The 72,089-nt window shown below is 33.2% G+C and overlaps 2 protein-coding genes across 3 annotated transcripts; one reads left to right on the top strand and one right to left on the bottom strand.

The window, feature by feature from the left end:
* Positions 1–15,291: 15,291 nt before the first annotated feature.
* On the top strand, positions 15,292–36,658 carry LOC132548881 (uncharacterized). The gene is made up of 15 exons (XM_060212780.1): positions 15,292–15,494; positions 20,963–21,055; positions 21,481–21,606; positions 23,098–23,172; positions 23,351–23,422; positions 23,665–23,718; positions 23,979–24,267; positions 24,826–25,000; positions 25,359–25,551; positions 25,885–25,986; positions 26,715–27,449; positions 27,967–29,095; positions 29,884–30,838; positions 31,308–31,446; positions 31,759–36,658. The coding sequence occupies exons 1-15, from the start codon at positions 15,302–15,304 to the stop codon at positions 32,100–32,102; spliced, it is 4,674 nt and encodes a 1,557-aa protein (XP_060068763.1). The 5' UTR covers positions 15,292–15,301; the 3' UTR covers positions 32,103–36,658.
* An 8,015-nt stretch (positions 36,659–44,673) lies between these two features.
* Positions 44,674–68,353, bottom strand: LOC132548873 (ras-related protein Rab6). 2 transcript variants are annotated; one of them, XM_060212770.1, is made up of 8 exons: positions 68,168–68,353; positions 66,814–66,872; positions 65,180–65,233; positions 64,436–64,541; positions 63,862–63,973; positions 62,476–62,569; positions 61,405–61,468; positions 44,674–49,742 (listed from the first exon to the last, which is right to left on the bottom strand). In XM_060212770.1, exons 1-8 carry the CDS (start codon positions 68,235–68,237, stop codon positions 49,672–49,674), a joined length of 630 nt encoding a protein of 209 aa, XP_060068753.1. In that variant the 5' UTR covers positions 68,238–68,353; the 3' UTR covers positions 44,674–49,671. The 2 variants fall into 2 exon arrangements, with proteins under 2 accessions (XP_060068753.1, XP_060068754.1); XM_060212771.1 differs by lacking the exon at positions 44,674–49,742 and adding an exon at positions 57,956–58,303.
* Between the last annotated feature and the right edge of the window lie 3,736 nt (positions 68,354–72,089).

The following is a 72,089-nucleotide window of genomic DNA, read 5'->3' as shown; positions in this document are numbered from 1 at the left end:
AACATGATTTCACTAGCATTATTCATATCTCATCACCAATTTTTGAATTTCAATGTTTTGAATTCTAACACCAGGTAATCTCACAAAAATATACAGCTTTTCAGTCTTGTATCTTACACTACGGACAAAATCTTTTTTATGCTGTCTGTTGATGTTTGGAAAAAGTTTATTTTTTTTCCTAACAATTAAAAGTTCAAAAGATAATTTTTTTTAATGTTTTTCTTAAAACATTTCAATTTAAAAAGTCAATTTTATATAAATTTTTCTGAAATTTTATCCTTTGTACTTTTAATTCTTATTTAATATTTCTTTGTGTTTTAATGATAAAGTGGTATCATGTTTGCTATATACTTGTATATTTAACATCCAGGGCAGGTTGGGACTTCCTAAGTATTAAGAGGAAAGGTCAGCATGTATATATACCCTTGGTATTGTATTTAATTAAGAACTCACTGAGATTTCAGAACTATGTTCATCTGGTTTAAGCAAGTTTTACAGTCCCTCAACATGAAAAATATGTTCCGTGTAAAAGGTTATATAAAATGAATCTGCAGGCATATCTTGTTCTCTGACAAGTCTCCGGTTGGGATCTGGAGACATGTACAGTATGAAAGTATACCTTTGATCTCTTGGACACTAAAAAACACAAATCCTAAAGCTGTATTTACTCACTTTTTATGTTTGTAACTTTACACCATTTTGATGTGATTAAATAGAACAGTGTAGTGCAGCAGTGTTGTCACTGTACTGCAGACTCCACAAATCCCACAGGTAGAAATGATCCCAACTGATGATGATGGTTACATGATCAAGTACTCTTCAACCATCAACAGACATATGCTTCAATAACGGTGAAATATTAATGCCTTATATAGTTATAACGAAATGCCTTGATTTCCCATGCCAATTCTTTTCTGTGATCCAACTTTAAGTCCATCCCTATCACCGTAACAGCCTTATCGTATGACCGTCACTGTGTCGTTTATTGTCTCCCTGAACCCATCAGTAGAACCTTCCTTTCTTTGAACTGGAAAATTCCAAAGATAAACGGCAGGCACAGCTGGATGGCATTTCAAATGTTAACATAGAAATTTGGAAAGTTCTGTCAGATGTCCAATTTTGCAATTGATATTGACATCATAAAAATATTAAAAGTTTGATTAAAGTGTCGGTTACTCGGGAAACATCGTTGTTTATTTTCATGATGTTCAGCTATTTCATGTCAACAGCTTGTAAAAGATGGCGATGAAATGTTCCATTAATGTGAATTGATACCATGATAATGATTCTGTACCCTATTAATGAATTCTTCAGTGAAAAATTACTTTTAAATTAGTCATTTTCATGTAAATTATGACCAAAAGTAATATCCTATATAACCATTAACTTTCCAATACACCCACTAAACTCATACAGTTGTAATCAATCAGGTCAGTGTGCTGATAGCTGAATAATTATCAGTAATATAAGGTTAAAGGTCAGATTTAAGGCTTTTCTAACAGATCCGATATTCAAAACTCAATTTGAATGATCAAACCCAGTAAGAACTACAGATGTTAACAATTAGGAACTGTTGAGCTCCCGTATCCTATTACAGTCAATGGTGTCAAATTCAAATTTTGATTGTCATGGATGGTTTTCAAAAAAATACTCATGATCTTGTATTAAAATTAAATTTTATTTCTTATCAAAATAATATTGAAAGATTCTTTCCTCTAAATTTAGAATTGAAATATTCACTTTTATGATGATATGAATACTGTCCTTACTTCAGCTTCATTCATGATGCTGTGAATACCATATCCTGATTTTAACCTCATTCATGATGGTATGAATGCCGTCCTTACATTAACCTACATAATATGGTACTTATTCTGAAATACCCACAGGGGGCCAACATATTAACTCTGATACAAAGTCAGGGAGTGGGGTTATTACAGGAAATGAAATAGCTTTTGTTAATAATTTAGTAGAAAAGCAATATATATGGATAGGTTTGTGAGACACAATCGTATTGGTGGAGAGTACAATATATTCCGTATGGATCTGGGTAATGGTGAACGGGTAAAAGTTTTAGTATGATACATCAATGATAGTTCAAAGGTGTAAGTCATTAAAATTGAACTTTATAGTCCTGAATAACATTAAAGCAATGATGACAGAAGATGAGGTCACCTGCACTTAAAGCAATGGGTATGCCTGTTGACCTTGACTTGGGAGTGAGTCTGTCGAGAGCTTGCAGACTTTGTATATGTTGGCACAGTTCTAGTTGCTCTTAGAACAAAATAATCATTGGATATATGAGTAAAAGACTAGTATTTTTACAATTATATGAAAAATCTTTACTTGAAGAGATGAAGAAAATTGTGTGTCTGATATAACATGGCCATTGTGATACAGAATTTTGCTGAGTACAGCTGTATCAAATATCCAAGGGACATAAATGAATACATACGAAGGTAAAAGTGCATTATGATCATGTGGGCTGGGAAAGTAGAATTGGAGGATAGTGAGACATCAGTGCAATATGAATTGGTAATTTCAAGAGTATAAAAAGGGTGATTTTTATGTCAGGTAAGGCTTGAGAGGTGCATTACCGGTACTAGTTGTGCAGTTTCTCTCAACGCCAAAGGCAAATTTAAATATCATTCATTCAAAGATGAAAAATGTTAATTACAAAGAGAGTAACATTAATTTTGTTTCAGTTGCTGACAGCAAAATTTCTGATTATGCTACAACAAGCACCTTGAGTTGAAATAGATTAGACAGTACAGCCCATTACCCTCACAACTGGCAGTTATCATCTCAACAATGTCAATTTTTACAATAATGGCTGTATTTTTTAAAGCATTGAGTCCTGATATATTACCAGTTAATGAACTTCGTCACTGTATTATTTCATTATTGATTGACAGAACTTGATGTACAAAATGGCCATGTTTATAAAATTTGACATCCTGATCTTGCATTGGATGCGATTTTCTGAAATAGTTATTTTTCTGGTATGACAATGATTAGTGAGAAGATTATTATAATTTATGTCCTGTGTTCATTTAAAAAATGTCATTACTGGTTCCTTGTAGAGTTTTTTACACATGAACTGTAATAATTATCAGGTCCCAATGGTCAAGTTGTTAAGGCGTCTGATCGTCTGTATCACTAGTACTACACCTCTTATTCACTGGTTTGAGGCCTACGTGGGGCAGTTGCCAGGAGCTGGCAGTAGATCGTTGATTTTTCAGTGAAAACTTTTCTTCCACGACCCAAACCTGGCACATTCTTAAATGTCCCTGGCTGTTAATAGGACATAAAAAACATTTGTTAACAAACTAATTACCAGTCGTCTAGGCTTATTGTCTTAGTGAAATGTTCCTTTAAAATGTTCAGATGTAGCAGAGTAGTTCAAATTGAGTACATATTAAATATTTTACACATGTTAGTTCGGAGGAAACACTATCATTTTAAAGGCAGAATATCTGAAGGGCATTATGACGATAATTTATGTTATGCCTTGACTCAGTAACTAAATCAAATTGCAATTTATTTTGGTTCCAAAAGATTTATCAGCATGTACTGAAAGTATTTGACATACAGCTATATTTCAGATAGGAGAGATACGGGTTGAAATACTGACATCTTTGGGCAAAAAACACAAGTATTTTATGAGCAAATCCAACGGGAATCACATGCTTAATGAGAGAGCAATTTCTATAGTGCTTATGCTCGTTTAGATGAGGCGGAATACTCAGATAATAGCTATATCTCACTAAGCATGTGTCTACATTTGTGAATCAGCCCTTAACCTTTGTAATAATTGCCAGTTGGCTGTGTTGATCAATTATCAAGCATCGCACATATTTTTCTAATTATTTCTAATGAAGATTTTTTGACATTCACACTATACGCCAATTTTCTGTATTAAACAATCATGAAGGCCCGCTAAAGGAATTTATTAACACAGATTTATTATCAGGATCTGGAATATTGTGCCAAACGGTGGCGCTATTATATAAGACATTTCCAACGTAACATCGAAACCCGCAGCACATAAAACGTATTCTGCCGTGCGATGCTTTGTCATTTTTGACACTTGATTATATGATCATTTGAAACATGATATCTTTTCTAATTTAAACATGGGTGGTATCCCTTCACACGACCATTGATTGGGTCATCTCTTCATCAGTTCATTAACTTTTTGAAGATCTGTATTAATGTGGCATCAAGCAGTAAGTGGCATTATATACTTGTGGCATGACTTAGCCCTGGTCCTGAAATATACTCTCCTGTGTAGAGATAAGAATAACAGGGCTTAATGATGTTCCACAGAAAAATGTATTCCTGAAAATAATGATGCAAAATTATTCCATTATTGTTAGAAAATAGATCCAAAGAAATATTATATGCTTTCAATATATTATTCAGAAATCTCATATGGTACATTACAATAGGGAATCTGATGCATGGACTCTCTCCAAATATTCCATGATATGCTACACATTTTTTCTATGATTTGATAGACTGATAATGGTAACTGCTTACGTGATACAAATCCTAATTTGATTGGTATGAACTCCCATCATATTAGAGAGAATTAAACTAGAAAAAACAATCATTGGGAAATTCCAAAATTTTTAAATGATAAAATACGATTAATTTTATGGCACTTGTTTTTTAAATTCCCATGATTACCAGATGAAAATTACCGACAAATTTTCATAATAACAAACTATTTTTTTTAAATTTGCATGCAATATGATTATTATATTATACCTTAAACACCATTGCTAATATGCTATATTAAGAACACTGTGTTGAAAAAAAAAAACTATACTGCTGAAACAGCGAATGACAACAACCTTTTCCAAAGGGTAGAAATGCATTGTTTTGAATGGAACCACTGCTTACAGAGCGAAATGTGATTGTGTAATTAATTGCAGTACTTAGAGTTAGGAAACGTTAACAGGCCCACGCAGATATGTGATAGTTTTTCATCACCATTCCGACTTTTATATTCCATTCTGACTTATCAAGCTTATATGCTTTTCTTGTCACTCCCTTAATTCCTTTCATTTTAAATATTTCTGTTTTAATGGTTACGTCTTTAATAGATCTTTGTAGCTCAGTTGGGATGTCATTGTTCTTCACAAATGTTCCAGTTGGTGGTAGATATCTCCATTAATTAAGGCACTATTTCTGTCAGTGTTACTGAAATATGTAACAGTTAATCTACATTAATTATTGTTCGTTAAGTCACTGTTTCTGTCGAGATTGCTGGATCAGGTTATAACATCAGACGCTAAATCTAGCATTTGCATGATTTGTATGTCATTAGAAGAAAACAGTTGACACTAGAAATTTATCTTGTAATTGTCAAAAGGTGACCTTAACAGTTTATATCATCTGGTTAAATGGATCTTTACATCTTATTTCTAGACTCCTGGTTTCAAGGTCTGCATGTCTATTACCAATATTCTTTCATTCATTGACCTTTTGTGTTACATATAGAGTTCCTTACCCTTATGTTTCTTCCATGTGTGCGAGGGGTGTGAGTGTTTCTAATTCTTCTACTGCTGTCCATGGTAGATATCCATTATCCATTTCACTTTCTATCAATCACTCTAGGTTTTCTCAGCGTCTCCTTCCCTTTCTGTCTGTTTATGCTTTCTGTTTCATGCTGTCTTTCCTTGTCTATCAGTCAAGCATCAGGCGCCTCCGGTGTTAACCTCAATCTGCTCTGAGACTTGTCGGATGTCACCAACATTCATTTCCCATAGACGACTGGGTTGAGAAATAGTATATCATTTATATAACAGGGTTAGACTGACACAGTTTTAAAACAAGCATGGATATGTAATCCATCTTCATCAGGAGAGCTAGTATTTCTGGTAACAAAGCTTACACTGTTTGCACAAGTTTCATTATACTCTGTTTTGAGTAAGCTTTGTGGCAGCATCTGTTAAAGATTACTGTATAAAGATATATTACATTGAGCTGACTAGGTTTCTCAATAAGGAAAATGATTCTTTATGCATGTCAGGGGAACTGTTTAAGGGAGACAACTCTATATACATTTAATGGACAAACTAACAAATAAGTAGAGTTACATTAAGACCTGATCACAATTATAATATGTAAGGGAGACAACTCTGAACACAGTTATACTTAATGTGAAGAAGATGACTCAGATCAGAGATTTATACTAAAAAAAAAGGAGATAAGTAACAGAAATAATCACAATTTTACTGTGTAAGGGAGACAACTCTTAACATAAATCATAGTTATACTTTGGAAAGTTGACCTTCAAAGCAAATCAGTTTATACCATGTAAGAGAGATAACTCTGAACACAAATCTCAATTATACTGTGTAAGGGAGACAACTTTTAACACAAAGCACAGCTGTGAAGAAGATGACTCAGTTATACTCTGTAAGGGAGACAACCAGTTCCATAAGATTTTAGTAAGTGAATTCTTTTTTGAAAAAAATGGTATAGCTACATAGCATGAGATTGCCATGGATTGATAAAGTAATTACTGCTATTCAGTGGGATGAGATCTGGGGGACATGTGGGTATTAAAATGGTTCCTTTAAAAGCTTCCTCCTGTATTCATATGCTAATGCTTTGATCAGATCGCTTATTATTACACACTCTTTGCTGCCAAAACAGCAACGTAATGCTGCTTTCATGTTTGGAGGATGCATCAGTGAGTATCATAGCACTCCTACTTTAATCTGGAGGTTAATTTGTCAGTACAAGACAGTGAATCTGCATATCTCTCGTGACATATTAAGAATCTGTGACAGCGAGAGATTAAAAAAATTATTTTGTGCCAGTGTTTTATCACAGAATACTTCTGTTTTCAACGATGGCAAATTTGTTATCTATGAATAAATCCATGAGAATGTGTTGTCGTAAAACTGGTTTTGTGTACCGCCATGGAGATATCAAGTGAATTTAGTGTGGTGGATTGTGTAAATCTTCCCAAGGACAATATCAACTTCAATTTGTGGGTAGTATATCCAAGGCCATGCACATTATGTTGATGAAATTTACTAATTTCATTTTCAATCTGTCTTTTGTCGTTGCTGAACATGTTGAAAAAGGCATAAGTCTATCTGTTTTTATGCTGAAAGATTCCCAGTCTTATATACTTAACTTCATTGGAAACAAAAACTTTGGTGTCAGTGTGAAATTGTTTAAATTGCTATGTTGTGCATAAATCTTTTATTTTTTTTTAATTTTCTTTTTCTTTTTTTTCCTTTTTTTTCTACAAAGCATATTTCAAACTTAAGATATTTAATTTATAAAAATGTAAAACGATGGTATCACCCATGTGTTTGAAGTGATTTGTATCAGCAACTTAAACATGTCTGCATTAACTTTTCACAGATTTAGGTACAACATCTTTGCAGCAATGCTACAAGATACCAGAATGAAGTCCAATTAAAAATACCCAACATTACACAAGGTGATTATAATTACCTTAGAAATTTTACTGGGACAAGATGGTGGTTTAATTCTCTGTAGGGATTACAGTTTTAATCATTTATCATTTAGTTTAGTTTGAATTGGTTTATAATCCGTTAAAAAGCAGCACATATAAGGGATGTGAACAAAAATATTCATTTTTTTTTACGGAAATTATGGTCAATATGTATGACAGCTTAGTATGCAAAACATGTTTAATTTATAAATGAAACCTACTTTTGCCTAATTTGCTTAAATGATAGCTTAGTACTGGATTGTTTCTCTCTGTCTTTGTATCAGCAAATAAGGCAGTTATCTCATATTCTGTGAATGAAATCTTAAAGAATGACTTCCCACGGCTGAATCAGGGATGTATCAGGAACATATAATAGGATTTTATGATATGTCCGGGGCTGAATCAATCATTCATAGGAGACAATTAGTGTCAGGTTAATTTTCTCACTCTGGTTAGGTTATTAGTACTTCATTAGGGCAATGTCAATTTTCCATTGTTATAACCCTCTGTGTTGAATGGTCAACTGCATGCTCTCTTTTTGATTGGTCGCCTGCATGCTCACTTGTTAATGATTGGTCAACTACAGGCTTTTTTGTCATGGGTTGTCTACAGGTTCACTTGGTTAGTCAAGTCCATGCTAACTTGTTGATGATTGGTCAACTACAGGCTTTTTTATTGATGGGTTGTCTACAGGTTCACTTGATTAGTCAAGTCCATTCTCACTCGTCGATGGTTGGTCAACTGCATGCTCTCTTGTTGATTGGTCGCCTGCATGCTCACTTGTTGATGATTGGTCAACTACAGGCTTTTTTGTCATGGGTTGTCTACAGGTTCACTTCGTTAGTCAAGTCCATGCTAACTTGTTGATGATTGGTCAACTTTTTTTATTGATGGGTTGTCTACAGGTTCACTTGATTAGTCAAGTCCATTCTCACTTGTCGATGGTTGGTCAACTGCATGCTCTCTTGTTGATTGGTTGCCTGCATGCTCACTTGTTGATGATTGGTCAACTACAGGCTTTTTTGTCATGGGTTGTCTACAGGTTCACTTGATTAGTCAAGTCCATTCTCACTCGTCGATGGTTGGTCAACTGCATGCTCTCTTGTTGATTGGTCGCCTGCATGCTCACTTGTTGATGATTGGTCAACTACAGGCTTTTTTGTCATGGGTTGTCTACAGGTTCACTTGGTTAGTCAAGTCCATGCTAACTTGTTGATGATTGGTCAACTACAGGCTTTTTTTTGATGGGTTGTCTACAGGTTCACTTGATTAGTCAAGTCCATTCTCACTTGTCGATGGTTGGTCAACTGCATGCTCTCTTGTTGATTGGTTGCCTGCATGCTCACTTGTTGATGATTGGTCAACTACAGGCTTTTTTGTCATGGGTTGTCTACAGGTTCACTTGGTTAGTCAAGTCCATGCTAACTTGTTGATGATTGGTCAACTACAGGCTTTTTTATTGATGGGTTGTCTACAGGTTCACTTGATTAGTCAAGTCCATTCTCACTTGTCGATGGTTGGTCAACTGCATGCTCTCTTGTTGATTGGTTGCCTGCATGCTCACTTGTTGATGATTGGTCAACTACAGGCTTTTTTGTCATGGGTTGTCTACAGGTTCACTTGGTTAGTCAAGTCCATGCTAACTTGTTGGTGATTGGTCAACTACTTTTTTTATTGATGGGTTGTCTACAGGTTCACTTGATTAGTCAAGTCCATTCTCACTTGTCGATGGTTGGTCAACTGCATGCCCTCTTGTTGATTGGTTGCCTGCATGCTCACTTGTTGATGATTGGTCAACTACAGGCTTTTTTGTCATGGGTTGTCTACAGGTTCACTTGGTTAGTCAAGTTGCTAACTTGTTGATGATTGGTCAACTACAGATGGGTTGTCTACAGGTTCACTTGGTTAGTCAAGTCCATTCTCACTTGTCGATGATTGGTCAACTGCATGATGTATATATGCATATTTCAAAAATGAGCCTGTTGTTTTGCATTTTGGACATGGTCTTTATGGTCTTTATCATTGGTCTGAAATAAAAATCAGACACTTGTAACATCAAGCTGGACAACATGGCAGCTACTTTTAAAACTTTGATACTGGTCTTTTCCCTGAAGGGAAATTATCATTGAGAATTGAGACATACAATATCTTTCACTGATGTGTTTCATATTGTCAAATGCAGTCAGAAAATACAACCTCTATATCATTCAAATGGTTTGGAGTCCAGACAGTGCTGTTATGTCTGATGAAATACAAATCTATTGTATTGTTGTTATTTTTTTTGTAAACAGAAATAGATAACTAGAAGATGCAGTATGTATTTCAGACCTGAATGCCATATATATGGATTTTCCAAGATATGTGTAACTTATCAGGATTCGATGGCCTGTGTGTCACACGCCATTTGGTGCTTTAGTATTAAAGCAAATACATGAGTGTACTTAAGTGCTATTAACTTATTGTATTAGGTTAAAACAATCTCCTGGTGATTTAATCGTAAAGTCTTAAATCATGGTACATTAGGTTCACTTAAAATTCAGACAGTCGACAAACTTAAAAAGTTTGTGATAAATGAAGAACATCGAATTTGTATTATTATAGAATCTATTTATAGAAAAAGCTTGTAATTCATACATTTTTTTGATACAATGTCCGAGATGTCATTTTTGACCTCTGAAAACTTTCAACGTGATTGATAAAAACAGGATCATTTCATTCATAACAATTTGTGGAACTTTTATGGACATGTTAACTGGTTATACTAGACCTTGAACACTTACTTTAAATGTCGAAATGTCTTTTACATTAATTTACAACAGTAAGTACTGTCTTTAGATGAGAGCAATTTATTAGTCAGTTAAACAGAGAAAATTTCAGTTGATGTTTTGAAAAATTAAATGTCCCACTGTTTTATCAATATTGGGTAACGTGTCATATTCTGTTACCTATGTCCATCCTGTCCATTCCTGCCCAGTCCTTATTTTAAGTTGTCCCATCCCTGTCTTATTCAATATCATCATCCTAGCAGCTTTATTTTCTTTAGAGACTGTGGTACCTTAAATGAATCAATGTTTAGGACCTTTAAATCAAAGTCTGAGTCACAATTTCTTTTCCTAGACATTTGTCTAACATTGGTTCTTTTATATATATATAGGGAGCAAAATTGTGTCTAATGTAAACATGTATTTTCTAGTTGAAAGAGAAGTTCATTTGGTGTCAAGCTCTTGTGGCATTCATTGTCCTTTAGGACACCTTTAGGACACCTTCTCTGAATTTTTTCTCTTTTGTTTGGTTTGTAATTGATAATTGTTATTGATCGTTTACTTATAGGGTGATATTTGACAATTTCTTTCACCAGTTTCTATTGTACAAAACATAGAACACAGTACCACTGGGAACATTAGGGAATACTTCAAAAACATCACTTATAATAACTATTGACAATGCAGGCCACAAGGGGAGGTAATTAAGTGATAGAAGTTGATGGACATCTTTCCCATTTGAAAGTCGTAATTGTTCTGTGTACATCTGATATATCATTGGACTGTCAGACCCATTTCCAGATGCAGTTTTTTTATTTGATTAAAGGTATAAAGACTTTTAGACTGTTCCAGCCATTGGATTAGTTTGGATCTATCACAGCTGATCAAATTGGATCAGGAGCTTGATCGTCATTGTGCTGTGTGGGAAGGTCTTGCTGCAGATCAGATGTGTGTCAAGTTATCATTTAGTGCTCACAATGAACTTTGTAAAACTCCTACATAAATGCTGTTTGTGTATTTGTTAAGAGAGTTAAATAGCTCAGTCAGCAGATATGATGCTGGCCCCATCGGGACCAGAGATAGTATTGAAAACTATACTGTTGTATGATTGTTTGTTATTTTGAGGGCTAATACTTCATGGTTGTATTGGTTTTTGGTTTACTATACAATGCTTGCTAGATTTATAATTTCATGCAAACTTTAGTGACCATAAACATTTCAAAATTTAACCCACCATGAACTGTATGTATATAGATAGGTATTTAAGTTGGAATGGTGATAGTTACCGTTAATTCACATTAAATCAATGCTATGTGAAACCTGCAATGAATTTCATGTCAAAATATATGTGGCAATTTACACTTCTCAACTGTTAATTCTTAATAGATGTTTCCCATTTATATAAAAATGTGAAATACATATACTCGTAAAAGATCTGTCCCATGATTTTGATAAAAGAATTTTTAAAAAATGATGACCTTTGATTTTCGCATTTTTTGTTTCCAAAAAAAAATTGAAAAATAAAAGAAACTGATATCAATCAAAAAACAAATTGGGTGTAAAACCTATATATTTGCTTCCTGTAAACCATGTCTGACATAAAGATAAAATTCTGGAGGAGAGATGCACATCGTAATTGTATTAAGTGGAGCCTCATTATTTCAGTCAGTAATATAATCTTATTGTCTCTCTGCCAGAGTTTATAATCTAATTGATATAGCAAAATCTTGATCCTGTTAATTGTACACACACTGTAAAGTAGGAATGCTTTCTTTGGTGATTCTGTTTACTAGCAGTACATTTTCAAGCCTTTTGTAGACTCTTACATTTTTCACCCATTGGAACTAGTCATTAAAGAGTTTACAAGATTCAGATTAAAAAACATCAAGGTTTTAGCAAATAACTCTTGATAGCAATATTGGTTCAGTAAGAAAAGTGCAATGTGATTAAAGGTTATCTAATACATGGGATACACGATTTCAAAGAAATTAAATTTCAAATCTAAAACGCTTGAAGATCATTAATCATTAGAAATTTGAAATTCATAAAATTGATAAGAGCCGAAAAGTACAATGAAACCTCGGATTCTCTGAAACCAGGAGATCCTAAATATGTTTCAAGGTGTTCATAGGACCCTTGAGATCAGTATAGGTGATTTCACCAGTACTACGATATGTTTAGCGATAACTTCAAACTAAATCTAGCTGAAAATACTCTGATGTTGGGTGCTCTTTTGATAAAAATATTAATTGAAGGGAACTATCAGCAATACTTCTAAACATAATCCAATGTTCTAAAGGCTTCAAGCAAAATAGATAACTAAAATTCAAATGGTGAATCACAAATGAAATTTCATAAAATTGATAAATTGTTGTAAAGATTATATTGTAGAGTGTAAAACCAGCCGCTGTGTATTATCATTGGGTTGATAGAGTGTATGGTATTTTGTAGGCATCATCTTAATTTTGTGTTTGTATGATGGATGGAATTGAGGGGGGTTAACTTTAATAATGTTTCAATTAAATTGTACTGTGATTTTAATGTACATACAGGTTGATGATCAGCCATATATTGATGAATTAGTGGGCTTGTGATGTAGTTTATTTAGAGACAAAGGTCAAATCAAGTGATACTTTTTAAAGTTTCTGTATGTAAGCTCTGCTTTCACATTGGTATGGTAAGAGTATGAAAGAAATATAAAGGGAGACAACTGGTCAATATCAGATACATTTTGTTAGATTTGTAAATAAAGATAGAAACAATTGGTTGGAATCTGATATATTTGGTTAGAAGAAATAAGATATTAAAGGGAGACAACTGGTTTGTATGAGATCTAGTGGGTTAGCTTCAAGAAGATATAAAGGGAGACAACTGGTCAGTATCAGGTCTATCAGATTAAGAGTCAATGTGGTATTGCAGGGAGACAACTGGTCAGTATTAAGTCTATCGGATTAGAGTCAATATGGTGTTGCAGGGAGACAACTGGTCAGTATCAGATCTATAGTTAAGAGTCACTAAGAATTTGAATGGTCAGTAATTGTTCATTATTGAGAAATTCAGTTATATTGGGAAGCTTATCAGAGAATATAGCCTCCATTGACATTGCCTTCATTGGTTTAAGCAACATGGGATTTGTCACACTGCATCCTGCATCTGCTATTCTCACTTTCCTGTAGTTAAAGTTCTGAACAAATCAAGTTTTGATTAAATCTAGTGATAGTGAATAGAATGAAATGACATTTAACCCTATCAGGACCCTTAAAGTGAAAATTTATTTTTTTATTTGATAAATGTTAATGTCAGGTGTTTAAATTTAGGAAGATCAAGAGAAAATTTGATTTATTCGAAGTACTCCTGAGAAATCCAAAATGTTTGAAATAAGTAACAAGGGGAAATAACTCATTCTGTCAATTTCAGAGTTATCTTGTGTAATGTGTTGGGAAAATAAGTTGGTCACATTGTATAATGGCAACTTATTTAAATTACTGATTTACCGTCATTAAATGAGAAACTAGGATTGAAAACAGAGGTTTGGTCATTACTACAGTAAATAAGCTAAATGTCCATTTTGAAAGGAATAAGACTTTTTATCAGTCAGATATATGTAACATTCTATATGGATCTGTCTGGGTGTGCCACACTGATTGAGTTATGTTGAAGAATGAATGTAAAGATCATTGGATCAGTCTATGGACAAATCATCATAAAAGTGTTATTGAACTAAAAAGTCTTGACAAATTCCGTCAGTAAGAAGAACATGTGGGGGCTTAATGAGATAAACATACCTGCATTGGAAGTCCATTTTGTAGCACTCTTAGAGAAGTGTGTGAAGGTGATACGTCATAGTGATCTCCCTAGTCACAGTGTTACAGGTGTTTGTCACTATAGTGCTGGTCTGGTAATCGTGATATTGTGAAGGATGGTGACTTTTACTCACAGAAGTATCTCTCTAATGAAAATCCTTGTATAAGATCATTAGGGAGTGAATTTGTAACATGCTGTCCAGCAATCTTATTGGAAAATTAGGCTATGAGTTATTTCTTCTTCCTTAAATATCAACAGAACTCAAGGGTAAGACTGCTGTTGATAGGTATATCTCCTTGTATGTATAAAGTATTCTTTTGTGATTATTAATATTTTGACTTTGAATGCAATTAATTCTGCTTGTAATCACTCTATCTTTAATGTCAAACCTCGTAATACAGGGGCTAATTCTCAGTCTGTTATATGTAGTCTATATTATTCAATGTCACCTAATGATATAGAGATCAATGTTACTGTATATGATAAAGAGATTTAATATATCATTAATGTAGCATTCAAGGTCAGTTAAACATACAGAGAACTAGGTCACCTAAATCATACAGAGTTCAAGGTCACTAATCATTTAGCGATCAAGGTTACCTAATCATATACCACATAAAGTCACCAATCATACACCACTCAAGGTCACTAATCATACACCACTCAAGGTCACTAATCATACACCACTCAAGGTCACTAATCATACACCACTCAAGGTCACTAATCATACACCACTCAAGGTCACTAATCATACACCACTCAAGGTCACTAATCATTCAGAGATCAAGGTCACCTAAATCATACAGAGATGAAGGTCACCTAATCATACAGAGAAGTAGGTCACCTAATCATACAGAGAAGTAGGTCACCTAAATCAAATAGAGGTCAAGGTCACCTAATTATACACCAATCAAGGTCACCTAAATCATACAGAGATGAAGGTCACCTAATCATACAGTGAACTAGGTCATCTAAATCATATAGAGATCAAGGTCATTTAATCATTCAGCAGATATCAAGGTCACTGAATCCTTCACATAAATAGGTCATCTAAAGATAAATATTTAAGGAGTTCTGATGTAAACTTTTACAGGCAATATCACAAAAAACTGTGGTCTTTAAATGTTGTTTTCATTTTATGTATTTACAGAAAACAAAATGTCAAAATGATCACCAGGTGGAAGCACTGAATCCCCATCAGCATGTTGTTGACACCGTCACTATAGAAACGACCAAGATGTCTGCCCAGATGGTGTCAACGTGGTTCTGTCATCATGTATGCTCCAGTCAGAAAGTCCTCTTCAGCAATCCAGGAAAACTGTCCAAACCCGCCCTCGTCTGTCTCTGTGTTATGTTTTCACTTGCAATGGTTTATGCTGTGCAGCATGGGACATCGTCACAACACACTCTCAAAGTATTCCTCCCACAAACCTCATTAATTCGTAAGTTTTTACAGCTGTTTGTTTCTAATGATCTCACTGAATTTATTTCTGTGAAAATCCTAATTATGAATCAAAACTACATGTCATTAGGACATATAGTTTTAACTTATGTTTATTTAAAGGAAGTGAACATGTTAAATTCAATTGACAAATATGAATTTTCTGGTGAATCACATACTTAGTATCTTTGTAAAATTTTACATAAACCCGGAATCAGGAATTAATGATAAAATTATTGTTGGACATTTCGTCAAAATAATTGTGAAGTTTCATATTGTGTGGATTGTTCTGTTTATACATGAAACACTGTAATATTTTGTGATGCTCGCTGGATGCTGATGCATTGTTTTACTGACAGAGTCTTGTACAATGTCACATAAGATCTAAATATCCCTGAGAAATCGTTTACATCTTCCAGCCATGTTATTGTAAGAAAGGGCTGATTATAAGTCTGTACAATGTTATTATTACACTGTGATGCAAACCATCTATACTACAGCCACGTTTGAAATCCTTTATGGCCCCGGGCAACATAAAATTGTATGTTATAGCGTAGATTATTACTGCATTTCCACCCAGAAAATTATACCTTCCCGTCTAACCTGTGAGGTTAGCAAAAAACTGACAGTACAGCTATGGAGTGAATAATGCTGTAACAATGAGGAGATTAACAGACATGAAATAAGTCAGCTATGTAACATAGCGGGGAGAGACAATCTTAAGGAGCCTGAACAACATGTAAATCTAACATGAAATTTCTGTGTTAGTGTCAATACAAAGGTACATGTTTACTTTGTTAGATTTCTGGAAGACAATTGATGTCGTATGTGATAAATGTTGATATGATATTATATCACTTATCATAGTATCTCTCTGTCTGTCCATGAATCCTTCCATGTGTCTGTGAACGCAAAGCATATATCATGGACCAAACAAATTTAGTTAAAATTCACATAATAGCAACTTATAATAAAATTCTACACCAGATAAGGTTTTGGTGAACATTGATCAAGGTTTTCAGGTCAAGGGTCACTCTTGACCGCGTTTGAAATAAAAACCTTGTGTTCAAGATATATAACGGACTTCTGAAGAGAATTAATCATGTTGGTTTTGTAAAATCTCACATAAAGTTCTACACTTTATGAGATTTTGTTGGTCATTTGTCAGCTTTAAAGGTTAAATGATACATTCAATGATCTCTAAAACAAACATCTTGTGTATAATGTATATCCTGAACTCATTAACAAGTATGAAAAAATGAAAGGACTGGGGGGTGATGAGTGTATCTATGTGAGTCCCAACTTGCTTTGATTTATTGATGTTATGACCTCAGCTAAAAAGTACTTAATGACTGCTAATTCACCAAGCTTTCATTAAAAAACTTCTTTTCTAAAAATAGCTGTGATTTCAATTAATATTTATGAGCATTTTACACTTGGTAATTATCACTGTTGATGCTGTAAGTGAGAATTTGTCTCCAAGAAATTGAAGGTTTTTAGTGGGACATAAATCACTTTTGCTCATAATGGTCATTGTAATCATAAAATATTAACCAAACTTTCTGAAAAAAGATACAGAATAAAAAGTGCTTATTAAAAGATTGTAGGAAACAGGAAAGTGCATAAAGGTCAAATATTCCATTTGTCATATACCAGTATATTTCGTTTTTGATTTTTTTTTGTGTGTGTTTGTTATGCTTAACTTTATTAGATCATTTTTACTAAAAGCATTATTTTTGATAAATATCTTGTGAGCTTGAAATGGCAATAAAATATAATTTGATATTTTTGTTAGATTAATGTTATTGTAATAATTCTGATTTGTTGCACAACATTGGAAATTGATCTGAACAGATTACTTATATGCTTTAACACTTTAATAACCTTCCTAGGTAAATGTTTTGGGAATAAATAAATTAGGAGACTTGCATTCCTATGTACTTTAAGCCAACACAAATTTCAATATCCTGGTAGAGTACAGTGCTCCATACTGCCCTGGGCTTTCGACAGGGTAAATACACATTTTTCTTTGGTTAGCTCGTCATAAGGGAGGTAACTGTCTATGATTCTGAGAGCGTCTTACACCCTTTAAGCTTTGTCAGCCTCTTCTCCCAAATACTAATTTGACCAGAGCACTATATCATTTACTCTTTACAAACCATTGCCAGATTTGCTATGTAAATTATATTTCAAATGAGGTATAACAAATGAGATGGATCTCTAACCTGACTGTTAATGGGTTTTTTTACGGAGTTAAGGCCCTTCTTTAATCTTTGATATCAGCATCAATTTAGAATTGTGGGACTATTAACTGGTTCCTTTCTTAGTTTTGTTGATAAATCATTGGAAACATTACTTAGTTAAGTAAACATTCTTGTTTACATCTGTAGACACAGATGTTTCAGAAGTATTAGTTGACAGACTTATGTATACACCAGTAATGTTTTTGATTTTTATGTGTATGATTATAAACATCAAATAAATCCATACACTGTGAACATTTCTTTGTTATGATCTAATTTTAGCACATTTTACACTGAAAGTGTCACATTGAAATTTGATGGTGCTATTTACAGTGTCTGTTTGCTGTTTTCAGTCAAGTGTCATGGATGAACCATTTTATAATATTGTTGAAGCACAAATTTTGTCTGAGAAAAATAAAATCTGTTTACGATTATTGGAAGCTAAGAAATCAGTGGTGAAGACCTTTACATATTATGATTACAAGTGTTGTGTTGACTGGCCAAAGCTCTCATAGAGATGTAAATCAAACAGCTTGGCTTGGTAGGAAATATTTTGGGCCCTGAAGCTGTCACTTTCTGTCTGTGATGTAGTTTAAAGACTTTTTTCTCATCCGATCATTTCCATATAAAGCAAGTCGTAACGATTTCACGAGTGATTTGAGACAATTGTATCTTATTTAAGAGGTTGTCACCTTGACCAGAGAGAAGGTCTGACTGACAAAAGATGTCTACAGACAATATCTTATTGAGTTCTATTGGATTGTAGACGTCATGGACAGAACTAAAGGGTGACATGGCATGCGTACAAAGGATGGGCAGCAGGGTTTTATATGGATATCATGTGGCAGAAAATTGCTCAATTATTTTTATTTTCCCTGGAATAATGTTTACTTAGTTGTCGTCACTTTTGCTAGTAAATCATTGAAATTTGAAATCTGTGTTTACACCTGTAAATGATGATAAAGTAAAATAAATAACACCTGGGGGAAGATAAGATGAAACGTTGCTATTTTTACACTTTAGGAAAATAAGTTCAACATATGATTTTTCATACATTTGAGAAAATAAGGTATAAACAAAATAGTTTTCACTTCAAGAGGAAATAAGGTAAAAACAAGAGCAATAATAAGCATTGTGATTACGAATCCCTGAGGGAAAATAACCTAAAACAGCATTGTGATTTTACACCGGGGGGAAGATAGGTAAAGGAAGAAGTTATTTTTTACTAGGAGATAAAGTAATAATAAGTGCATGTTAATGCAGGGGAGGGGGGGATCAGTATAGATATGTTGAGGTTTCATCTGGATTAAGATGAGTAGTCAGAGCACTCGGAGTACACAATGTTTAGGATATTGTGTCATCAATTGTCATTTAACCAAATCTAGTGTCCATCTTGCTTACAATAACTGTCACACTTCTAAGACGTGGATAGCAATGGTTGTGTATTATCTGATTTTCTTTGTGCTTAAATCAACATTAAGTGACATTTACAGACAAAAAACTGTGTGCCTACATGCTAGGATATGGTATTAGAAGTCAGACCTATCTGTTGGTTGAGATGTCAGACCTATCTGTTGGTGGAGATGTCTGACCTATCTGTTGGTCAATTTAGGAATGTATTAAATTAGATAAATGTATTGGACATTGAAATGATGGTTTAGAGTGTAGATAATCAGTGTCTTATTGTGTAAATCATTTTCTGACCATGTAACTGACCACTATCTGTTAACCGTTTAAGTGACCCTTAAATAGTCAATTACCATAATCTTGTCGATTTATGCATATTTCTACCACAATAGATGGACATTATTTAACTTCCATGGCATCCATACATACATGTGATACCACATGCCGTATATCCCTTTAGCTTGTTTTTGATTGGCTGACAGGATTAACTTTGACCTAAAGCATGCCTCACATGCAATAAGAAGCTCTGAATACTTGTTTTTTTGTATTTCTAACCTCCCCTCTCCTTCCCTATTCACCCCCAACTTTTTTTATTTTTTTGGCTTTGAACTAGTTTATTGCTAATAATGATTTGTTATGCGTTATAATATCTCAGTGTATTTCTGAAATTGTCCCCTTGTATATTAATTAGCAACATTTCACTACATTAATTAGCAACATTTCACTACATTAATTAGCAACATTTCACACTACATTAATTAGCAACATTTCACTAAAGGTTGTATCATTATGCCCCAACTGAAGACATAAACAAAACACACATGGGTACACAACAGGTTAACTCAACTTCAGAATAGCTTCCTTATTTCTGTCACTCTAACTAAATTTCCTGTTGTTTTAGGGTTTTTTGGGGAATTTTTTTGTAACTTTCGAAAGATAATTGAAGTGAAAGAAATACCATTCACCACTACCACATTTATTTATCAGAATATAATCCCCACATTATCTATTGCTGTTCAAGTTGTATGCCCGCCCCCTGAAATGTCCTGTGCTTAGCCAACCCCATGACTTTCGAGTCAGAGGTAAATTTGTTGGCCCCTTTCAGGGGTTCTGTAATAAGCCCACTCACAACTTTGAGCTAGAGGTTAATGTGATGGCCTCTTTCATTTATTGTAGGTTAAATATGATAATTCAATTAACATTTTCAATAGCTTTATACTATTTAATTGGAAGTTTTATACAGGATTGTTGCAAACTAGATACCAGGAGACCAGGTCATATTATAATGACACTATCACAAATGTGCGAGTGTTTTCTACTGAATTATTTCATATTCAGCACATCTAGAAATCCACTTGAAAAATGATTAATTCTAGAAATCTTTATACCATGCGAAGGGAAGTAACTCTAGACTTGGAAATGCTGAGTTTGTTTTGTTGATTTGAACTATTGTAGTGAGATTGTAATTATCTTGTCATTAGGATGTCAGAGTAGAGTCAAAGTAAAATAGTGAAGTGATAAATGAGTTATTGTATTAGGGGTTAGATTCCAATTCATCATTCTAGCTCCTCAATACCCTCGTGATCTGTAGAATGGTCCTATTATGACAAAGTTGTTATTAGTTTTAGTCCGTATTTGTCTTAGTGTCTACCATAGTGACATGTAATTGGTAACCATCATGTTATTCCAAAGACGACTTTAAAGACATATTCATTTGAAGATGTGATATCATGTCTTGTTTGTGTTGAGCTGTACTTCAAAGATTACATTTAGTAGTTTCAGCACCGAGCTTCATGTATTGTATTTCTGATTTCCTTAGGGAGGGTGCGATCCTATAGCGAAAACCCTGACTTGTCCAGTCTATCTATCAACACGTCCAGCCTCTCCCTGGTCACTCACGTCCGGCTGATGGGTAAGTATTGCAGAGTCAAATGTCCAGCCCTGGGGCAAATCCTAATCCATCAGTGTCTAAGGCCGGCAGTATCAACATTGATTTGAATCCATTTTCGAATGAAAATTTTTGTCTTGCTAGTAATAGCCCTCTCTTTAAGACTCTTATCTCTGCTTAACTGTCAAGTTTTCCCTACAAAGACAGATTGATTGAGAGATTAGATGTACTAAAGTAAGAAGCCCTTTTTTGTGCATCTTTCCAGATTATTAAGAAGGGAAAAAGTTTTATTTGAAATAATTGACAATAAAAAAAAATGCCATTTCGTCTGCATCTCTTCATGTTTTTATTTTGATAGTATTGTCTGAAATTTATCTTCTCTTCCTTATGATAATAATATGCAAGTTTGTTTACAAAGGGCAATAACTCTAACCTGGTTTTTTCTTCAGATTTGAGAGACCCATGTAAGAGGAACCTCACTGCTTGTGATACGTATGCCTTATGTGAAGCTGGGTTTGGGTCCCTCAAGTGTAGATGTCAGCGAGGGTTCTACTTAGAGGATAATATGTGTCAACGTAAGTTTACGTTCTGCACTCGTTCACAAGTTCACAAATGATCAAACGACAGACTAGATGGATTGATAAAAAGTTAGAAAAAACTATGATTTCTATAGTTTTTTCTATCAAAAGCAGGCAATTTTTGAAAATAAAGTGAAATATTTGTGCGTTTTTATTGCTGCCCTCAGTTGCCTCATCAAACATAAACACCATATTGGTGAAATTTTAACATACTTGTACAACAATGTACAGTATCTTGTTTTAAGCATGTGCTAAATTTTCTTTTTTTATATCTACTCAAAACACTACCTTCATGCCTGAAGGATACTATATTACTTTGTATCATTGTAGCCTGTACTACCTCAGTGCCTGAAGTGTTCTATATTACTTTGTATCATTGTAACCTGTACTACCTCTGTACCTGAAGGGTTCTATATTACTTTGTATCATTGTAGCCTGTACTACTACCTCTGTACCTGAAGTGTTCTATATTACTTTGTATCATTGTAGCCTGTACTACCTCTGTACCTGAAGGATACTATATTACTTTGTATCATTGTAGCCTGTACTACCTCAGTGCCTGAAGGGTTCTATATTACTTTGTATCATTGTAGCCTGTACTACTACTTCAGTGCCTGAAGTGTTCTATATTACTTTGTATCATTGTAGCCTGTGTGTCCTCTGTACCTGAAGGGTTCTATATTACTTTGTACCATTGTAGCCTGTACTACTATCTCAGTGCCTGAAGGGTTCTATATTACTTTGTACCATTGTAGCCTGTACTACTCAGTGCCTGAAGTGTTCTATATTACTTTGTATCATTGTAGCCTGTGTGTCCTCTGTACCTGAAGTGTTCTATATTACTTTGTATCATTGTAGCCTGTACTACCTCAGTGCCTGAAGGGTTCTATATTACTTTGTATCATTGTAGCCTGTACTACCTCTGTACCTGAAGTGTTCTATATTACTTTGTATCATTGTAGCCTGTGTGTCCTCTGTACCTGAAGTGTTCTATATTACTTTGTATCATTGTAGCCTGTACTACTATCTCAGTGCCTGAAGTGTTCTATATTACTTTGTATCATTGTAGCCTGTGTGTCCTCTGTACCTGAAGGGTTCTATATTACTTTGTATCATTGTAGCCTGTACTACCTCTGTACCTGAAGTGTTCTATATTACTTTGTATCATTGTAGCCTGTGTGTCCTCTGTACCTGAAGTGTTCTATATTACTTTGTATCATTGTAGCCTGTGTGTCCTCTGTACCTGAAGTGTTCTATATTACTTTGTATCATTGTAGCCTGTACTACTACCTCTGTACCTGAAGTGTTCTATATTACTTTGTATCATTGTAGCCTGTGTGTCCTCTGTACCTGAAGGATACTATATTACTTTGTATCATTGTAGCCTGTGTGTCCTCTGTACCTAAAGTGTTCTATATTACTTTGTATCATTGTAGCCTGTACTACCTCAGTGCCTGAAGGGTTCTATATTACTTTGTATCATTGTAGCCTGTACTACCTCAGTGCCTGAAGGGTTCTATATGAAGGAAAGCTGCACTGCAGATAGAGACGTGGTATTTAGAGGTAAGTATATCTGATCCAACAACGCTTTAAAATTCCTACTGATTTGATAGAATTTTATAAACATTGAAAACAAATTTATTTTGAATGTTGAAAGTTTTTAGTTCCCAGTTCACTGTAACAATCACTGACTGTAGTCTTATTAATGCCATGTTGATTCTAATAATAAACCTGTTTCTAGAATGTTCCAAATGTAAGGGATCAGAGTACCAAGTGGCTGCCTGTACGACTACCCAGAATACCATGTGTCTAGGTAAGCTTTACAAAACTCAATTTTTGTTATCTAGGTCACATCCATTCTTCTATATAAAGTTAACAATTATATTGTGTTATTAAATTGTTGAATTTACTGATACATGTACTATTCAAATTTGATATTGTGAATTTTCTGAAGCTACCGACAGAAATATTCCGAAATTCTAAAAGATATAATAAATCAGTGTGATACTGGTTTACTGGTGAATCTAACTCAATTGTTGGTGATTGATTTTACAGATGTCTCCTTCCCTCTAGACCATTTCAAATGGAATGCCACCTACCTTAAAGCAGGTATTTATACTACATTGTTAGCATTGTACTGGATCCAGAATATTTGTCATTTGATAACAGAGAGTAAGATAGTCAAACAGGCAAAAACATTTAATCATTTGTTAGTTAATTTAACTTTTTTTTTCATGATTTCACTTTTTGTTTTCTTGTTTTTGTAAAGTTAAGATAACACTCATTCTGATATTTGATTTGAAAATAAAGCGAACAAGTCTTTGACTTAGGTTTTTCATAAAATGAAATTTCTTGTGTCACTTTAAAAGGTAATTTTACCCCGGAGGTTCATACGTCAAAGAATGTGTTTGTCGAGAAGATAAGTGGGATGAAAGATGTAGACACACCAGTGTACATAGCTAACAACCAACAGTCGATGCAGTTCACCTTCCCTCGAGAATCAGGCCTTCAGGTGAAGGTCAGGGTGTCGGACATCTTCCTCGTCCCCGAGTATATAGACCTGGACCACACGGATGATAGTAACTTCTTTCTCACTGATATTTACCAGACCAGCCAGTTGTCTGCCCATTTTCTTCAGATCCAAAACAATTACTGCAGGTAAAATTGTAAAAATTGAGATAACTTTTATATTGGAACGGCTACTTCAATGGGAATTCTATAATATAATTGATTAATAATATTTAAGTTGAAGCAATTTATTGATTTATATAATGGGATATATTGGACATCAAATTTCCTTTAGATCTTACCTTGCCAGAAGCATGCTTTAAGTTTAAAAATATTTCTCAGTTTTATTCATAAATGTCTGATCAAAAGGAATGTCTGATCAAAAGGAAACTGTAAGATCTCGTCAATCACTGTATCAAGATAATTGGCGAAAGTTTTGAAAAACTCACTCCAGTGTATTCTCATGTCTATAAACGCAACCTCTTCTCTGTCTCCAAGGGCAAAACCTAATAAGGTTTGGCATCATTTCAGTATAATTTGACGATATTACAATAGATAATTTTCCAAGAATTTAAGAAAAGAGATTATAATGAATAACCTTTTTTCAGTTGACATTGTTTAACCTACCTGTAATTTATCTTGTTACTTCCAACAACATTTGTATGAACACAATTCATATTATCTAACCAATAACTAACCGCTCTGCAGACATCCCATGCCTGACCATTACAAGATGATGCTGGAACTTTTTCGTGACTTCACATCTGCCGCCAGAGTTGTCAGTTGTCCATCTAAAGGCACTGACCCTCCCCAATGTCCACCTAACTACTTCAAGGATGACCAGTATCTGGAGCGATCGTACACCACACCCTGTCCAGAGATGGTACTTAAACCTTTAATTTCTATACCAGATAGTTGTTACCACTAGTGCTAATGAAGTGAAATGTGTAAATGGACGAGACTTTTTTATTCTTATTAAGATGACTATATACTAGATTAGTATTTTTAGGTAATAAGGACTACAGCCTAATAAAGGTTCATACATACAGTATGCAACATCTTAATAACATAAACACATGTTTGTTCAATAATATGATTTTTCATTTTTTCTATGAATATTTAAAATTTCATTTTCTATACAGAATAGATTGAAAGTGAAAAAGAAAATAAAGAAAATAAAAGAAAACAACCAATAACAACAACTAAATAAATATCAACTTATTCCACCAATGCTTTTTCAGCCTGGAAACTTCTCCCAACTTCGTCAGGCCCCAAACATCATCTACTGTTCTGAGGACACAGTTTTGTTGAGGGAAACTTTCCGTGTGATGGCTGCTGACGTGACTCCCCTGAGTTTTCCATCTCCTGAATGTAAAGCCTACCAGGAGGAGTGTCAGCGATGTGTACAGAACAATTCCTGTAACCCTTCCTCAGGTATTGTACTACCGCTTCTCTCAGTACCAGCTCTATATCAAAGTTACCTCCCTTGGTATCAATTTGTTACACATATTGTATTTTTAGTGATAGGGAAAACATGGTTGATATTGGTGTAAAAACTTACTGTATGATTGGAAACATTTGTTCAGGGTTTTCATTGTCTTGGTATAAAATTTAAACTCGCCATAAAATATATGACATTTTTTTCACCTGTAACATCAAACCTGCTGGCAGAATGGCGAAATAGGGAAAAAGACTTTGACAAGAATTTCTCACATACATATCATGTCTTCATTTTTCTTTGATGTCATTAATGATTATTGCTAACAGGGCAAGGAGATGCTTGCTGCAGTGTGTCGTGCTTCAACAAATACGCATGTCTTCAGGCCTTCAGTTCAGCCTGTCCACCACAACCAGTCAAGTGTGCTGCAGGTATCTCACTCACACCTTACAACATGTTCTTTTAAAAGTTTAAAGCTTAAAGATATTGGCCCCATCTTCACTTAACTTTCTGTTGTCTACAGAACAAGTGGAATCTGGTATTGATTTACATTCAGTAGAATTTGTTCCGTGCTATATAATAATTTAATCACATGATTTTTATGCTATTAATACTTTTACATATTAACTTCTGTACCTGGTCAGTTAAACCATTGTGATGTTATACAATGATATTAAAATGATGCCGTGATAGAGACAACAGATATAGAGCCAAAATCACGTGCCAGATATAAGATAGAAAAACATTTTTCTCCAAATTCTTATTTTTCTGTATTGAAAAAAAGTAATCTTGTTTCCATGTCATACACAATGTATGGAATAAATCTGATATATATATATATATATATAAATCACTGTTGAGTTATATATATATATAACTCAACAATGATTTATTGAACTTGAACACTTCTGTGTGAAACACTTGACCACTATATATTTATGAACCTCTGAACTAGCTGAGTGTATATATAAGCCCATATGGTAATAAGCCCATCCTTGTCTATTGCAATTAAGTAAATATGCTAACAAATGCTATTTAATAGCCCCACAAGAAGCCTATTCCCTTATTTGGAACTAATTTTATGTCTTGGCTCTCACCTTTTTACTAGTGTGCCCTTGTCTAAAGCTAGTATTACACAAATTGTTTTCTGTTTTTGTAGGAGATCTCTACTTGTTTTCCCTGGAGCCTAAGTTTGACACCATAGAGCAGAGATTTATGTGCCATCTTCAATACAAAAAACCAAAGAAACTTTACAAAGTAGAATATTTTGTAACCATACCACACATGAATTTCTCCTCCGCTGTAAGAACAAAAGTCATTAAAGCTGAGAACAAGACCTATCACAAGCTTGGACACAGCAGTGCCGATTACCTGTCATTCTTCCATGACGCAGTGTCAGATATCAACGATGAAGTAATTGTCATTGGCAATAGGTTCCAGGATGGAAAAGCAAAAAAATTCAAATTTCACAAGTTAAAGGAGCCTAAAGATTTTAACAAGAAAAAAAGATTTAAAGTAAGAAATCACAGGTCAGACTTGATACCCAATAATGTCTACTCTACTCACGTCCAGCTGGAGCGTCCATTTCTGTACAGTTCTTCTGGATGGAGTCGAGGTGGATGTTTAGCTAAAAATTTCTCCAAGATCTATGCACCACAGCCGATGTATAAGTCAGGGGGCATTGACGTAGAACCAACGATTATCAAGATCAGAGATAAATTTGAATATCAAATTGCACCAACATCTAGAGCACCATACATACGCTTCTTCCTGAGTGGAAATGAGTCTGTACTGAACTACTACGATGATTTAAAAACAACGATTAGAAATGGGAGTTTGTCCGGCTTTGTTATCTGGGACCAGTGGATGCAGAAATGGAACATCACTGTCAAAGGTAACTCATTTAGGGAAATGGTTAAGGCTGCAACAGGAAAAAATTTAGCTTTTTATTTTTATCATTATTTTTTTTTTTTTTTTTTTTGTTCTTTTCTTTGGGAGGGATTAGAATTTAATCTCAATTACGCAAGATTTAGATAATGCACAGGTAGTTTTGAAAATCAATATTCCACATTGCTACAACATTGAGAGTTTAAAATAACCCATCTTTTATTTTCCTGCATATTTGATGGGGTTTTTTTTTATTTTTATTTTTTTTTGGTGTTTTTTTCTTTTTTTGTTTTTTTTTAACATGAATACATCATCTCAAGACTTTACTCAATTTTATATTTCAAATTCAAAATAGAAAATGTACATTATCTTGATTTTTAACGTATTATTCCACAACATCGTAATCATTAACAGGAAGTGTATTACGAAAATACGGAATAGATATCTCAAACGTACTATATCATAATTAGCTATATGTACAAAGATGTTGCCGTTTTGTATATTTTTCCTGTTTATCTTGACAGGTTCCCTGAACAGCTGTCCCGCTCATCTCACCATGGATGTGTTTGATAAGTTTATGATATCATATCTTGGACTTTATGATGTCTTCGTCATGCCTCCAGAAAACTTCTCCATCACCATACAACTTCCAAAAACACCAAGCGTTGTGCCAGATATCTTTATCGTGAATATTAATGATTCAGTGACATGTCATCGACTGAGTATTTCTGTGATTGACAGCCCTGTCGTTATTGATTCAGGAGAGGAAATTTCAGATTCCGAACTTCAACATGTTACCCAGTTTCCATGGATACCGATCATTGTCACTCTTGCCTTGACTGTGATGATCTTGTTAGGATTGGTGGTGATAGCAATCGTAATAAGCAATAAAAGAGGTGATAATGACAGTTTCATGTCAAAGTACACTTTTTTGATTGTGCCTCGTGAAGAGGACAGAATGAAACCTGACGGTAATCCTGATGTTCAGGGGCGGACAATTTCCAAGGTAGTTATGATTGTACTGGTCGTTCTCTATGCCCTCTATGCCCTCATGTTCACATTTTCCATGTTGCTGCTCGTGTTCTACATGGTACAGAGCCCCCTAGTAAGCAATTTGACCATTGTTTCCAACACGAGCGCCAAAATTCAAGAGGCTGTTGGCAAACACTTTCACGAAATGGAAGATTTTGAGACCCAGCAAGTTGCCAGAATGTTTAACCAGACACATGATCGACTTCAGGCCTGCTCTCATCATTTAAAAGAAAATGCAGAGAAGATATTTCATGATGTTTACAACAGTATTGAAAAAGATATCACCAAGCTATATAGCCAGAATGGAACCCTCCACCACTTACTTGTCGGGATATTGGAAGAACGATCAAAAACCGTCCGTGTGAAAATAGATGTTTATTTTGAAAGCTGTAACCAAGCTATACAGACATATTTTGAATCCTTTTTAGACAAATATATTGACTTCCTTCGGGATGTAACTAATGTTGCCTGGCTGAATAATCCACGAACTTTGTTTATGGACCAGGAGGGTATATTCGATACTCGCCTTTCTCTGACAGAAGATGTCACGGAGTTTCTAGAATGGCTGGAGGTCGAGAAGATCACAAGTGTCCTCGAGGTCAAGGAACGCCTTATTGCCAGGTAACGACTCATAAAATTCTGATCAATTCCTCATCCTATTTCAGAGAAAAAGATGTCCGTGTATAATCTTTCTGGATTTTAAACTGTTGACTGTAATTATCTTCATACCCCTTCTTTCAGCATTTAGCTTATATTGTTTTCGTTGAGAGATTTTCTTTACTTAAACAACTCACAATATATCAGTCGTATACTAGATTCCATACTGTGTGTCCTTGGATTAATTATAAACACATGTTAGTCAGTTGATATTTTCTGTCACTTTAATTGCAAACCTAACATCACCATCCACCAACTGTAGTATTTCCTTACTCTTTACCAAACATATTGTTTTCTCAGACAGATCTTGATGAGGGATCTAAAAGTTTTCTCTCCCTAAGTCAATAAAACCAAAAATTCTTCCCAAAATTCCAAGATAGGTCATTACTGATACGTATATATATCATGTTGGCAAACAACACAGATTACGATATCCATAGTAACTCACCATAGTGCTCACCCAGAAATTTCTATTTAAATTGGATAATAATGTGGACAATATAATTAGAACCTCTACAGTGGTGGTTAGGATGGGATTGTATTTTAGTTACTGATAGAATCAGCGAGGAAAATTTTTGTTATAAATTAAAATTTAAAATGTTTAAAAAAACTTATGCAATAAGTTACATGTAAAATTTTAAAGACCTGTTACGATCCTTTATTATACAATTTGAAAAATAAACAAAAAAAATGTTTTTTAACGTTTTATTTGACAGAGCATATACCTAATCCTAATGATTTTGTTGTTATAGGTTGCAGCGTTCCTTACCAGATGTAGAAATAGACATTCCACTGGATAAAGATGTTGGGGTAATTACCAAGTCAGCCTCTGATTGGACAACCATCAAATCTCAAGTCTACCAGAAACATATTGTTCTTCGTCAGCAAACTTTCTACCAAGGAGGGAGAGGAACGAAATCTGTGAACAGTAGTGGGAACATATATACACCTATGGATAAGCATGTCGCTTCTAAAGCTAGTCTTATGTCTGGTATGAAGGGTGTTCTCCTCCCCGTTTTTATCTGCGTTTTCATCATCATGGATATATTTCTGATTTTATACAGAGTTACATGGCTACGTCAGATGTTTCAGAAAGCGAAACTTGGAGCAGAAGAAAAAATTCCAACGGATTCAGTTGCGAAAAAAATTCATTTTATGTTGACGGGTCACGAATCCAATCATCCCTATGACCCACTGGATAATCCATACCATTACTACATAGAAAACAAAGAGGATATCTGGAATGGAAAAAATGATCTATATCTTAAATTCTGTAGAGCATCACCCAAGTCTAAAGAGGATATTTTACTGGAAATTTGGAATCACAAAAAGCGCCAAAAGCAGACGGGTACAACTGCAAACGAGGAGGAGTGCTTCTTTGTGTATAGTTTGATAAGACTACTGAAGCTTTTGTATAAACATCTCATTTCACCCATTCTCTGGAGATTTGTTTTAGTAGGATCATTTGTGTTGATAATCTGCATTCTTATAAAAGCCTCAAATGACCTAGTGACCTTGGAGACAGCCACCTTCCTCATGGATACTAGGTCAACCTTGCCTCAGTTTCATAGACAGATCGAGGTGACAAACAACTTGTTGTCAGACTTACATTTGTACACTAATGAATTCATTCAGGACTTTCAGTCTGTGGTTGACCTCGAGGTGAAATTTGGGAATAACCTATTGAAGGATATTGCTAGTCAACAGGTAGGAACTTCGCAAAGGCTATTTAATGGATAATTTGTTTTACACAGACATCTCACTCTCAAGAAAACAAATTTTTGCAAAGGAATTTTTATTTAGTAGATTTCAATTTTACATGAAAGTCTCTAGTCCATAAGAATTTTGAGTAAGAAGTTCTTAGAATTATGAAGCTAGAATTTGCTGAAGAGTGCTGAAATATATTTACCCATTAGTATCTGGTTATTAGCATAAAATGTTGCTGATATTGGAAAGAAACAGAAGAAAATTTGCTCAACAAAAATTCTTGAATCATCAGTATACATTTGTAGGTATACCTATATTTGATCGAAGCATTACTAAAAAAGAATGTTGAGCAATATATATGAATAATTTAATTTTTCAGGATGAATGCCTTGTATAATATTGTAAATTATAGAAAGTAAGCCTTAGAAAACAATAAAAGAAATTGTCACAATTTAAACATCCATTACAGAAAACCGCCCTTCAGTCCGTTCTGAGTCAGCTGTGTACGACCAACTATACACTTTGTGCCACGCCTTTCCCTGATGTCCATCTGGCTGACACCCTACTGGGCTGTAACTTCCTCCCTGTCAGTGTTGAGTACTTCAAAGGTAATTAGATATAGGCATCTTGTGTGAAACAGGATAAATTTGTAATACTTTTTTGATAAATATGATCTGTACTCAAAATAAATATTGTTATATATACCTAAATCAGACATATACTTTGTATCTAACATTTTTACTCAAACTTCCCCTTTTTGATGAAAACATTACTCCACATTTGTAACACAGAAAATGAGGTTACACTACACAAGTGGAAACATTTCTCTAAATCGCGCTCTACTTACTATTAATTCAATTAATGAAATTGATGTACTTTAAGTTTCAACTGTAATCTGATATTCCATTTTTTATTTACAGATTTCAATGATGAAAAGTTTATGGCATACCTCCATGCAGAGTTATTCCCCTTGGTCAGCATTCTTCGCCAACTTCTGTTCAACACCTGTTACATACTGTTTGCTTATGCTTGCTTGATGCTAATTTGCCATATTTTTATAAGAGTTGTGTTGTTATATTTGAAAAAGACAAGCAGACTTCCAAGAGTATTTATGTTTTTGGTGTCAAATGCTAATGACTGTTGGAAGGAACACCATGTCAACAACCCAAATAAGGACATTTACCGTAGTGACTCATGGATCGAGAGCTGTGAGAGTGGAGTTGTTGGCGATATGGATGACCATCTCCGAGAACCAAATGCGTGATTTCTCCTAACACCCTCTCTGCCGACTAACGCAGAGAGATTCCTACAGGGATTGATTTAAATCAGCAAATATTGTCTTTATTTTTGTGCTGAGTTCGTACTATTTGCTGATTTTCATGCTCTGGAATAATTTTCTTGTTTTTATACGTTTTTGTTTTAATTAGAAGTATGAATTCACAGTATTAACTTTATCACAATACCTTAATTCAAAAGATCAATTTTTGAGTTTTTAATCTTGAACTTTTGACTCTGTATAAACTGCTGAGGTTGTTAGTCAGGGCAGTAAATATTTTCCATGGGGACATCCAATCAGCTTTATGCCAAAGACACTAGTTAATTGGTGGATAACCTTCCTCCAGACGTGAATAATTTCCTCTCTCTTTATTGAAAATGGTTTGCGTTTCAAGTGATTTTGAGTGTGGGTGCCTTTCACTCAGGTGCCATAGGTCAGAGTAAGAAATGAAGTTCTTTATATTAAATTCATCTCCTTTTATTAGAAATAAGTGGCAGCTTTACACCTAAATTAGTACAGTATCAAAAATGAACACAAGTTAACAAAATGTTTTTAGTTGGCTATTTACAAAAAATACATGGAACATTCAATGGCTAAATGAAGTGATGGAAGATGGGGGAAAATGGAATGACACTGCTGTTGTTATCCTTGTTGTCAACATTGTTTCTACATAAGATGTTACAATGTATTGGGTTTCATGAAATATGCTAGCGTCAGTTCATAACAGCACAAGGGGGCCATGATGGCCGAGTGGTCAAGGTGTTTGATCTTTTTTATCACTACCTCTGGGTAGCAGGTTCAAGGCCTACGTGAACCAGTCACCTGGCTGCAGGTCAGTGGTTTTCCACCAGGAACTCCGACTTTCCTTCACCACCCAAACCTTATGCAACCTTAAATGACCTCAGCTGTTAATAAGACTTAAAGCAACAATAAGCAATAAACAAGCATAAAACATCAAATTTCTCATCTACTTAAAGATCCTAAAATAAATAATATTTTAGCAAATAAGATTCAGTTGAAATATTTCATATTTCTCATACATTTGTATACCAATTCTGTATGTTCTATTGAACAATTGATGGTATATGTGCATTCATCAAAGCATTTCACAAGCAGCATTTTTTTCGTGCATTTAACAAGCATTATTGTTCTTTTGAGACATTTCTTGGGTGTTGCTTTATAAGTCATGTTTCTTCAAAGTGTCACAATTATGTGAAATACATGTCAAATATAAAAATTGCCAAATTATGGAAATCTTAGAATATTTCATTAAGCAGCTTTGGTCACTAATTCGTGTGTGGAGTTTGATGAATACAGAATGTTGAGTAAAACTTGGTTATAATGAATCGCAAGGGACCACAGAAATCACTTTGTTGTGATCATAATTTGTTCTTCATAACAAACTTTGATGAAAATGGTTGCAGTTCATACGATCTAAAATATAGAAAAATATCAAAACCTAAATTTCTGTTTTTTAATTATTGTTTATTGGTTTGTTACATTATCCATGCTCTTCATGTACTGGTTTTGAGTGAACCAATCAATATTCAGTATTAGGTAGATACTGCATACTGATATGAGGTAATATGCATGTAATGTGTTGTTGTGGAATTTCATATTCAAATCAAATGGATTTGTTATCCTTGTATTGGTTACCACACATCAATAACAAAATTTCTTCATGACAAAGAAATGTTTTTGAATGTCATTGTGATTTGATAAAATTATGTACAGTTGATAAGCATTTCTATCATCTTGTAAAACATATATGAATATTTTTTCTTTGTTTGACCTTTAGTTTGGTAAGTTTACAAATTTGAAATTTAAGGAATAGACATATTTAGGACAGTGTGTAGATCTGTAATAATCATGTATAATTGTACAACGTTATTTAGCAGACAGCAAAGTTTGTTGCATCCAAATTGAGTGCAAGCTTGACAATTTAGTATGAATCAGAAGTTTTTGGCAAAAAAAAACAAACAAACTCAGTATCATAAAATCACAGTATATTTTTCTTAAACACTTTTTTTACTATACATTGAATAGTCCTGTTATAATCCTTTTTGACTACATGGTAAATTTTTCTGTTGTAATTTTCTTTGACTACACAGTTATAATCTCCATTATTACACAATGAATTTTCAGTTGCAGTTTTCTTTGACTTAACTGAATTTTTATGTTAAAACCTTCTAAGTCACTAAGTGATTTTTTTTTCATCGTAATCCTGTTTTACTACACCAAATTGTTTTCCCGGGTTTGTTTATATGTAATCATAATGTCAGTGCTGACAAAGTTATATTCAAGTCTGTGATAATGTTATGCTGATCATTGCTGTAATGAAGTTGTACTTCCACTGAACACTGACAGTAGTCTGAAGAATCTACAATATTTTAAAACATTGATATTTCCAGTTTATGTTTGTACATTGTACAACTAAAAGTGTACTTATATGTATACCAAACATGAAAGTCTCAAAGACATATTGACCAACTTTTAGATTTAGAAAATTAAGTCTATAAATTGTTTTTTGGCTGGTATATACTATTGCTGTGTTTAAACTGATATACAGATTATTAAAAGTAAACTGCTTCACTCATGTAGGGGAAAAGTTCTAACTTACAGTATTGTTGTGAAAACTTGGAAATTTATCTCCCTTAGTTGGAACTCTCTACTGATGGTATGACATTTGGTTCAAAAGTTTACTCTTGACCTCTTAATTTCAACAGATGTGAAACATCAGATATGAGTAAATTCATTGTACTACTTCTTTACTTAAAAATTGGGGGCCATTTTGTCTGTAGCGTGACAAAAGTTTGTCCCTGTTAATGGATACAAACAGTATTTATATAAAGTGTACCAACCTAGTCATTCTCTTGTACATGTAATTTTTAGCTCTCATTGTCGTGTTGAAACATGTGGAAAATGTCATTAAAACCAAACTAGCTTCTTACTGAGTAAGACGTAAGGAAACTTTAATTAATACATGAAACAGAAGCTGACATCAACTATACATGTGTAAGAATACATTTATACATACTGTTGGTGTACACTTCAATCTGTTTAACAATTCTATTGTTTTACATCATTTGCAGAACTTGTAATGATAACAGTTAACAGTCACATCACATTTCCCTGGAGTACTTCTCCTGTGGCTTGCAGTTCTATACATCTATCACTTTTTAAGTTATTTTGTTTTATGGTTTTCGATGGCTAGCTCCAAATGAATATCAGTCACTACAAGCTAGAGATAATGAAATAGTTAAACTTTTTGTTCTCTGTAACATAGTGTCATTGGATCAAGTCTTAATTCCAGGTATCATGCATTTATAAGTAGAATTCTGTTGTTTTGTTTTTTTTTTTTTATGCATAATATCAATTGTTTTTGCAGTCTTTGCTCCTAGTGATATAGAAATATAAAAAAACAGAGACATAGCACGAAGCTTGTTTTTCATTGGTTTTAATACTCGTAATAAAAATAACATCATACTGGTTGCATGTTTAATCATAAAACATAAATACATGTCTGTTGTCGCAAAAAGCTTACTGGTGATATGAAATTGTGTATACATATTTTGACATCCCTGTCCAGATCCTAGTGGTCAGCAATCTGGTGATCTAACAGTCAGTTATCTGGCCAGATTCAAGTGCATATGGTGGTTGGTAATTTGGCCAGATTCCAGCGGTCAGTTATCTGTCCAGATTCTGTCAGTGAGTACTCTGCCCGGTTTCTAATGTATATGGTGGTTAGTAATCTGACCAGATTCCAGTAGTCATACAGTTATAATTATTTGGCCGAAATTCTAGGAGTCAGTCATTTGGCTGGATTCTAGTACATATGGTGGTTGGTAATCTGGCAGGATTGCAGTGGTCAGTTACCTGGTCAGATTCTAGCAGCCGCTTATCTGGCTTGATTCAAGTGGTCAATAATTTGGCCAGATTCTAGGGGTCAGGTGTATAAAAGTTTGTTGTTTTTAGTTGACAAGTCCATGGTTGACCAGTAACAATGTGACTATATCATGTTGTCTGTTGTTTGATAAAAATGTATTTGATGTGTTCATGATTTGCTGAAATATATATATTATATACGTTATGTATATTATATATTATATATACATTATATGTGTATTGCATTCGACCTAGTACCTAAAGCTCCTTTCATCCGTCTGTGAAAAAGTAAAGTTATATTAGATGTGTGTTATAAAATACTGTCTGGCTCTTTATTGAGATCTGACCCTCTTTATTTTTGGCTTTATTTATTATTTTCTTCCTCAAGTAATATTGTCTAAATTTTGATTGTTCTAGAATAGAATGCATTGACTAGATAAGGTAGTACAATATACTGCAATACAATTTGATGCTAATATTGAAGTTAGACATGCATTAGTATGATAATGTAGAACTAGCATTGCTTTTTCATCGAGTTTGATACTGAAGTTATCAGCTGAAAAATGTCATTGTTGTAGACATCATTATAAAGTAGTTACTGGGTCGAATACAGTGTTCATTCTACTATTTTGATGTCAGAATAAACTTATTTCTTTTTTACATAAGTTGTCATGGTTTTCTTTTACTTTATCTATTTTTGTAAAACACTTAGATTTTGCAAAATCATCTCTCTAGAGATATTTGCATTTACATGATTTCATAAACTTTATGAAAACTTTATGCCTCGGTAGCCGTGATCGCTAATGCCCAGTCATTAATACTGTGTGCAAGCGTGAGCTTCAGACCACTCACTCTCCCAAGAATTTCGGTTTGATCCCCAGCGGTGGTGGATTAGAGAGTGATGTTTTATAGGGTTAGTTGTTATCCCTCCGATGGCACGGCGGTTTTCCCACCGTGGGTTTTCCTCCACCGTTGAAACAACATTTGTTCCCGCAGTGGCGTCGTAATAAAAGCTCAACAGAGCTTATGTTTGTTGTTAACCTGTACACGACGATAAATAAAGGCTATTATTATTATTGTTATTTAGATTAGAAATGACTTTGAATTCAGGAATGATTGCATGTGTCCATATTCAATTGTATTTCGCTGAGTACCGTATCCAATTTCATAGTGAAAATTGTGTTTGAAGATATTAATGAACGTTTCATAATAAACAGAACAGAACCAAAGATACAAATTAACATAGCTAAATAACGTTTACAGGGAAACAATTGAATATATACAAGAAAATTGCAGTCTTGTATGATGGAAGAGCAGGGACATGTAATAATGATAAGGAGTAAACCTCTTCTGATTCTTGGTCAGTTCCAATTAATATCAAGTTCTTAAAATAAGAATTGGGGCAGTAAAAATGGATATATTAGACATACAAGGGACTGTGTCAACTTCACATTACAGACTGAAATTGAATACTATTTTCAATAACAACACTATGACTTCTAGAAAACACTTCCTTAAAATCTTCATTTAATTTCTTCTTCAAATATCCTTTATGTCAAGTTGCATATAGCACACACAGCAAAATATATTATATGTTTACATGTGATAAGAAGTTTTCTTAATATCGTGAAGTACAAACAGGAATTCTCTAGTCAACCAGAAGACTGATGTTCACCTTTAATCTTTCTTTCACTCATGTTTGCTCAAGTTCCAGTAGTTTGGTCAATTTGGAGACGTTCTAAACCCCTAACATACAGAAAGTTTGGAAAATTTGTATTGCTGCAACTATTATCATGTAAAAATGTCACTCCAATAACTAATGTGTACTTTAACAAGTGTTTCTGATGACCAAATGAAGGAAAGTGTTTGACACAGTGTTGTTTAAAATGTAGTAGTATATAGTCATGCAGTAAAATGCCTCCTTTGAGTACATCAGACTTATTGTCACAAACTTAACATATCACAGTAATTAGTCATGTTGTAAAATGCCTCCCGTGAGTACATCAGACTTATTGTCACAAACTTAACATATCACAGTAATTAGTCATGCTGTAAAATGCCTCCCGTGAGTACATCAGGCTTATTGTCACAAACTTTATATACCACAGTATAAAGTCTTGCTATAATATGTCTCCCGTGAGTACATCAGACTTATTGTCACAAACTTTATATACCACAGTATAAAGTCTTGCTATATAATATGTCTCCCGTGAGTACATCAGACTTATTGTCACAAACTTTATATACCACAGTATAAAGTCTTGCTATAATATGTCTCCCGTGGTTACATCAGACTTATTGTCACAAACTTTACATACCACAGTATATAGTCATGCTGTAAAATGCCTCCCGTGAGTACATCTGGAATATTATCACAATCTTTACATACCACTCCTATTGTCTTCCAGACTTGGGGCTAATTCATTGTAAATCGATTTTCTGACTAAGAGAGCGTTTTTGTATTTTGCACCTGCAGTTTACACCCGGATAACTTACGGTTATGAAACACACTGAGACATTCAGGAATATGTTATCAAATTCTGCGGTGAAGGGCTAATGAAACTCTCTTTCTTCTTTTACAGGTTCAATTTTAAAAGACTAAAATCTTTTTGAGTGTAAGTAAAGGAAGTTGTGTTAAGCTGTTTAGTTATGATTATCTTAGATGTATGTACGTATTTATTGACACTCCTCTTTATACATTGCACTACAGATATTTTCGATTTAACTGTAGACAAAGGCCGAGATTGTAAACCAGAACTTGAAGTCTTACATTACACCAGCAGTAAAAAAAACCTGATAACATCACAAATCATATAACTGGCTCACCTACTGTAGAAATATTGTCCTTTTATGAAATGTTTATTCTAAGTTATGAGATAAATCAGAACATGCACGGGGATCTTTATTTAATCTATAGGTCATCAATACAGCGTTTAATTTAAGAATGAACTTATCATGTCCAATCTATAAACCTGACTGAACATCTTTGTTTTTGCTGATTACAAAAAAAAAACTATGTACGTCATTATCAGGTGTTCTATATATACCTGTACCCACGGATCAGCTGTTTCAACTTATGTTTATGGTAATCCTAACGTTAAATCGATAAGTTTTTTTCAATACTATCAAATATTTAAATGAAATTTTCAGTCCCTGCGATCAAAATATTCACCTTGATAAAAATATTTTTGAAAAAATATTCGTAGTTTTTCCCTCGACATCTTTTCATTTATTTAATCTGCCAGATTTTTTAAAGCTAGACAGAAGGGTAGATGTAGATATCTGATGTAAGAGCCATGATTAACCTGATATATATATCCTATGTATGACAGAAGTGTGACATACACCATACCACTGAGACAAAGCCACAATATCTATGTATCCTGTGTGGACGTTACTTGTACAAGTGATTCTGTTACAGAAGGCAATATTCGTGTCAGCTGAACGTAAGTAAATTCTCTATGGTGATAAACTCATGATGTGTTTATACAATATTTAGTCATGTTTTTATGATGTTTAATATTAATTCATCCTCCAAATGGCGCTGCCATTGTTGTGATACACCTGCCACGTATATTTTGCTGTTACAGCAGTGACGGAAAACAGCTGTATTGTAGCATGTGCATTAATTCGACAGAATTCCTTCTTGACTTATTTAAATATCCTTTTAAAGATATACGTTTGAAATAAGCAGTTATATACGTTGCTATTTACGAAATGTCATGGAATTGCTATGATATACATGTACGTCAAAAGTTTGGACCTACATTTTCGCGTGAAGAAATATTTTTTGCGTAATTCATCAGGCAAAATTCAGAATAACGTTAAGGTCGGATAAACAAAGATTTGACGATAAAACTGTTGGAGTTCCGATAGTCTAAATTTTCAATCAATATTGCAAGATAAATAAAATACATGGTTAGTTACTTAAGGTATAAGTTGCATATTAGGGGTCGTCATAGTGACCTCAGTTGGAAATATTCTATTTATTGGGGTGATATGAAGCTGGACATGTTTGATGCTCGATAGTTTGTCTGTTGGTTCCGTTGTTGTATACCTTGTTCTCATTTGAGAACGTGACATTACTTGCTTGGATTGACCAAAGTTTACACATCGGGTGTCGCCGATGAAGCAGAAGACGCTTATACTTCTGAAACAAACGGTTTTATTTTCGAAGTACTTTTTTCATGAATCTTCGTGTATGATAATGTTGACATGTTGGTAATTTCTTCTTGTTTTTTTGGCTGGGGGTAGAAAATAGTCTGACATTCGCCACATTTGTCTTTCGTAACCATTATTTATTTCATCTCAATTCTTTAGTTAATGTACATTGGAGATCTGTACACATTGTGAACATTAATATCAAAATATCCTCAGTTACTATGCCTCAAAGTTGTCACATATCTGCTATAACGTTATTTTCTATCATCTCCACATGCTTTTCTTATCATTTTACATGTGATATATTTGATCAATTCACAATTTGGAGAATATTTTTGACGCTTTCAGGCTTTTCCTCGAGTGTGAACCAGTTTATGACAGAGAAACCAGGCATTTTGTCTTGTAAATAATTAAAAAATTATGGCAGAGATAAAATTTCCTCCGAGTCTTCATAAACTTGATTCCTCTAAAATTTTCTATCAAGAAAATCTCAATTAGAGGAAAATAAATATCTTGATACTGGGAAACAAAGTCACATTTGACGTATGAAAATAGAATTGTAATAGAACGTTCACAGTGCGTTTGTGATTTAAGATTATAACCTAATAGAAAATGGTAGGAACACATGTTTTCTTGTGGGGTTTAATTTTGAAGTAGATATTATAGCCGATAATTTTTCTGTTTTTGGAAGAGAGCTTCCCCGGGATGTTGCAGGTGTTAAAAATTATGTGTATATCTGTAACGATATATAATCGATCTATTGTATTTGGTGACAAATAATGTATGTATTGGCCATACCAATGCTGATAAATTTAGTTAATTATCTTCCAAAAATGTTTGACACGTACAAATAACTAATGCTTATTTTAATGGAAAGGAACCTGCTGCTAATTGCCCAACCCCGTCTATCGATTTTCTAACATATCACAAAATTTATCTCTATACATTTCTACAATTATTTTTTATCTTATATCTCATAAAAAGAAAATAAAGACAGCTCCAACATTTCCTTTCGTCGAAAATACTGTAATGTCAGTAGAAATCATTAAAGGAGAAACACAAAGAAAAATATGTCTATATGATTCGGAGATTAAGTTGCGCATTACTTAGATATCAGTATCCTTATGTGAGTTCATATTTAAGAAGAAACAAGAAAACCATAAGAAAATAGTATGTATGCTTGTTTTAAAAACCTAGTTCTAGGATGGCATGAAGCAATAAACACCGTGTATCAGTATTTCAATGTCACTGCTAACCTGACGTTTCTGTCTATCTTTAAACATTGTTTAAAGTTGACTGGTATTAACAAACCTATACATAGGAGAATAGGTATTGTCTGAATTTATAGTACACATATCAAGTCTTGTCATAAGCTGATGAACGATAGGATTAACACCTGTTTATTTAATGACTCCTCGTTACTTAAGCCTGTGTATAAGTTAGCAGACACATAAACGAAAACAGTTTTAAATAGGGGATATTTAGTCTTGAATAATGACAAATGTACATTTCACGAATGCTGCTAATAAATTGGTATCTTTCACGTGTGCATATCACAAGTGAAGATACCGAAACATTAGCTACACGAATTGAATATTCACATCTATACTTTGTATCAGTCTTTTTAATTGTATTTTATAAGACGATGTGTGTTCTCTGATTTAATTAGAATTCGATAGTTGGTTGTAGTTCATGAGGAATTTCCAACACGAATGTTATTTTTTATTGTTGTGACAAATATCTTTGATTAATTTTACATTTCTGTATATTTTACTAAGTGTATACTGTTTCGATGTCATAATTTATATTGGTTATAGGTAGTTTTACCATCACTATAGTTGTAACGTGGTCAGAACCACGAAATAACACGCATTGATTTTGAGTCAGAAATCTATTATTGTTTCAATGAATATGTATAAGCCAAGACTGACATACAGTAAAGGTCGTAATTATTGAGGATGTTTTTCTTTGTTTTCAAAGATAGCAGAAATCGCGGAAAAGTAGCTTCTTTGACAAAACTAATAGAAATTATATTCCGTTTTAAGACTTTCATGACGAGGTTTTTTTTAAACTGCGAAAATTACCATCGAAAAAGACAAAAGACAGAAATGGAGATCAAGGACACTACATACAATGTATTCTTTTTTTTTAAATTTTATTTCGATCTTTTCCTGTAACGAAACAAACATGGACAGCTTTCCACCAAGATGTTCGATAAGCATGCTGCTTTCAACTTTCCTATTGTAAAATTTCTTGATAGCAACACCCCTGCACCTCCTACGAATTTTGGTTACATGTCGCAGTTGATATGATCTTCAATGGCATGTTCCCATGACGCCGACAACGTGCAAGATAACTGACAAACTCACAACATGGGGTTATGAGGGATGTAGGTTGATGAGAATGGGGAAGTTTTACGATGGTTATATTGATCTCATTGAAAAAATTCTGTTGGTTCCTTTGTGGTATATCTTGTTCTCATTCGGGAAAATGGCATTACTTACTTCGATTGAACAAGATTTACATGGCAGATGTCGTTGGTGGAGCAGATGACGCTTAATCTTCCGAAATACCTGGTCGCATTCTTATTTGTCACCATATTTTCACGTGTTGCTATGTAATTGTTGTCTTTTTTCACTAATGATGATGATGATGATGATGATGATGATTACACGTATAATGACCTTTTACAGCAGTGGAACCTGAAGCGTGTATCCTTAACGGAGAGCCTGATTTCTGTCCTGTGACGGAGATATGTTGTACAACTTACTGTTGCCCGAAAAACTTCGTCTGTGCCAATGATTCCTGTCTGTCGTACTGGTAAGAATTGAAATTTCTAGTTGACTACGGTTACCTTTCCTTGTCCAACCAGAAACCTTTCTCGTGAATTATAAAATATTAGTCTTGTAAACATAAAAATAGTATTCAATTTTGAGAGCAGAGTACGCCATTGCGTTGAAGTTGTCCAGTTCTTTTTGCCAGATAAATACTACTTCGCCTGGTCAGCACAATATAATATAAAATTATTTCAGATGATATAAACATACTCAAAGCGTAAAATAACACGTGGTTATATAATTCCCTGCTTTATCTAGGGTCATCATCGTGCCGTCAGTGGTGGGGCTGGGCATCCTTTTTACCATCACACTATGTTGTATCAACAAGATCAGTAAGTATAACGAGTGTATAAATAAATATTGAATAAATAAGCGTTAATATTGGTACATTAAATTAAACTAAACATTGAGGGGTATCCATTATTCCGAATATGCTAATGTATTGAACCATTTCTTAAGGCACATTGAGAGAAGCTTTCAACATGCGTTTGTCTCTTACGCATCTATTTTTTTTTCTAAATTACATTTAGAAGAATTTAGTTGATTGTGTTGTTTACAGATATGTATTGCATTTACCGCAACATGTCTAAAAAAAGTGTACGAATTTGTCAATTCAGAAAATAAAAGATGGACTTCCGACTAACAGGACCAAGAAACTATCGTAATGCAACCAATATATTTCATCAGTACCCGGAATACCTGAAGAACCACAGAAAGTATAACTCTACAGATACCAAACCATCAGATGGACATCGGCAAGGAGACTACAACAGGGACAGGACTTCTCTGTTAAAGTACCAATAGTGATGCCAACACAAGTGGCACATTATACTAATTACAACTGTATGATATCAGTCATGTTCATTGTTAAATCCACATATATTTGTTTGTTCGTTTCTGGTTTTGAAGCAGAGGCTCCTTGTTGTTGCTGACAGCTACGTTACCTCAGTAAACAACGCACGTCAGACCTGTCCCATGTCATTCAGATAATTTTGGGTAAAGTGTCGTCCCAAATGACACAACAACGACAATACAGACCTGTCCGCTTCTGAAACGCAAACTAAGGGAACTACACTCCCCGGATCGTCACCTAAGGAAGCGTAGGCCGACAGTTCGCCAACTAATATGTGGCTATGTGATCCTATCCTTAGGAATCACATTTCCTGAACAATATCTGATCCACTTCATGACGTCCTGCTAGACACTGAAAAGGAACAGTAAAACAGGAAACGATAATGGAACAGAGTTTAAAATGCGTCTATTTGGAAATTACTCTTCCTGGGTGAATGTTATCTTAATTAGGTTAGATCAATATGCGTAAAAACCATTTAAGTGCTGCTGTAATCACACAACTACATCAGCGAAAGACGTGTCTTTCATTAACCAAGATAATAAAAATATGTAATTGTTAATGTTTGTTGGTTTGTTATCAACATGGGGACAATCAGAATCGGTTTTAATGATTCTCAATTCATCGCAAACAGAATAAAGTGCGCAGATTCAAAAACATGCCAAGGTACTGTATTTTACCACGTACAAACAATTGTAATTTGTCGATAAATATGAGTACCGTCATGCCTTGTCCTATACTGTTTTATAATAAGGACTTTCTGTATTGAACGTTACCACAAATCTAACACATGAGGATGTTAATGAATATACAAATCACTAGTATCTGTGTTTCTAATGTCTTTATTGAGATATAATTACTTACAAACGTGGACCAAAAGGAGCTCTGACTTAAAGCTGTTCATGTGAACGAAAAAGAGTATTTGGAGGATATTAAAGCCGCAGAATGGGCGTCACAAAGAACCTCGTTAGTACGGACAGAATACATTGGACGATTGATTGGTCCGGAATTAACAGGGAAGGAAAACATCACTGGAGACCGACTTTCTTGTATTAAAATTCATCAATCAATAGTTGATCTTACATATGGACAAACACTTGTGTCTCGGATGAGTTAGGAAGCTTGTGTACAACCACTTGAATGTACTGTCCGTAATAATGAGGTTCTCGTTATCACATAACGCTGTACAGAACTATCTAGTTTACAACTGAAAATGCGTTAAAGGTATACATGGGTTTGAATTACAAAAGCTATAAAATATATCCTGAACATTTACGGAAAAAATGACTTATCTATGACTTAAAACTGAAAAAGCAAAAATAGCAGTAGTATAAACTAGGACTTAATGTATATAGTAACTGGTATGAATGTTATTTAACTTTTAACAATGCTGTACGTTTTCTTCCATCAGTAAGTAACGAACGACTGTAGGTAATGACAACGAATCGTCAACATTTCATCATTTGAATTAAAACGGTGATGAGAAGACGTCACAATATTGTAAAATCAAAATATAATTGACACGTTTTCCCTGGCCAGCTTCTTATAGAACAAACATTTATGTGGACTAATGCATAAATATTGCTGTATGGCATTCATAACATAATAAACACTATTATCTTATACATGGACTAGTTGGTAAGTACATATTCACACGAAATTCACAAAAGTGAATTCAACAAAAGGAAGAAAAATATTTATCTAATAATTTATAATTGCACTGAGCATTTAAGACTTCTGACGGGGTAAAAAGCACTGCAAAAAGCACAAAGGCGACACTGTAAGGAGAATCGGAAATAAACAACAGAATGATATATCAATTTTATGAAACGTTTCTTGATTTACTCGTATGTATTTGATGATAGTTGAATCAAGACCAAGAACAAATGATATTGTTTTTACCTATACCCATCAAAGTTTAGAAAAAAAATGTTAGTAGAATGAAGATTACCTTTTCTGCGGACATCCCCTGATTAACACATGCTGTACTGATTCTTGATGATTTAAACGTTCTGATGAATCGGAATATCAACACCGCTGTTATATTATTGTTATGAAACGAGATATCTAAAAGAATTATAGAAAAAAAGTTGCATAAAACAAGCAGATTGTTAATGTATTATATCACTATAAGGTATCATACGGTGACATGAAACATCACTTAATTAATCTATTGTTAAAGCATCTTATACGTATACAAAAAAGTATGTCGTACTTTGAGCCGACGTGGAAGAAATTACTGATTGCCGATAGCTAACTAACTCTGCGACAACTTTCATACCGTTCGTAAAGTGACCGAAATGACCATATTCTAACGAAACCAATGCAATTACACGTATCAGTTTAGTGAATAATCCGTATCCTCAGTAACTCATTTATAACGCTCCTATCGTGATATGCCATCTATCTATTACAATAACAGCTAATGAAATTATCTATTATCCTCTACTACGACCTTGTAAATAATTATAAAGAGTATCATTTGTTTCTCCGTTTTGAAATGACAGATGGCAACCATTGTTCACAGCAGAGATCTGGTCCATATCTTTATATTTTCAATAACTATCTCAGCTCTTACTTCAGTTTTGCTTCAATACACCAACAGGTACATTCAATGTCTTTATTACTGGGGTTTACGTGAATTCATGAAGTAGATGGGTACACTGTATCTATTGTAAATCAGTGGTTATATAATTGGTATTCTATATTGAAACTTAACTCCAAGAACAACGGTTAACACAATGATTACATATCTTATAGATGAAGAGCCATTATATTTACTGGTGTAGAAAAAATGTTACTAAAGAAAACATCCAACAGACATTTTCCTGAAAGTCAAAACACAAACGAGACAACGAAATAAGTGTTATTTTATAAGCTGTCCTAACCACTGACTTCTTAAACATTGGCTTCAAAAGGTAACCTCACATGGCGTAGTCGTATATCAGCTAACATTAGAACATGGAGATGGGATGTAAAATATCTGAATAATCGAAAGAATTTCACGCCACTCGATATCTTATAATAATATTGAAATATGTAAATATTATTTCTAAAACTTCCGTAGTTTGAAAAACTGAAAGAGGAGATTTCGCTGTTTTCAAATGTCGCAAGTTGACGTCTCGTTTTCAACTAATTACCCAACTTATGGAAAAAGAGGCTGAAAATAGATGTTTTCTCAGCAGATTTGTTTCTAATTGAAAGTGACATGAATCAAAATTTTGTTTTCCCAATGTAACGTCAGCTGTTTGTGGTCAAACATTTTTTATTGACAAGTTACGTAATTCTTTTTGATACAAAAGTCTTCAACAACATTAAGAACATTCAATAAGTATACTTAGACAGTGAAATATGGTTTATATACATAACTTTACACTGTAATTATATATTTTCAGAGAGTGTACATATATGCATTATAGTATTAGAAATATAAACGGATAGAATTAGCGAGTCTAAAATATTGCAGAGGGAATTGATATATTGATATATTGCATGGTAGGATAATGTAATATATATATCATTGTATTAATCTGTAAAGGATATAGAGTATTTGTAGCATGGTATTATATTGTTAGAGGGAATATTCATAACAATGTATTACATTGTTTGTGTTAGGTTTTATTTGTAACAATGTATTACATTGTAGGTTCTAGAGATTTTTTATGATATTGTATTACACTGTTAGTAACAGGTATTATTTTTAGCGCTAGATATTATTTATAACATTGTATTACATTTTTGTTGTTTTGAAAAATGTATAACGATGTTTTTGTATTACATTGTTAGCACTAGGGATGCTATATGAAATTGTATTACGTTGTTAGTACAGTTAGTGTAACAAATAGTGTGCATTTTGCATTGCAATGAAAGGGTTAGAGAGTACACGTATCGTAAGTACTGAAATGTTGAGACTAGGGAGTGTAAACATCAGAGTATTATACCATTATGACAAAACAGCGTACATAGTGATACTATCAGGTCCACCTTGTTCTGAGACTGTGTTTAAGTACCCGTTAATAGCAAAAGCTTCTTTCTCACAAATAATAAATGTATATTATACATATATACAAGCATTACATGCCAACAATTGAAAAATAATATAAAGTTATGGAAACGTTTTACTATGAAACATGTAATACAATGGTTCTTACAGCTTTGTCAAACATACGATTTTAAAATTTTACTGAAATAAAAAAAATCCTAATTATGAAAATAAATGCCCTTCCTTTGTCCCAATTTCCATTTCCAATGAGTGCTCTTTTTCCCTACCTTGAATAAGCGATATTACATTCTCATATTACTAAAACGACATTACAAAATATAAAGTCATATTTTGAGAACATATAAATAAAAAACTAATAAAAATGTTTGGCTTTAGACAAACATAATAACTTTGATTGACACGGGATTGTACAAAATGGTAAAAAGGCGCTATAAGAATTCATAAGCAAAAAATTACAAACATGAGAGTCTATTTCAGCTATTGAAAAATGAAAACAAAATAGTGCACTTTATTCCCTCCCTTACACTTGGAGTGGAACTTTATGCAATAATACATATAGATCATACAGAAAAACCTAGAATAAGCATTTATAACAATATGTATTATATATAGATATAATGTATATACAAACGACCTTCTATCAAAGCCTGGAGGTATATACATGTACACCTATAGACTAGTAACACAGCACAGGTTATCGAGGGTGATGACTAGAGAACACAGTATCACATAGCTGGCAGACTTCCTGGATTTTGGATGTTAGATCAATTCATCAAATAAAGGTTCAGGATCACCTCGTATGAAGACATTTTATCCAAAGATAAATTGGGTCAAACAGGAAAAATATTACCGAAAGACATTTTCATGCTCCTAAGTATAGTTTTATGATCTTTTCAAAAGATTATCCAGGTTTATATGATGACAAGTCATTTCTATTTAATAAATAAAATTACAAAAAAAATTACATCTGTATTTCAAATTTGCAGATAAAAATACTACCAAAACATGTTTTTAATTAAAGCCCAAATTGCAATTTAAATTGATTTGGGACGCCCTCAGATATAAGTGAAATACCAGTTAAACTATCATAATATTATATATCACAATCGCATATACAACGAAATAGTCATTTTAAAGCAGTGATAGCTAATACACAACGCGGCAACATCACTTTGATACTGTAGACTCTCTAGGGAGGATCAAACTGAACACATACTTGCATATCCATATGATACATAGTAAACCTCAACAAAACTGCCACACTCGTTCGTTCAAGTCATATTCTAAAAGCATTTCAAAGTAATTCATCTGGTGAATTAAAGCATTTTTTAAGGAAAACATTGGTTGGAAAATATATAAATGCATATACAATAAACAAGTTTAATTCCAAGGCAAACCTGTTCAATGCGTTATATATTGTGTAGCGTTTATTAACGATTTTTTTTCTAAACATTTCAAGAACTAGTACTGTAAATAAAGCTACCATGTAGAAGTATATGAAATCCTGAAGAACAAAGTTGCTATTTTGTTTTCTTGATTAAAAAAGATACTTTGAAATGATTCAAGAAAATATGAGGAGGACGAACTCACCGAATATCAATACATACATGCATAATAATCACATAACCGACCGCAGATAAACAAACACAACACAGCATCGCGTGGAACGTTTGTGAGGCTCCATCAGCCCGCGCCAAGGATTGGCTAGTTCAAAATGGCATACAAAATGTGACGTCATGAGGCCACGCCTACTTCAGCCTCGTTAATAGTGAACTTTAACACTTTCTCAAACTTGAACATATCTACAATGCATTTTTGCTATCAACATGAGCACCCGCCTCCTTCTTGCTCCGCCGAGTCCAATGCTTCAACTTTAGGTCTGAGTTCGATATCTGAAACAGCTGTTAAGGCTAAAATAGCAATGACAACAGAAAGCAACGTATCAATACAACTTACTTGTATGTCAGATTGCTCTAAATTTTTTTTTTTTTTTGAAAGAAATCATAAAAAGGAGAAATGATTCATCTTCATGTAATTTATAAAATTAAAACGTTTGCTACTGATGATAACGGTTTCCAGCAGGTTGACATAATTATAAAAAATAAATTCAAATTACACCACTCAGTGATGCGTGTCTGTGTTTTCTGTCGGTTATTTCTTTAAATAACATACCATGAAAAATATGTTGTGCAGATCAAAGTGAATATTGATAAATGTTTGTTGAAATATACATTCAATTTGAAGGACAAACACTCGTAGAAGATTTTCATTCTGTCTTCGATATTGATCATTACATAGCGTTGACTTACTTTAAATAGGATCCTAAAGGCAATTACACAACTTTCCAAATACCAGTACACGCACTCCCTTATTTTTAAAATTTGGCAAGTTTCAAGCCAAATATCAAGAAAGTGTATTCGTGGACTAATTTGACAAGATATTTAAATGTGGATTGACTGATTTATTCATTCTTTCATTCATTTTCGGAAGAAACCGACACCATTGCTATATGATTGTAGAACAGAAGGTCTGTTTTGTGCACTTGTTTAAAGTAACACCTTCTGTCTGGTTACAATTTTAGTGACAATATACATTGTAAGCAGGTTTCTTGTCATACCTGATTCTGTTCTAGACAAACGAAAACTAGACTTTGTATTACCTTAGACATGGAGCTTGTTTGGCTGAAACTGATTCAGCGATCGTTCGGCGTACTAGCACAACCTATTGGTGTATGCTACCAGTTTCATCATCATCATTTTGTCCACATTTCTTCTGGTTGGAATTTTAGAAAACCAAAGTCAACATAACATGTGCCATGATGAGCAATGGTTTATAAAAGAAACATTCGTAGATGCAATTATAGGAATACATTCACCCTATGCAACAAATAGCACGGCGTTTCCAGTTTCATCATCATCATCATTTTGTCCACATTTCTTCTGGTTGGAATTTTAGAAAACCAAAGTCAACATAACATGTGCCATGATGAGCAATGGTTTATAAAAGAAACATTCGTAGATGCAATTATAGGAATACATTCACCCTATGCAACAAATAGCACGGCGTTTCTAAGTGCAATTCGTCTGAACAAAACTCCTGCATCGCCAGACTAAGAAACAAAATGCGTCAGAGCTACACATTTGACAACGTTGCAAACAAAAGGGAAGAGTTGGAAACTTTTTAGTGTTGTCAGCTTTTTCCGGAGATTTACTCATGACTTCTGAAATGAAATTGTACTTCTGCATGCAAAATCTATGGTCAAGTATCTAAATTTGAAGTTCTTTCTTTTAACTTCAACTGATTCTAAGCAAGACTCTTCAATAATTGTCCAACTCCTTTAATAAAAATTTTAAAACCATATCAACTTTGACCTGCACCTTATCATTATACAGCTATATACCACATTTTAGATCTATACATATGTAAGCCTGAAAGACTAAATGAGCGGAACGAAAATATGGCGACATGACTGAATGATGAAATGGCACAAGGTAACAAACACTATATGCCCTTGACAAAAAAATTGCAGGGCCATAAGGATGCTCTGGAAGTGATATTGTTGGTTGGTTTTTTTATCATCATTTTTTCAACATTAACATGACCCACATTATAACTTACCAGACAGATGTATTATCACCCTTCACGTTTTGATAGATGTTGGATTTGCCATCAGACTATAGTAAATGTTGTCAGTATACCAGAACATGTTTCATGGCACATTTTATCACATTTGCACAAGTTTTGTTGGATCCATTAAATTTTATTTCAGATGAAACTAAGACTTTGATTTCCCTCCTTTAACCATATCTTTTCTTCTGAATTAAGCTTTAACTAGATCTCTATCCAAAGTGTTGCGAGTCAAAACTCTACACATTTACCCACACATGCATTGGCAAATGAACTTCCTTCCACACATGGTGTAGGTAATGTATATCAGAAAACTAAAATTGATTGACAGGACAGTGGATTGTGGCCGCACAGTTACTTCCACCTTCAATCATTCTTCAAAGATATATAAACTGCATAGAATTTGTAATTAATAAACAAATCCCCCTCCCAAAACAAGAAATATGACAACTCAAAGATATTTATCTAAGGAAACAAATCAATTCAACATATCCTCAGTGATGCACAGAGTAACAAAGCCAAATGACAATCTGAGCACATTTCTCCTGCCATCCAACAAATATACATAAACAGGTATCCGTTGTCAATAACACCTGCGCCAAGTTTCCATGTCCTTGAATGGACTTTTTCACTGGTACCACACCTTAGGTTTGATCGGAAGAAGGAAATATTTTATCTTGAAATCTAAGCAAATCAAGAATCTTTGATATATTGTCCGCATAGAGCTCTTGATAAGACATTCTGAGAAACTTTTAGTTATTTTTATATGACAGCATAGTTTACCTTATAGCTTGGTTCCTATAATATCATTGTTTTCTGTTGCTAAGTGACGTATCACTGCAATTTTAACAAATCAACTATAAATCAAGATGTGACATACTAAATCCTGACTAAAGATTCATTCTTTTTTACTTGACTTTTTTAGGAACTGACAACAAATATTTAGTTTCTTGAACCCCTTGATCATCAACCAACAGATATATGGACAGAAAAACTGCAAATTCAAATCACACCCTTCCTTCTACTCACTCTTATATTTGTATAAATGCAGACTTACTGTTCCAGATTCATTTCTTAACAGACGGACTTCTCTGACTCCCACAGTGATCAGAAAAGTGCAACAGCAATCTATTATCTTAGATTTGTGTCTAAAATCTCATTTGTCAGAAAATAATCACCAGAACAAATTTTAATTTTACACATTTTGGCAACCTAATTTAAATCCCTCCTTTAGACACTGGTTTTGTTGACTTTCCTCGATGTCTAAGGATAAACAACACTATAGATAGTTATAAACTGATCTGAAGGAAAACCAAAAGAAATAACCTGTGGTACTAATTTCAGAACAGTGAGTATTTAATATCATCAATACAATACTTATCAGTAGATTGAAGTCTGAACAACAATGTGCTTTCCAAAAGTTACCTCCCTTTCTCGTGCAATCTTGAACAGCTGATGGGGGCTGTGAATGTCCAAACACCATTGATTTAAAATTTCTGTAAAAATTCTTCACACAACAATAAAAGTATTAAACAAAATGGTTTTATTCATGTTTTTTTTTACAAATAAAACCTGCCACAAACATTTTTCACTGTTATCCCCACCTATACAATGTATCTTAAAAAGATTTGTTCATGCTTTCATATCATTTTATCATAGAAAGCCTTACAAAAAATATCTATGTTCTTAACTGTACAGACAACTATTTACACTTTTGTGAAAAAAGGACAAGAAATAAAAACCAATTTTTAACATACCATGTTATATCTGTATAAATAGGAAAATAACATATATTTACAAAATGAGAATGTTTCCACAATGAATCTAAATATCAGCCAACACTGTAACCTTCTTATCTTTTTTAGATGACAACATTTTAAATTTACTTCTAACAAAAGTAAACTGTAAATGTGATTGTTGGGATCTAAGTGTTGAATGATAGTCATCTTAGGGGCTGAAGTTCCTTCATTTACCTACTTACATTTAAACATATTTGTGACAGTTACTCGCACATATTTGGCAATGATAGGAAGCATATTTACCAGGCTATCAGGGTCACTTTATCTTTCCTTGGGTAACATATTTTATCAATGAACAGGTATTTTCTTTTACAAAAACCGATAGTTTTCTTTTATTTTAATTTTTTATTGGTATAATGAAAAGCATGAATTATCTCCTTGAATTAATCAAATATTTTTGAAAATCATCAAAGGCAGTATGAAGACTTGCCATCTCATCCCCCAAAAAAATCCAGGTGATCGCATCCTTCCAAATAGCACCACAATTATAGTGTAATGATTACAACATCTAATACTTAAAAAGTGGACAGGGACATTTTTAGATAGTGATGAGAGAAGAAAACATTTACTGTTATATCATTAATATATTTAAATGATCATGATTCTATCAGTAAAATTATCCATGGGAGTCTGTCAAACAAGCTGAGATTCACATCAAACTCCAGGTGGTGGTTAGGACAGACATAACTAATAATTTCACTTTTTACATCACTGAATTTCATATCCATACTGTACTTATATACAAGTATACTATCTTTTCCAAATTTTGGTGTTCTTAGTTGATTATTGAAATATAAAAAGGAAAGATGTCTGTTTTACTGCATCTAATTAAAGGCTGGACTAATTGGATGTGTTTAACATCATTTAATGAAGATATTTCTAATTGTGTAGAGAATTAATCAGGATCAAGACATCGAAATGCTTAGTTGTAAAAAAATTAAATATAGAATTTTTACATCATTAAAGAGGACATTTCTTACTGTGTAGAGAATGAATAAGGGTCAAGGTCTTAAAATGCTTAGTTGTAAAAAAAATTAATATAATATTTTAACAAGAGGCATATGGGGCTTGAATATATTGATTTGTCTCTGAAATGTATGTATCAATTTCTTAAAAATTTAAGTATTTATAACTTTCACAGTTTAGTTCAGTTATTTACAAAAGTGAAAGTCTTTTACCTTACTTGATATGACATACACAAGTCACAGATTAGGCTTTTTTTACCGAGTGTGGATTTAATAAGTAAATGCTTAACTCTTCACAAAGATTATGACTGTATATCTATCACATTTATTTTCGTTTTTTAACATTTGAACTGAAATACCAAAGAATCTATGAACTGAAATTAAAATTTCATTTTTGTCTTCCAAGAAACAAATTATTTTTTTCCTTTTTTTCACATTTGAAATGATTTTGATTTGATATAATTCTAAGACCTTGTATTAACATGCATTTCAAGGTGTAGATGGTGTAAAGGAACCGGGTTATAATGTCACTAATAAACTAAAAACATTCAGAAATATGCAACGAAATTTATATCAAAATATCAATAAATCGCAAGACAAACAACATATCATGCCAAGATTCAAACAAAAAGTGCATTTACAACACAGTACATTCCACTATTTAGTACATCACACATATATATTGTACTACATTTCTCACTGAGTTTTTATCATAGATTCCAGGTATAGTCTTGCTAACAGGTTCCATGTCCACAAGCATGTCATCAGCCGGAACACATCCAAAATGTGTCACAATTCAAAATAGGACACATTTTGTAAAATTGTTCAGAAGCAAGCTTATTACTGAAAGACTAGCATTTCACCATAGTCTGTTTGGGTAAGGCAACACATGGTATGCTAATACACTGTACAAAAGTCTTATCTAATCAAATCGTAAAAGTAAGACTAGTTACAACATACAATATTACATTTTAAGTACAATACACATTCCTTTAAAAATCTAAAAGCATTATGATTCATATATTTTCTTAGTTTATCATTTGCTAAGTCATTTGCTACATGACAATGAAAGACAAAGTTTCCAAACAAGAAATTCAGGCAAGCAAGTGAAGTCAGCTGTGATTTAAGCTTCAATGACACAAAGAATACTGTTTTGATCAGATGGAGGCCACTTAAAAACGCTTTCTTCTCAAACCAGTAGCACCGTTCCATGTTACAAGCTGAATGGTACTACATCTAAGTGAAGTCTGAACAAACAATGACTTTAATCAGAAACAACATTTATCTTTTTAACCATCATAGGATAATCATTATTATTTAAGTTTTTAAGATCTAGTTGATGTAATACCTTATTTTTGCATATGTAAATACAGTGTATAAAAAATCTTGAATCAGTATAAAAAATTGCAAGATTATGAAACAAACACATTTTCCTAAAAATTTTCATTTTGAATTTTGCTTTGCTTCATCCTGAGACATATTCTGGTCCAAATGCACTGTTTGTTATTATATTTGTAGAAAATTCAACTTGTGTAGCACTAGGTCTAAGTCCTGGGTATTCAAAACTATCCTTCCTATTTCAAACAATTCAGACTTTTACTATCAATAAGGAGAATAATTTGCTCACACACAAACTTGAGTTAACAAAGGAAAGTCATGGTGAGTTAATATGTACACAGAGATAAAAATTCTCTTCATTGAACCTGGTATTTCTTTTTCTCAATTAAGAAAGTCTACTAGGACATATTCTGATATGTAGCATTGTCTACAAATATCATGCTGTTTTTCATCTTGTATTTTTTCTAAATAGTACAAATCTATCTAGGTCATGCTAGTGAAACAGATTTATCATATCTCTTAAAATTGTTTTGTCGTAAATACTTCACTTTTTGAAAAAAATATTTTACATCATAATTACTTAACACAGGTATTAGAATTTATTTAATCTCATTCATGACTGTGGTACATCTAAATTCCCAAAGTCTAATGGAAATTCCTTGTTATAACAAAATACCTCAAGTGTTTACATACACCGATGCTGAATGGTGAGCAACATAAACAGATCATTCTCTGATACAGAGTTAAAAGATGGACTATTAAATCACAATCCTAGAGTGCAATATCGATAGCAATGAAATGTTTGTATGAAATCCAGGATCAAATTCATTTAAGGCTCAAACCTATAACAACTCCAATATTCAGTTTACTGGAATATACTTTCACACATTCACCCTACGACAGATTGGTTTGGCAATTTCATAAAAAACAAAGAATACTGCCAAAGAACTGACAGCTATAGCGATTCTAAAAGTAAATATGAAATGTATACTGATCTTTGCTAGTGTATTTTTGAAACTTACACAAAATGGTTGTCCTATCTACATCAGTGTATGAAAACATTGTTTACGTTCATGTATGTAAGTATTGTTTACATTATAATAAATTTTTTGACTGATACAAATGGCACCATGAAAAATCAGAAAAAGGTTAAACATCGTATATGAGAACAGAATGTATTTTATACAATGTTGATCATAGTAATGAAATGAATGCATCCTGTTTTGCATGAAATACATTGAAATAATGTATATATATATATATATATATATATATATATAATTTTTACATTGCCTATACCATATGAAAACAATTTTCATAGCATCTTGAATTTACATTTGCCAATAAACAGTAATTTCAAATCTGTTCCTAAATGTGTGACATGTATAACATGAAACACAGTAAATAGCAAAGTAAACATGTACATCATGAAATTAAAGAAATATAGGTATTTTACTTACACAAATAAATCTGACCAGTAGACAAATCTATCAATGTTAATTAGAACTGCCTCAATGAAACGAAAAACCTGCCTTAGTAACCCTTTTCATGTTAGAAAAAAACAAAAGTGTTAACCAAACATTATTGAATAATTTGTGAAGAATGTGTTTTTGTGGTAAAATGGTATTACATTTCCTAGAAATACTTTAAATTTTATAAAACCAATTCATTGAATTAATAAAAAATGTGTTGCAAGAAATATCAGTTATCAGAAAGATCACAATGGCCATTTTTATACCATTATTTTTTAACCGATATTTGATTTTCATCTTATTTCATGGTAGTATTTAGACTTGTATTCTGTACATCTTCTGGTATACATTAAAACATGCATTGTAACAACTGCCAATACAATGTATACATTAAAACATACATCATACCAACTGCCAATACAATGTATACATTAAAACATGCATTGTAACAACTGCCAATACAATGTATACATTAAAACCTACATCATACCAACTGCCCATACAATGTATACATTAAAACATACATCATACCAACTGCCCATACAATGTATACATTAAAACATACATTGTAACAACTGATAATACAATGTATGCATCAAAGCATACATTGTACCAACCACCTATATACAATGTATGATTTAAATTTTTTCAACTAAACAATGTATACATTAAATATATTTTTGTATTCTATACAATGCATATAAATAAATATAATTTGTTTTGTTCACATACACAAATTATATTTTGCATCTATCAACTTAAAACATAAATATACATTTTATATGTACATACAATTTGTACTGACCTCATATAAAATTTATACATAAATCTATCTTTTGTATACAGATATATGAAGTTTACATCAGTATATACTATGTAAGTACAAAATAGTCTGTACATATACAATGCATACACAGTAAAACATTTTCTAATATTCTGCTACATAAGGAGTTCATATATGCCTGCAGGCAAGGAATCTCCATGAACATCCATGTCTTTTGCTACAGATATACATGAGGCCAGTTATGTCTATGTACAAAATCACGTTTCAATATTGTAGTCACTTATTCAACATAGAAATGAAACAAAACACACAAGACAGTACTTGACAGATCAGAAAGTGTGCACACAGAGACAGACACAAGACAGACAAAAAACAGACAAAATATAAATGGACAGACAGACTAACAAGTACATCCTCCTTCCTTCGCCTCAGGCTCTGTCGGTGTGTCCTTTAATTTTACCTCCGTCACTGAAGAAACCAAAGTTAAGGAAACCAAAAACAAACTAAATGAAACTAACAACATCCATATGAAATAAAAATATGGAAAGCAATAAGAAAGTACTTAAAACATTTAAGTGTGATCTCCTCTGTATAAGATGTTAGTTTAGAAACTTTGTCATTTTGAATACTTGTGATCTTAGCCTAGGTAGCAAACTGTTAAATAAAGATGACTGCAATACAGATTTTATCCCACCACCAACCACATATCAAGACATATGTAAGTCTGAAGATTGCAAAAGAAATCTGTAAGGCCATGAAAACTTCCTTTGTGTTAAAAAACTTACATGACTTATTGTAAATGGCTCTGTTCAATCAAGTTTGCGATGGCAACATCTCATAGTTGCATACAGATTCTGATCAAGCTTTCAGCATATCAATTAATAACTAACAGAAATCCATTTCTCTCAAATTTTCCTCAAATAGCTAGTTACACACAAACTGTTTCCATTAATGTGAGGAGTGACTAAAAATAATTTCAAAAGACTTCATATATATCTAAACCTTAACTTCCGTGACTTAACAAAAGACGCTGAATTTTAGAATAGTGTTCCTAGTTATCTATCAGTAACACAACAATATCTCACAAGTTTAAATGATTTTACAAAAAGAAAAGCATTTTACCAACTGGTGATTTTTCACACAAATAAAGAAAAAAAACAAAAACAAAAATATTTGTATATATCTAAATCTAAAGTAGATAGTTAGCTTAAGACTTTTTTTTATAGTACATACATTATTTATTTACTTAGACTGTGGACACACTTTGAACATTAATACGATAAATACACATTTATACAGATCTGTACACATCTGATGTTCCATCAAAATACAAATACTAAGGAAGTGCTATTGTAACACCACTGAAATACTTTACAAGTGGTTCTATAGTGTGAGAGCCATGCTCCAGACGATGCTTTAAAAATGCAAATTAACAGAAATTTTTTAAAATCAGAATTTGTTTCAATGGCGAAAGATAAGATGACTTTTGTGTTTTTTCAGCAGTGTTACCTTTATGTGAATAACATCTGTAATACATTTATTTATAATTTACAATATAATATACAAATTGGTAGAGATTTTATTTGTTACATATGGAGGCTATCCATCATTTGGTCAATATTAATTTGATAACTAAATTCACACATAGGAATGTATATTTGTACCATACACAGTTGATTCATAGTTTGATGGCTTTTATCTATGACAGATGATTTAATACACTGCACTTGCCATTAAACTCTTGATACAATTATAACACTATAACACAATTTGTGTTTAGAAGGAATTTTTAACAAATATTTGTTTTCTTTAAAATTGTTATTTTCAAATGGTCCTTTCACAAATGCTTTTTCAGCAAGATAATGTAGACTTAAGTGCTACAGAAACTATACAGAGATGGTAGAGAAATGTTTTAGAAGTACAACCCAAATATCACTTCAAATGGAACTGAAAATGTGTACAGATCTGAATCAAACATAAATTTTGCATGTTGACAACCTGTATACCTATAAACACTAACTGAAAATAATTCTGAACCAAATTCCACTTCATGTTCTGTGTTATTCTCCTTAACCTCTTGATAATTATAAGTAATCATGACAACTATCTCCAGAATATTTCCCTCAACATATTTAGTGTGTAATAAAAGACATTTAAAACTACTTTTCCTATCAATATATAAATGTTCATACAGCATAAAGCCTTCAGTATATGCTTAGTCTATATAGAGATAATGGTCACATTCAATACATCTATATCTGTACAGATACTACTGTTAGAACTTCTCCGGAAAGCAGAAAGGCCATGCTCAAATTATGCAAAGGGAGATAACTGGTATTTGGACCAATAACAAGCAAAAATGCAAATTAATATTTCATAGCATGAAAGCAGTACAGACACATTTTAAAAGCATCATAAGCAAGAGTAGATATAACATAAGCAAGATAATGCATGCATATGATTAGTAAATTTAACAAGGCAGGATAGAATGAAAAAAGCATCTATTGTTAGGGATAGAATAGTTGTGATGCCACAGTGCAAGAATCGAAGTATCCATAAATAACAGGTTTAAAATTCATCACAAATACCATAGATAAATGTATCTGTGCAATTTTACTATTTAATCATTGAAAATATCATATGTTTATCAAAAATTTCGTGGAATAATATATATATTGAACAAAGTTACAAAAAAATTGTCTTTAGATATTTATCTAGTTTACAGGAATTTTTAAATAAGTTACATCAGATGATCATTTTTGGGGACTACAAATGGAATCGCATAAGGGATCCTACACAGTTAAAGTCTTAATTATATTGGAAAACCCATGGGGTAAGGCAGATGTTACTGTCATTTTTTTTATTAAAATACTAGCGGTAAAAGGCAAGTTTGTTAATACATTTATTTAATTAAATCCCTACTTGGTACATCTTGCGATTCTTTGCCTCCATCATGATGTTGTGATACCAAATGTAAGCAGGGTATGTCTAGAAATATTAACAGTATACAGGGACCACACAAGCTTACTACAAGCTGTCTACCACCTACCTTTGAGTTATCTCCCTTGTCCATCCAAAGTTATTGCATCAAGCTGGTTAGAATACTGTCAGTATCACAGAGCTTCTTTACATAACAAACAATCACCTTTATGTTCACTACATAGATACTCACGCAAATGTTTTCTAAATGAAATTATAGCCTATACAATTGTAAGTGACCTTTTGGCAAATTCCATGAAACCCTCAAGGGTTTTTGCCAGATGGTAAAGTTATGATGTGTTTTCCAATAAAATGACAAAATCACCACAAACCATAAAATTATCCAGATTGATAGGGACAAGATGTGTTTTACTCCTTTTTTGATAAAACATCACCATTAGACCATAGAATTATCCAGTAAGAATTATCTAATTAGATATAATCAAGATGTTTTACCTGTAGTATGATAAAATATCACCATTTCACCATACTGCTATCCAGCAAGTTAAAGTCTGTTTTACCTGTTTCATGATAAGTCCTTACCCTGCACCATAACATATGTACATATATATATAACACATAAAGGATACTCTCTCCCTTCTTGGGTTCTGTGGTTTCCATTCCAGGTAGCGCTGCAGCAACTCGGCGGAATAACTTAAACGACAAATGTTCACACATATATTTAAAGTGGCTTGAGGTTCTGAATTTATCTTATATAAGAAAACGTCAGGTTTTATAATAAGGTTAATTTTGTTTCACATTATGATGAAACTACAATAAGAAGAAAAATAGACGCTCCTGATGAACAGCTATGTAAGAATATCTTCATTAGAACTATTTTAGACATGATCATTTACTTAATAAGCGTTTATTTAACAAAGCCTAATTTCACTGTACATGATATTATTATAATTTTATTTTAAATATCTGTCATTCAGAATTTTCAAGCATACTATAAAATTCTTCAATCATAATTTTAGAGGGACCTGCAAGAATGAAAAAGTATTGACATTTGTTTGTGAAAATGTACATTCGCACAACTAATTCCCTTCATTTCAAAGTTCTAGTTTATATATATATAAAATATCAAATTCATTCAAACAATGATGATTCTAAACAGAAATATAGTTCAATACTAAACGTTCACTGAAATCGCATTCAATGCAACACAGTCCGAAATATTTGCGTTCTTTCACTTTCCATATACTAGGTACAATCACTATCCAAAGCAGTTTGTTTATTTTGTATCAATTTACATAATGTATAGACTTTTAAAACAAAGAAGCACAAGAATGAATGTATGTGACAGTACACTAGCTGTTAGGGGTTCTATATACTCCACCTTATATACATACAAATCCTATCTCCTAACTATTTGACTAAAATGTGTGCATGGAAACTAGATATCGGCATCCAATTCTTTGATTTATTATATTTATCTACTTCATTAATTTCTAGAGAATACATAGAGATATCCACTGAAGATTAATGTCACATTCAGGTATTGGTCAGTAACAACAGTAAACAGGAAACTGGTTATCACATTAGTTTTTCAATTATCTTTTAATTTAACTCGGAATCAAATGTCATTAGAACTAAAAGAGGTCATCATCTGTATCCTGACAACAACATGCTGTGTTCTTACTTCCTTCTGACGTTACCTGTTTCACATTGTAGCCAGCCTTGGCACTGGTTTCTATAAACATCACATTTAGTTCCTTTGCCTTCCTCTCTCCGTCCTCTGTTGTCACTTGTCTGAAGAATACATCATTATTGATGATCAGTTTAGTAATGCAAAGAATAAAAGATTTCAATTATACTTAGATAATGTCATGAAAGGAAAAGAAAATCAATACTTAATAATGGGTCATATGAAGAACATATTTATTCACTTCATCTCAAATAAAAAATAAATGAATAAAGAATTGTTTACCCTTATGACATGATATTAACTTCCACTTTGTGTCAGTAAATAACTTAATCCTGAGGTTACAGTAACAAATATCAAGGTTCATCTCAACTAAAGACCAGCAGTGTATACGATGTTTAAATTAGTAAATTAAAAATTCACCAATGATGACATTATGATATTTAGGTGCACTAAAACCTCACATACATTTGCAATTGAACTTGTGTTCCTTCTATACCACCAATTTGTTGCACTAACTGCCTGATCCTGTCAATGCCCTTATATATTTCGGGTTATTTAACCTTGGATTCCCTGAACTGTAATTCCTCAAATACCCAGTTCTTTTCTGAACTGATCTTTATCCATCCCTCTTTTTTTCCTTCGAACAGCTGTCATGCTTGCCAAATTTTCCTGTATCACGCACAACTGTGTCTAACACCAGAATAATACTTCCAATCACTCCTGTGTGTTTATACAGATGTTTGGCAGGACTCCAGATAATTACAGGATTTACAGTGATAACATACCTGTACCACCATCTGCTATGTAATTGTATTGGTTTATCAAGACATTTCTAAGAAAATTGTTTCCCAGTTCCGTAATTCCATAGAGAAAAATCGACTTTTGTTTAAATGGTAGTTTGTCCCTGTGTAAACCAATTCACAGAATGGCACATACTAAGTGACAGAATACAGATAAATGTTAAAAGTTTCTACAGTTCTTCTCGCTTACATGTACTAAGTGTTGAAAACAAGCATTCTTTGCAACATGCATTCTGCATGTTTATGTTATATATTGCTGTTAAAGTACAGACTAGTGTCATGAATTAACCTTTTGCAACATTCATCTCCGTGAAATTTCATACAAACTGTAGTTTTAAGTTAATCAAAACTTCAGATTAATCATAAATTGGATTAGTAAAAAATTGTGAACTTAATAAATCATTCACCGATATGGATGGTTGGGCACGATCAGTAGAACTCTACCTGACTATGACCAACCTCCGAGTACTCTGATACACTAGTACTGTATTCCTCAAACTATTGACATGGTCAAACCACGTTTGTCTTAGCACACAGTTTTACTGTATGTTCAAGCTCTTCCGTAAAGATAACTTGTATGTCGTTGTTATACATACCTCTTGTCCGATAGATCTGTTTTGTTTCCTACTAACATAATTATAACATCACTGCCTCGCTCTGTCCTCACATCATCTATCCACTTAGATGTTTGTTGAAAGGAATTAGCATCTGCAAGGCAATACAGAAAGTCAGAAAAATTGTCCCAGCCTCAAGAGTAATTAAAGCAAACCTCCCACACAGATTAAAGTACACACAAAAGCAATTTTACTGATTAATAGTGATAATGTAATTGATGTAAAATTTTGTGCTTATTAACAAACAGCACCAGAATAACTGATGTAATCTTTTTCAAATACTTTAATCCAGTGGTATTTTTCCCTTCACTCAAGAACTCATGTCCCTCCCCACCCTCACTCTAGGCTTATTGCACACTGGATGAATACATAAAAATATCTGAAAATTATATCTTTAGTTTGTTATCTAAATTCAAGACTTTTGTTTAGAAAAGTACATTACATAAAAGTTAAGAAATATGAGGCCTAGAGTGGGGATTATTACATGATTTAAATGTTAATATCTACTCATATTAAAATTCCAGTTGTAAAAATATGCCATGTTGATGTTACTTACTAGTTATATCATAGACTACAACTGCTACAGAGGAATCCCTAATGTAACTTGGTATTAAACTTCGGAACCTTTCTTGTCCAGCTGTATCCCATAATTGAAGACGGATCTATGAATACAGAATGGAAAATCTAGCTTTAATGTATGGCAGAAAAACAGCTTATCGTTTTCAACATTGTCTCACTTTAATGTCATGTCATAATTCAAACACATGTATCATTATATCAGCACAGTATAAAATAATCCTTCTGCAAACTGAACTTGATTCATTTTTTTTTTTTTTTTGCCATGTACAATGAAAATTAATCATATGACTATATCAAGTTATTTTTTCTGTTGTTAAAATTTGAAATCAAAAGTGAAATATAATTACATAAATTATTAGTCGTGGTATGTATTATTTTTTCCTCTTACAAACTTGACATCAGTTGTTAAGATTGTGATTATAATAATAACAACAAACTTGAAATATCTAAACAGTAAAGGCATAGATATACTGCTACGGACTAATCAGTACTTAAATATATTTTCATCTGAAAATTGAAAACAGTATACACATGAAGTCTACAGTACATAAAAACTCACCACTACTTATATATATGTTTCGGGAAACTATCTAGCATATACCTCTTTACAAATTTGAACTTTAGAGAAAAACTTGGAACAACTGTCTGGTACATGTTTCCAATATGTTATGATGACAAGAGATAAATGTTTTCATGCCTTATTGTAAATTGGTATACTTACTGTTCTGTCTTCTAGGTACATGGTTTTTGACAGAAAATCTATTCCAATGGTTGCCTGAAAATAGAAAAAAAACAGTGTTAGACTACCATTTATGTTATTCTAAATACATGTGATCAGCACAAATCACTTTCTATATAAAAGTGGCATTATCACTGACAAGTAACACTCCTGTGATACTGACACCCACTCACCAGTTATGTTCAGTAATTACTTTCATGATTACTGACAAGTCATTCTCAAGTGATGAAAACTATAATATGAATTCTACATATGATAAACACTGAATACTAAAGTTTGTATACTCTATGTATGATGAATACTAAAGTATACAGTCTATGAATGTTGAAAACTATAGTATCAGGCCTCAAATTTAACATTTTTTGTCACTTGCTGAAAACAGCAAGTGCCTTAAATTTGTACTTGCTAAATTGACTTTTTACTTGCTATTATCGCAAATCTCCATGTTCAAATAATGTGTTTTGTGATTTATAATGTATTACCTGGCTTCATCCAATATATATCAATATTATAGAAGAACTGCTTTGTCCCAATATAAACACTTTGAAAATCAAAACTCAAAACAATTTAATTCTGTGAAATGTTAGGAATAGACAGACAATCACAGTTTGTATCTGATGAATCCACTTGCTGAAAAAAAGCAAGTCATTATTTTTTCTACTTGCAATTCTCGGATTTCTACTTGCAAATAGCCAGTAAAAAGCCTTAAATTCGAGGCCTGAGTATACACTATGTATGATAAATACTAAAAGCATACACTCCCACTTGACTCATGCACAAGTTAAGAACCATCTTAGTGACCTGTAGAATTAATTACTGAACAGTCACACTTAACGTATTGAGACTGACCAGTCACAATTAACATAATGAGACTGACTAGTCATAGTTAACGTAATGAGACTGACCAGTCACACTAAATGTAATGAGACTGCCCAGTCACACTTGTACACTGGTTGTGATGGAAGACGTTTCCAGGGAATAACATTATGTGACACACAATAAATGTTTTTGAATGTGATTTTTGAAGTAACAAAATATTGAAATTATTCCTATCAGTTCCTTCATACCATAAAATATTATGGATTCTTTTGTACAATTGAAGTTTCCTCATTATTACATGCATGTAGTATAGAAATATCAATTTCTCATTCTCCAAGTAAACTAATAACGCCTGAGCTACTTATTGTTTATTATATATGTGTGTTGTTCATGTATAATGTATATTGATCTGAGTGTTAAATAAAATTCTGTTCTGTACAATTTGGTGTTTATGGTCAATTGGTAATCATGCACTCAAACCTTCTCTCCTGCATGTATATTGAACATAGAATCAGAAAAATCAATAAATGTTACTATCATTATATGTGCATAGTTAAAAGCAATCCTTTTTATTTGCGACCTGTTTCTCTTCAAATCATGGTACACTCTGTACAGTACTGTATAAATCTACATAATTTTTGTACATAAACACTATTTTTCCTTTAATTTCTAAATTCAAAATATACAAGTTAATAATATTCCGTGGCATCTTATCTTTGGTCTGAAGTTATCGACTCAAAATTCACATATCTATACATATTTTAACTTTCAATGATCAATATTACACTAAAGTTTACCTGGTATGTGTTATCAAAGCTGTCATACATGAAACGTGTGATCAATGACGTCTTCCCAACTGAAACACAACAAAATCAGAAAATCAGAATACAATGGTGTTAAATATTGTGATATGTAAATATGAGGTATATACATGAGTGGCCAAGTGGTTAAGACATCTGAACATCATCACTAGCCCTCTACCTCAAGGAAGTAACAGGTAAGTGTAGATTGTACATGGTGTGATAAACTCTTTCTCACTCAGCCAGCATGCAAAGGTATTGAGAGATAATAATATAAAAACAGAAACACAATACTACCCACATCAGCAGATATATACACAGAGGGATGAACATAAATTTTAATTGATGATTTTTCTTAATTCTTTGGCTCAATTGGTAGTGGCATGGACACTGGATGTCAGGTTTGATTCCTGATGGGACACATGACAGGAATAAGATTCAAATTGATGACGAACAAAACCCTAAAGGTTGTGGTAAGAGGACCCTTGGGTTGAAATCTAAATACTGAATTGAATAGAAAAACAACAGGTGGAGTTGTATAAATGGACCAGGCGAGTATGGCTTGTACTTAGAATATACATTTGGTTAAACGTGGTACTTGTCACTCAGTAAATGCCTAATGGAGCATGCTTCTCTTGGCTTTAAATCGATGAACTCCCTTAATTCCTCAAGCCTATCATTTAATAAGCCTATCCTCACAATTGCCTTTCTTGTAGCTGTACTAGCACTCATGGCATTGATAAGTATCTTCAGCTAAAGTAAGATGGTCATTGTTACAAGATATTTCCTTGCGACATGATTGACACTGGATATATGTACATATCCAGAACTGGACTATGGATTAATTTCTCATTAAAGTTCCTAACCTGAAACCATATCAACACATATAAGTGAGGACATATACAGATCAAATAGCCATACCATTCACCTCCCCAAATGTAGCTAGTCTTGCTGGTCTGTTCAATGATTTTGACATTCTTCACTCCAATGGGGCCTCGGGTGTTCCAGTGAGCAAATTTCGGACAACTGATTGTCGACAACCAGGAAATTTAGTGAAACTGTCATACGTTTACTCTATTTAAAATCATGACTTCGATGTAGGCTGTGATGTAAATTTCTAAACGTAACCCGTGACTCACAGGCAGAGCTGTCAATCATAACACCGGCAAAACATAATTTTTTACCAACATCCTCATATAAACAAAATAGCCTTTCAAATCGAGACATATGTAAACACAGCCACTCTACATAAAAATAAACAATAAATTTACGATATATATGTACAAACAGTAACTTGAATATGTTTTCATGTTCTGCTTAGCCTAATTCTGACATTTCCATGTAAACTTACCACTTTGCTCTCCAAGAAAAACTAATTTAAACTTCCTCAGGGGGTTTCCGAATTCTCCAGACGAACCCATGTTCTTATATGTCTGAATAAAGTCGCCTCTTTAGAAAGATAAATGTGTCTATAAATGGAATGACTTCGTCTAAATATTTAATTATAATTATCTTGTCTATACTGACGTCGCCACGTTCGGAGCCTCCTTTCTAATTGCGCATGCGCAGCCAGACGGAAGTATGTAATACACATCGCCAAAACGTTTGGTAGGTGAAGCGCTTGTAATGAATGTAATGAAACTTGTATCTCAACCCAACACAGGGTTGTACCCAGATACGCCTTGTTGTGTCCATTCATGACAGTTTTGTTTAAACAACTGATTAATTAACTTGAGTAACATTACACTGGTTTTAAAAATCTTAATCATAGCTTTTGATCGAAAGGAATCTCATGAATATTTATATCCATTAGTGAATACAGAGATTCGAAGGAGTCCAGGGTTTATGAAACCTCTTCTCAGCCTCTCGTAAAAAATATCGGTGATATTTGTACTATAACACAAACACACATTCTGCACAATCATTTATTTATTATATAACATGTAATATTCATTGACCCGGTGATCGATTGAAACAAGTTACACTTATGACCTGTATATGATCACTGACCTCCTAGAGTTAGTGCCCTTTGCTCCACTCAGATGGTAAAACAAACAAGGCTTTCGGTCGATATGAGCTTAGAGTGATCGTCAACGGCTGTCGATAATCGCGAACTCGACAAAAAGGTACGATTCTTTTCCTTGTGTATGGACAATTACCATGGAAGAAGAGCTACAGAACCCTCTACACAATTTTATTTTTGAAAAGGAAACTTATTTATGCCAACGAAAAATAAATATTTAGAACAATAAACAATATTAGCCCTGTACATCATGGCGTAGCTGGCATTTTTTTTTCGGTACATAACAAATGTTTCAAAATGTTTGAAAATATATATATTCCTGATTAATATAACACTGAGAACATGTAAACGCAATAATTGAACGATATTATAACATTTGGTTACATACAATGTAATGTTACTGTGTTGAATCAAGTTAGAGAATACCAAACACTTGTACGCTAACAAAATGTCGACCAGTGTTACCACGGACTTCGATATAAGGTACCCTAACGGTCCAATTTACAAACAGTACTTACATAAAGCAAATATTTAAAACATAGAAAACTGTTTATGTGGTTTTATGAATACTAATATAGCGTAAATTTAAATAAAGGAGAGTGTTCTCAGTTGATTAAAAATCCTAGCGTATGATTCAGGTAAGGTTCAGTGTCTAGCAAACAAAACAAATTACATGATTCAGGTAAGGTTCAGTGTCTAGCAAACAAAACAAATTACATAAGTAAATAAAACAAATTACAACACCGTTAGTCATTTTTTAATCAAGAAAAAAAAATATCACAAATATTACAAAATTGACAATGCATAGGGAATTCTGGGTAAATTTATCAAATTAATTAACATTATACGTTGTATTATGCAGAAGTTGGAAGGAGGGAATGTGAAGAAGTCTTAGATATATTGGCATACTTTTTAGAACTTTTGTCTACATAGATATTAAAGGTTAGCCAGACAAAATACAAAAACAGAATAAATCAACAAAATATGGTTATTTAATATACAGTTAGGAATATCAAGAGCTTGATAAATATGTAAGGTTATATGGTTAGAAAACTTCCTCTATTCAACAAGACGGAATGAGTTGGACATCCTAACATTTGTATAGAAGAGGAACGGTAAATCATGGTGGAAATCATCCAAGCAATGGACAATACAAAGATACTGAAAAGTGACACACTCTTCACTTTCCCCATATCAAACAGAACTGGAGAAATGCTTAGAAGGAACGGGACATGCGCAATCTCCCGGTACAACTCTCCATTACAAAACGTTAAGTAGAGGTTTCAATTCTGAACTGTTTCAAGACTTGTCTTAACAGCCATAAACATTGCGTTGCTTTAAAATTTGATAAACGTTTTTTTAATATTCTGCGTAAATCAAAGTTATGAGAAGCAGAAAACGTGTACATTATCGGTTGACAAACAACGGTGTCAAGACAAAGGCTAAAGGTCAGGTGTCAACAAATAGAACTTCTGTCCAGGAGTACGTAACAAAGGTAAGGTGTTCACAAATAGAACTTCTGTCCGGCAGTACGTAACAAAGGTAAGGTGTTCACAAATAGAACTTCTGTCCAGGAGTACGTAACAAAGGTCAGGTGTCAACAAATAGAACTTCTGTCCGGCAGTACGTAACAAAGGTAAGGTCTTCATAAATAGAACTTCTGTCCGGCAGTACGTAACAAAGGTAAGGTCTTCACAAATAGAACTTCTGTCCAGCAGTACGTAACAAAGGTAAGGTCTTCACAAATAGAACTTCTGTCCGGCAGTTCGTAACAAAGGTAAGGTGTTCACAAATAGAACTTCTGTCCAGGAACACATCGGAGAAAAATGCTACAGATGAACATAGTTTCTTGCTTTCACAACTACCGTAATCGTGGAACTGAATGTCGCTCTTACACAGGTATTCTCCGGTAAACTCACCCGGAAAACTTTCCATTCTGTCTGTGTTATTGCAATTGAACAAGTAACAAATAAATTAATATTCATGAATTGACGTACAAAGATATATTTGTCATAAAGAACACCCATAGTTTTTAAAGAAAACGACAAAATCAAGCACCGTTAGCAATCAAGTAACATACCAAACAAATGGCTTAGATTACCACAAGTTATAAGACAGGGACAGGAGACAACTGTAAACCAGGAAACTACACACCATTTTCAAATAATAATTTTTCAAATAACGATATTTCATTCATTAGTAGGTCCATATTTATTACTGGCGTGTAGAGGGAAGCATGATCGAAATAACAAAATAATTTCGCAAATATATTACAGATCATAATATTAATGTAGGCCTCCGTTTTAAAGTCGATATCGATGTAAGTTACCATGGATACCAAAACATATTGATTGATAAGAATAATCAGCTAGTCCAGCTTTATCGAAATAAATTACCCACTTTTGGTTTGGCGGGACGTGACGTACAGCATTGTTACGTTGTTTAACCGGTGTCATATCATATTTGTATCCCCTATCATAAAAGCACCCGGATACTTTTATGAAAGGGGACACATGTATGATATGACACCGGTAGTAAATCAAATCCAGTGAAACACTTTAATGTCATGTATGATATTTCGATGAATTCACCTGTCGCCTTCATCAAATGATTTCAATATACCAGCGCGTACACTGTATAATCTCGGTGTGAATTTGCTACATTTTAACCATTTGTTTGATGAAGGTGACAGTGTAGTCATTGAAATGTCACCCATAATTTGTAAAACTGGTTGTGATATACTAAAAAGTAAATAGGCTATATGTTTAAGCTTTATATCTAAGTCTGTGACGTTACCAAGCTACAGAAAATCAATCCGTTTTCGGCCGCTTTGTATATGTTTGTTTTTAATCTATCCACTTGTACATTGCAAACAAGTTCACTCAAAGCAATAGAAATCTGGTGATCACGTGTTATTTAGTCCGTTTTCTCGTCACTTAAAACAAGTTAGCGGATTCACGGTGAAAACGACAACAGCAATAAAAAAAGTCTTTATGAAAAAAGCAAGTCTAAAGTTTTCAATGATAGATAGAATCAAATATTGATCGTTATTGCAAAGTTATAGATTTTTAGATTTAAAACCTACATCATCAATTTCGAACTACTACATGTAGTATATAGTTTTCAGTGTTAGAATAAACAGGATCCTGTTCGTGCAATTAAACGGCGTATATTTCGCAGAGAATCTTTCTCACTGACATATTTGATCAGCATTTATAGAATACAAAATGTGGTATACATACACAGCATA

Source organism: Ylistrum balloti, unplaced genomic scaffold (genome assembly GCF_031769215.1).
Source record: "Ylistrum balloti isolate Yb309-2 unplaced genomic scaffold, AGI_CSIRO_Ybal_v1 Utg370032, whole genome shotgun sequence".
NCBI lineage: Eukaryota > Metazoa > Mollusca > Bivalvia > Pectinida > Pectinidae > Ylistrum > Ylistrum balloti.
The sequence above is the reverse complement of the archived record's forward strand: the minus strand, read 5'-3'. Positions and strand labels throughout refer to the sequence as shown.

Coding starts and splice junctions, on each gene's coding strand:
- LOC132548881 (XM_060212780.1), top strand. CDS start 15,302: ATGGTGTCAACGTGGTTCTGTCATCATGTATGCTCCAGTCAGAAAGTC. Junction 15,495..20,962: donor CCCACAAACCTCATTAATTC/GTAAGTTTTTAC, acceptor TGATTTCCTTAG/GGAGGGTGCGATCCTATAGC. Junction 23,423..23,664: donor CCAGAATACCATGTGTCTAG/GTAAGCTTTACA, acceptor TTGATTTTACAG/ATGTCTCCTTCCCTCTAGAC.
- LOC132548873 (XM_060212770.1), bottom strand. CDS start 68,237: ATGGGTTCGTCTGGAGAATTCGGAAACCCCCTGAGGAAGTTTAAATTA. Junction 66,873..68,167: donor TTTTCTTGGAGAGCAAAGTG/GTAAGTTTACAT, acceptor GTTGTGTTTCAG/TTGGGAAGACGTCATTGATC. Junction 61,469..62,475: donor CTGGCTACAATGTGAAACAG/GTAACGTCAGAA, acceptor TTGTCGTTTAAG/TTATTCCGCCGAGTTGCTGC.